This window comes from Brassica napus, chromosome C4, assembly GCF_020379485.1.
Source record: "Brassica napus cultivar Da-Ae chromosome C4, Da-Ae, whole genome shotgun sequence".
In the NCBI taxonomy this organism is placed as follows: domain Eukaryota; kingdom Viridiplantae; phylum Streptophyta; class Magnoliopsida; order Brassicales; family Brassicaceae; genus Brassica; species Brassica napus.
In genome coordinates this window covers 36,945,595-37,017,683 of record NC_063447.1, presented here as the reverse complement: position 1 = coordinate 37,017,683, position 72,089 = coordinate 36,945,595, and the positions used below count along the sequence as shown (strand labels likewise).

General features: G+C 35.8%; 6 protein-coding genes and 1 long non-coding RNA gene across 9 annotated transcripts in view; 3 read left to right on the top strand and 4 right to left on the bottom strand.

The window, feature by feature from the left end:
• Positions 1 to 8,796: 8,796 nt before the first annotated feature.
• On the top strand, positions 8,797 to 11,281 carry LOC106440708 (pentatricopeptide repeat-containing protein At3g53700, chloroplastic-like). The gene has a single exon (XM_013882439.3). The coding sequence runs from the start codon at positions 8,881 to 8,883 to the stop codon at positions 11,128 to 11,130; it is 2,250 nt and encodes a 749-aa protein (XP_013737893.2). The 5' UTR covers positions 8,797 to 8,880; the 3' UTR covers positions 11,131 to 11,281.
• Positions 11,231 to 13,322, bottom strand: LOC106440709 (probable ADP-ribosylation factor GTPase-activating protein AGD6). Its single transcript, XM_013882440.3, has 3 exons — positions 12,481 to 13,322; positions 12,322 to 12,399; positions 11,231 to 11,864 (listed from the first exon to the last, which is right to left on the bottom strand). The coding sequence occupies exons 1-3, from the start codon at positions 13,243 to 13,245 to the stop codon at positions 11,361 to 11,363; spliced, it is 1,347 nt and encodes a 448-aa protein (XP_013737894.2). The 5' UTR covers positions 13,246 to 13,322; the 3' UTR covers positions 11,231 to 11,360.
• A 10,073-nt stretch (positions 13,323 to 23,395) lies between these two features.
• On the bottom strand, positions 23,396 to 24,082 carry LOC125585587. The gene is made up of 2 exons (XR_007322571.1): positions 23,914 to 24,082; positions 23,396 to 23,838 (listed from the first exon to the last, which is right to left on the bottom strand). It is a non-coding gene; the product is annotated as an uncharacterized LOC125585587 (long non-coding RNA).
• A 7,579-nt stretch (positions 24,083 to 31,661) lies between these two features.
• Positions 31,662 to 35,166, bottom strand: LOC106440710 (cation/H(+) antiporter 20). The gene is made up of 5 exons (XM_013882443.3): positions 34,861 to 35,166; positions 33,724 to 34,755; positions 33,119 to 33,355; positions 32,217 to 32,930; positions 31,662 to 32,127 (listed from the first exon to the last, which is right to left on the bottom strand). The coding sequence occupies exons 1-5, from the start codon at positions 35,038 to 35,040 to the stop codon at positions 31,765 to 31,767; spliced, it is 2,526 nt and encodes an 841-aa protein (XP_013737897.2). The 5' UTR covers positions 35,041 to 35,166; the 3' UTR covers positions 31,662 to 31,764.
• Positions 35,167 to 50,437: 15,271 nt separating this feature from the next.
• Positions 50,438 to 52,771, top strand: LOC106440712 (actin-1). Of its 2 annotated transcripts, none has more exons than XM_013882444.3 (4): positions 50,438 to 50,606; positions 51,140 to 51,209; positions 51,387 to 52,394; positions 52,480 to 52,771. In XM_013882444.3, the coding sequence occupies exons 2-4, from the start codon at positions 51,150 to 51,152 to the stop codon at positions 52,543 to 52,545; spliced, it is 1,134 nt and encodes a 377-aa protein (XP_013737898.2). In that variant the 5' UTR covers positions 50,438 to 50,606; positions 51,140 to 51,149; the 3' UTR covers positions 52,546 to 52,771. The 2 variants fall into 2 exon arrangements, with proteins under 2 accessions (XP_013737898.2, XP_013737899.2); XM_013882445.3 differs by lacking the exon at positions 50,438 to 50,606 and adding an exon at positions 50,670 to 50,807.
• Positions 52,772 to 59,056: 6,285 nt separating this feature from the next.
• Positions 59,057 to 61,052, top strand: LOC106442711 (late embryogenesis abundant protein 37). The gene is made up of 2 exons (XM_013884362.3): positions 59,057 to 60,549; positions 60,662 to 61,052. The coding sequence occupies exons 1-2, from the start codon at positions 60,413 to 60,415 to the stop codon at positions 60,954 to 60,956; spliced, it is 432 nt and encodes a 143-aa protein (XP_013739816.3). The 5' UTR covers positions 59,057 to 60,412; the 3' UTR covers positions 60,957 to 61,052.
• A 9,288-nt stretch (positions 61,053 to 70,340) lies between these two features.
• The window catches only part of LOC106440713 (RHOMBOID-like protein 4), a 2,156-nt gene continuing 407 nt past the window's right edge, over positions 70,341 to 72,089 (bottom strand). The window contains exons 1-6 of one of the 2 annotated variants that reach the window (XM_013882446.3): positions 71,995 to 72,089; positions 71,684 to 71,847; positions 71,422 to 71,585; positions 70,894 to 71,138; positions 70,664 to 70,790; positions 70,341 to 70,578 (exon numbers count right to left, since the gene is read on the bottom strand). The exon at positions 71,995 to 72,089 is cut by the window's right edge and continues 407 nt beyond it. In XM_013882446.3, coding sequence (XP_013737900.2) covers positions 70,456 to 70,578; positions 70,664 to 70,790; positions 70,894 to 71,138; positions 71,422 to 71,585; positions 71,684 to 71,847; positions 71,995 to 72,089 — 918 coding nt within the window. In that variant the 3' untranslated portion in view covers positions 70,341 to 70,455. Of the gene's footprint in view, positions 70,582 to 70,663; positions 70,791 to 70,893; positions 71,139 to 71,421; positions 71,586 to 71,683; positions 71,848 to 71,994 lie in introns of both variants that reach the window. The other variant, XM_048754921.1, reaches the window with a different exon arrangement.

The following is a 72,089-nucleotide window of genomic DNA, read 5'->3' as shown; positions in this document are numbered from 1 at the left end:
AGTATTAATATGAAAAGTTGAATCTCTTAAGTTTTTTACATAAAAAATTGTATTTATTAGTTTTGAGATGAAAAGTTGTGTCTTTTCATTTTACTTTTGCCCATATCTATTTTACAATATTTCACAAATATTTGAAACTGTTTTTATCTAAAAATCAGTGTATTAGTATGAAAATGAATCTCTTAAATTTTTTACATGAAAAGTCGCATCGGTTAATTTTTTTTACATGAAAATTTGCATTTATTAACTTTTGAGATGAAAACTTGTGTCTTCTCACCTTTACTTTTCTCATATCTATTTATTAATATTTTACATAAATATTTACAACTGTTTTATATCTATAATTCAGTTTATTAATATGAAAAGATTTAATCTCTTAAGCTTTTAAAATGTTTTTAACATGAAAAGTTGTATTTATTAGTTTTTAGATGAAAATTTGCATCTATTACTTATGAAAATATACAACTCTTAAAACTAATATATTTTTAAAAATGAAATGTGAAAACACACAACCTTTGACATTATAATGAAAATACCCAAAATTATAGATACACACAATATTTCATAATTTGACAACCTTTTAACATTAATATCAGTTTTTTTTAATGAAAATACACAACCATTCAACATTAAATGAGATTCTTATTATTAATTAAAAAGACACAACTCTTATCATTGTAATGTTTTAGGTCAAAAAATTACTTATCGCATAAGAACCTAACGTTTAGGCCGAAGAATCTCAGACCTACTATTTGGTTACAATGAAACTATGTCAACTCGGTTTTATATCATGATTTAACAATTTAAAAGTTAATTATGGTTATGAAAAGTTTACGTTCACGTGCCAATCCTATCTATCTTCAATATATTTCTCATTTTTGTGTCGTTTTTTCCATTTTGGTTATTGTTCAATATAAATATTGATTTTTGAGTTTATTCTCATTTCGTTATTTTGTTTTGGCCCGAAATTTAGAAAATGTTTAAGATTTAAAATTATTAAGGAGATACATATTTTGTTTAAGATCCGCGCGTTGTGCATAATAAATATTTTATATTTATTACTTATTTATGTTTTCTGCATATTATGAAATAATTATTATATATTAAATAATTAAGAAATCAGTTACTATTATGTAATAAATTGGCATGCGCATATAAATCAAACAACCGCTCTTGATTATTTGCAATCATTTTAGAGTAAATAAATCAAAATAATCAATCTTATCTATCATATATGATATATAATTAAACTTCAATGATATTAATATAGATATATACTATAATTTTAATATAGATATTAATTAAATGAGGTTTCTACTCATATGAATTTATGATTATTTGTAAATTTGTGTAAGAAAAATTTACACCAACAATGTTTTTTTAATGTGGACTGTTTAGTCGTTTCAATAATTTATAATCATTTAAAAAAACAGTAAATATTTCAAAATTAAAATATTAACTTTTCAATATATATTCAAAGCAGATATCAAAATATAAGTATGTATTTTCATATGATGTATAGTTTAATTTAAACGATATGAAATATATATATATTAACATAAACACCTATTAAATACAATTATTTATTCATATGATTTTATAATCATTTTATCTTATTATAGAAATTTTTTCAAACTTTGATCTCAAAAGTTTATGTGAGACTTTTAACAATTTTAGTAATTTATACTCGTTTTTTAAAATTCAAAATACAACATACATAAAAAAGGTAATTTTTATTATATGATTAATGTAATTGTGTAATTTATTTTAATAATAAATAATTAAACAAAAATGATAGAAAATATATAGATTGTTGGCAAATCTTTATTATTTAAAACCATTAATTTCCATATATATATCTGAATCACATTAGGTAATTCTGTAGGTTTTATTTAAGGAAAGAATATATAATAATTTCGATTTGATAAATGAATGGTCCATAATGAGCATCCCTTAGACTATATTTGCGAAGTGATTTTGCCACATGTCCTCTCTACAATCAATTTTACAAAACAAATATGACATGGCTACTGGAACTGATGACATGGCTTCCGGAAAAATATGACATGGATAATTTCATTTAATGTTGATTTATATTTTTGGCAAACTTATTAGAATATGGTAATAATTCATATATTACATTTAATATTGATATTTTTTTGGTAAACTTTTTTTAAATATGGTAATAGCTCATATATCATCTATAAAATAAATATATTCATATATAGCATTTCAAATTTCGAAATGTTATTATTTTTGTATAATTATACAATTTGTATTACTAAAGCTTTCAAAAAATTCTACAATTTAAAAAATAAATAAATATCTAATTGTAAAATCATTAGTTTCTTATATATCTACAAATTTTATAAATATTGTTTATGCTAAATATTTGATAATTATACAATTTTTATTAGTTTTATGAAAATTGATTTAATATATATCAAATTTATATTAAATATTAGTAAGAAAATAGTAAAATATATAATATTTAATAAAATTTATTTTTAAATATAAATTAGATTAAAAAAATTCTTTAGTGCACATGCAGAAAAACACCTAGTGGACATATAACAATGGAAAGAGAAAGTAGATGAGGTAATAGCTTTTCATATTTTGTTTGTCTAATAAATGTGAATTTTGAACTCGTACTATATAATATAACATTCCCTAGCAATTTAATTTTGGACTAATAAAATTTTCAAATGATTCTCAAGCCGCCACCACGTAAACAAAAATTAGCATTCCAATTACGTGACAACTCAGCAGAGCACTTTTTTAATTAATACAAACTACATGTAACTTTTTAAATGTTTCTCTATTAGTATATATGGGATAAGTTTTTTTTCCTTTTAGTGAATGTTCAAAATAGTATTTTTTTTTTATAACGGCTACTTTATTGATTAATTTGAACCAATGTAATCTATGTGAAGGTCTACAACAATTGACCTTGGTACATAGTTATAAAACCAAAATAAAGCATTGTGGGGAATATTTTGCTTCGCTAATTTGTCTGCAATTCTATTTGCATCACGCCGAACCCAAGAGTAAGTTGCACCCACAAACTTGTCTCTCCACCACCAAGCTTCTCGAATCCAATTATATCCCACAAAATAGAGTCCCGATATCCATTCAAAAGATCAGTCGCTTGTTTACAATCAGTTTCGAAGATTACTCTTGTATATCCTCTTGCCCAGCATTGTTGCATCGCCATGATAATTCCTTGAATTTCCCCTTCCATTGGTGACCTTACACATACTCCAATTCCTTGACCTGCACCTTTATAAGTTCCATGTTCATCTCTAATAATCCATTCAGCTTTACTTGGAGTCTCTGCATTCACAAAAGAAGCATCTACATTGCATTCAAGCCATCCTACTGGTGGTCGTTTCCAACGTTGATTCCGCATCAGTATTTGTTGGCCTGAAATGTTAGATCGTCCAAGAGAAGCATTTGTTGTTGAATGAGTAGACCATTCCTGAGCATCTCGCCTAGCTTGTTGTAAGACTTGTTTATTCTGAAATATCAGTAAATTCCTACTCTTCCATATTCTCCATAATAACCAGAAGGGAAGATTTGTCAGATGTCTGAGCCGTGTAGATGTGCAGCATTGTAGACATACTTCTATCTTCTCTTCCAAAGTCGCATGTGGGTCAGTAAGTATTGTATTAGAGATTCCAGAAGCTCTCCATATCTGTTGAGCATAAATACAATCAAAGAGAAGGTGCTTATCTGTTTCATCACCATTGCAGCAGCGTCTACATTGGGCATTTGGCATAATATGTCTCCCTTTGAGGTTTGTTCCAGAGGCTATACTTCTTGATAGAACTTTCCATATAAAATGGTGTATCTTTGAAGGTAGTTTCATGTTCCAAACTTTCTTTTTCAAACTAGGATTTCCAAAGGTCGGTTCCACTCTCTCTCTTGCTGGTAGATGAGTACTTAGCCAATACCCAGATTTGACAGTGTATATTCCATCATCTTTATAATGCCATCCCAACAGGTCTTGTTTTGCCGTTGTAGACAACTTTAGAGCTAGTACCTTTGATATATCTTCATCTACTATTACTTCCCGTACTTTCTGCTCATCCCATCCATTACCATACTGACTGAATAACTGATTTACTTTCCCAATCCTTGATCCCGGTACCCTTGGTCGTGGAGCTCGTGGCGTATGGTCAGGGATCCAAGGATCTGTCCGGGTGTTGATAAGACTGCCATCACCAATGATGTACCGCATACCTTGTTTAATCAAATCTCTTCCATACAAAATAGATTTCCAGGCATAAGAAGCCTTTTTCTTCAACACAGCCGAGAGAATATCACCATCTTGAAAGTACCTTGACTTCAAAATTCTTGCCATTAAGCAGCCTGGGTTTTGTAATATCCTCCATACTTGTTTACCAAGTAACGCCTGATTAAATTTCTCAAGATCTCTGAATCCCAAGCCCCCTACTGACTTTGGTAAACTCACTCTCTTCCAATCATACCAATGCATTACTTTATTTTCGCCTGAACCCCACCAAAACCTTGCAAGTACTCTGTTTATCTCTTCACAGACTTTTTTGGTAATCGGAAAACATTCATAGAAAAGATTGGCATAGCTAACGCAATAGACTTCAGTAGAACCTCTTTACCCCCTGGAGATAAGTATTTCTGGCTCCATCCTTGAGTGACAGCTTTGACCTTATCAACTATATAAGCAAACATATCACTCTTCTTCCTTGCGAATTGTTCCGGCATGCCTAAGTATTTGCCTATGCCACCCTCATTATGAATGCCAAGAATATTCCTCATCTGAGTACGAACAGCATCAGAAACCTTATGCCCAAAGGTAATTGACGACTTCATTAGATTGACTGCTTGACCTGATGCTCCTTCATAATCACCCAAGATTTTCTTTAACTTCTTACAAGCTCGTGCATTCGCCAAAGAGAAGAAGAGAGAGTCATCAGCAAACAAAAGATGATTAACTGGCGGGGCTTGAAGAGAGATTTTGACACCAAGTAAGGATCTGTCCGCCATAGCTCTGTTCATCATGTGAGATAATACCTCTGCACATAAAATAAACAGATACGTGGAGAGAGGATCTCCCTGTCTGATTCCTCTACCTGGCTCAAAGTATCCTTCTGGTGATCCATTAATCAATACAGAAAAAGACACCGTATTTACACATGCCATTATCCATTGAATCCATTTGTCATGAAAACCCATTCTCCTCATGGTTTCTTCCAAAAAATCCCATTCAAGCTTGTCGTATGCTTTGGTAATATCAGTCTTTACCGCCATATATGAGGTTGCTTGTCTCTTCCTTGCTTTAAGACAGTGGAAAACCTCATGCGCAACAATGATGTTGTCTGTGATGACTCGCCCCAGGATAAATGCTTGTTGATTCTCAGTGTAAGATTGTGGAGGTGCGTCTTGAGTCTGTTGATTAACACTTTGGAGATCACTTTATAAGCAACGTTGCATAGCGCAATAGGGCGAAATTCTGTCATGCCTGAGGGGGATAAATCTTCAGAATCAGACTTATATTGGTGTGATTTAGTTGTTTATCCAGAACACACGTTTCAAAAAATTTGCTGAACCTCACGTACTATATCAGTCTTGAGATCATCCCAATATTGATGGTAGAAAACATCACTGAAACCATCCGGTCCAGGAGCACGATGAGAGCCAATATCAAACATAGCTTGCTTTATTTCTTCCTCTGTGACCTCCTTTGTAAGGTCCGTATTTATGTCGTCAGTAACTCTTGTCGGGAAACCCTCAAAAACAGCATCATACAGACCCAAAGCAGGTGGTGAGGAGGTAAATAGATTGCAAAAATATTCTTGCGCCACTCTTCCAAGTCCTCGTTGTCCTCGATGAGTCACTCCCGCCATATCTTGTAGAGAAGAAATATTGTTCCTGTATCTTTTACCTTTGGTAATAGCATGAAAGTAAGTGGTATTTCGATCTCCAGAACGCAGCCACTGAACTCTGCTTTTTTGTTGCCAATAAACTTCTTCTTCCATATAGGCTTGGTCTAGTTCTGTTTTCAAATTTTTCCTCTCTTGTAAGGTAGCAGAGTTTGAAGTAATAGCGTTATCAAGACGTCCTCTTAATAAATTTATATTTTCCCTTGCATTGCATCTATGACTCCATTTCCAGCGGGAGATTTGTTGTCTGCATCGTCCAATTCTCTGTGCCAATGGGATTTGTATCAACTGAGTCTGTCCCATACCGTTCCAGCCACGGTGAACAGTATCCACAAAACCATCTTTGTCCTTCATGCGAATGTCAAATTTAAACATTCTACATGGTGCTTCCTTCTCCGCAGAAATATTGGTTATCAAGGGTCTATGATCAGACTCACCAATCTCCAAGAACTCAGTTTCTGAAGCAGTGAAAGCTTCAAGCCACACAGTATTTGCCATTGTTCTGTCTAAACAACACTGAACTTGATGAGTACCTCTTTGACCAACCCAAGAGAATCTGTTTCCTACTGAGTTGAGGTCTGTGAGATCGTGGTTCCTAATCAGTGTCCTGAAATCTTGGAAAGAAACCTCAGCTCGAGTGCGTCCTCCTATCTTTTCATGGTTCCCAAGTATTTCATTAAAATCTCCAGCTAGTAGCCATGGCTGGTTTCTTCTGGTAAGCCCTATCCTTTCAATTCTCTCCCAAACTTGATGTCGAAAAGAAGGATACGGGTTCCCATACACAAACGAATAATAGAAATTCCCTTCATTGCATTGAACTTTACAATCAATAACATTAGGGGATTGACTTAAAATAGACAACTGTACATGCTGCTTCCAATAGATAACTAACCACCACAAGAACCTACAGGAAGCAATGAAACATAACTAGGGAAATTGAGTTGAGCACCAACATCACGGATGTAATCATCCTCTTTCTTCGTCTCTGATAGGCATATAATGTCTGGGAGATATAGCCTGTTTATCTCCTTAAGGCGTCGAACCGTCGAGTCAATGCCAAGTCCTCGACAGTTCCAACAGGATGTCCTCATGGTGGCTGTGGTGGTTCAGGGCCCACCGCACCTCTCAATGGTGTTGTTGGCTCATCGCCTGCTTCAGTGCCATCTCCTGCATCCCCATGGTCACCACTCTCTTCCTTCTTCCTCTTGCTTCTATTAGCTCCACTTGTTTCACCCTTTTCAAACCGGCTGAGCATGAGTTTGTTACCATCAGCTGCTTCCATCTAAGCTTTCCTCTTAAGCATTTCTCTACCATCAACACAGTTAGCAGTAGGTTTAGGAGAGTTGATTGTCGTATGTATGGTTTGATCACACAAGGGCCCCTCCTCATCGTTAAGCTCCTCATTATTGATTGCATCTACATCTGCAATGTTCTCCTGGACGTCATCAGCCATTGGAGCTTCCTCCCCATTAGGTTCCCCGTCATGAACCTCTTCAATGATTACACCCTGATTTGGAATCTCAGGGTCACCACCATTTTCATCGTCACTCTCCTCATCATCGTCATCATGATTGATGCCTCCATTTTGTATCAAACACGCCCCTGAGTCATGAGTGAGTCTGCCACAGACCTCGCAAAAACCTCGGAGACGTTCGAAAGTGAAACGTAACAAGGTATTAACTCCATGAGTGAATTGGAAATTCCTCTAAAACCGGAGAGGTTCATCAACATTCCAATTCACTTTGACTCTAGCGTACTCTCACCTCGCCGCTTCATCAGAGTTGTAGTCGACATCGAGATACATTCCCTAGCCCTTCCGATGTGCATAACAATGTCTTGACTCATGAACTGGACAGGGATGCCGCGGATTTGGATCCAGAACGGTATGAAATTGAGCATCAGCGGATTGAATAAAGGTGTCCACCTTTCAATGATCAGCATACGATCAGCAAAGGCCCACGGTCCCCTGCGAAGCACCATCTCCATTGATTCCTCCGAGGGAAACACAAATTGAAATTGCCGTCCTTCAATAATCCTCCCATAGACACCTACATTACCCCAATTTCTTGGCAAAGTTGCAATGATCGAACGAATGTTCTGTCTTCTCGGCATCACGGGTCTCCCAATGAGGATGTAGCGGTTACCAGCCACCGCTTCATTAACCACATTCTCCGGCAGGGGAATTGGTGGCTCATCAGCCCCGAGATTGATATCTTGCATACCTCGCCTTAGATTATCCGCCATTGGTAATTTAGAGAAAGGTAGAAACGGATTGAAGATGGTATGAAGCCAAATAAGAACCCTAAATTCTTTTAAATAGGGAATTCGATTCATCGGTTGGAAAGGAGCGTCATAACGATTGAGATTCCATATCGTGGAGATAACTGTCAAGTGAAAGTTTCGTGGGATGCCCCATGATGCACCATCACCGAGAAAATAGAAAACTGTCACCAGAAAAGCCGAATATGATCGGAAAATTAGAGAGATTGACGGAAAAACCAAAATCGCCTTTTTTTGTAGCTGTTAACCGTTTTTTCGTCATGGATGATTGTTATTCAGTACACAAATGTTTATTTATAATCACTCTTTCAAAATAGTATTTCATATTCCTGGACAAACACATGAATCCTCACATAATGTACACATTTTGGTATCCAAACAACACAAATATTATAATAAAGTTATTTGCAACATCAACGCTGGTTTGCATATGATGTGAGTTTTGACTTCTTTCTAACTTACAAGAGTAAAATGGTAGCATAGGCCCGCTAGCAGATACCTTGGCCCAACTATTATAGATTTAATCAGAATCATTCTGGTTTGACAAAACCCAGTTCGATAACCGGATCGGTCGGATTTCTAGATTGTTAAGACAAAACATCTTTACCCAAAAACCTCTTCATCCTCTCTATCCTTCATCTCAGAAGCTCACAATCCATCTCTCTACTTCAAACAAACAATGGCGTTCTCCTCCTGTCTCAAACTCTATCCCTTCTCCATCTCCCACTCCCCAACTCTAACCCACCACCAACCCTTCTCTCTCAAACCCGCTCCTCCTCCTTCCACCGTCTCCTTCGCTCTCTCCTCTCCAGCCACCAACCTCCTCGAGTCCCTCCGTAGCCAGCCCGACGACTCCTCCGCCCTCCGCCTCTTCAACACCGCCTCCAAGCAGCCCAACTTCTCCCCCGACCCTGCTCTCTACGACGAGATCCTACTCCGGCTAGGCCGCTCCGGCGCCTTCGATTCAATCAGGAAGATACTCTCCGACATGAAGACCTCCTCCTGCGAAATGGGTACTTCTCAATTCTTGATTTTGTTAGAGAGCTACGCTCAATTCGACTCACACGACGAGATTCTCGTCACTGTCCACTGGATGATCGATGAGTTTGGGTTAAAACCCGATACCCATTTCTATAACCGGATCTTGAACCTTCTCGTCGACGGAAACAATCTGAGACTCGTTGAGACTGCTCATGACCAGATGAGTGCTTGGGGGATTAAACCAGATGTCTCCACGTTTAATATCCTCATCAAAGCGTTGTGTAAAGCTCACCAGCTTAGACCAGCTGTCTTGATGATGGAGGATATGCACAGTTACGGTCTTGTCCCTGATGAGAAGACTTTCACAACGATTATGCAAGGCTACATCGAAGAAGGTGACTTGGATGGAGCGTTGAGAATAAGGGAGCAGATGGTTGAGTTTGGGTGTTCTTGGTCTAACGTTAGTGTTAATGTGATTGTTCATGGGTTCTGTAAGGAAGGGAGAGTCGAGGAAGCTCTCAATTTTATCCAGGAGATGTCGAATGAAGGCGGGTTTTTCCCTGATCAGTACACGTTTAACACGTTGGTTAATGGTTTGTGTAAAGCAGGGCATGTGAAGCATGCTATTGAGATTATGGATGTGATGCTTCAAGAAGGGTATGATCCAGATGTGTATACTTACAACTCGGTGATCTCGGGGTTGTGTAAACTTGGAGAGGTGAAAGAAGCGGTGGAGGTTCTTGATCAGATGATTTGTAGAGACTGTTCTCCAAACACGGTTACTTACAACACTTTGATCAGTACGTTATGCAAGGAGAATCAGGTGGAAGAAGCCACGGAGCTTGCACGTGTTCTCACCAGCAAAGGGATTCTTCCTGACGTTTGTACATTCAACTCTTTGATCCAAGGCTTGTGTTTAACTAGGAACCACCGCGTTGCGATGGAGCTCTTCGAGGAGATGAGGAGCAAAGGATGTGAGCCTGACGAGTTCACGTACAACATGTTGATCGATAGCTTATGTTCCAAAGGGAAGCTAGACGAAGCTCTAAACATGCTTAAACAGATGGAGTCCAGTGGCTGTCCGCGGAGTGTGATAACTTACAACACTTTGATCGATGGGTTCTGCAAAGCCAACAAGATCAGAGAAGCTGAGGAGATTTTCGACGAGATGGAAGTACATGGCGTTTCGAGAAACTCGGTGACGTACAACACACTCATCGATGGGCTTTGTAAAAGCAGGAGAGTAGAAGACGCGGCCCAGCTCATGGATCAGATGATAATGGAAGGACATAAAGCGGACAAGTTCACATACAATTCACTCCTAACACATTTCTGCAGAGGTGGTGACATCAAGAAAGCTGCGGACATCGTGCAAGCCATGACCTCAAACGGATGCGAGCCAGATATAGTGACTTATGGGACCTTGATAAGCGGGTTGTGTAAAGCTGGTAGAGTCGAAGTTGCGAGTAAGCTTCTGAGGTCGATTCAGATGAAAGGGATTGCTTTGACACCGCACGCTTACAACCCTGTGATTCAAGGGCTGTTTAGAAAGAGGAAAACAACAGAAGCTATAAACTTGTTTAGAGAAATGCTTGAGAAGAGTGAAGCAGGACCAGACGCGGTCTCTTACAGAATCGTGTTCCGCGGGCTGTGTAATGGAGGCGGACCAATCCGTGAAGCAGTGGACTTTCTTGTTGAGCTGTTGGAGAAAGGGTTTGTGCCTGAGTTTTCTTCGTTGTACATGTTGGCTGAAGGTCTTCTCGCGTTGTCGATGGAGGAGACACTGGTTAAGTTAATGAACATGGTGATGCAGAAAGCGAAATTCTCAGAGGAAGAGGTTTCGATGGTGAAGGGTTTGGTTAAGATCAGGAAGTTTCAAGACGCTTTGGCTACTCTTGGTGGTGTCTTGGACAGTCGCCAGCCCAGGAGAAACTTCAGGTCAAGATGATGATGATGATACCTTGGACATTATGATATGTTATGAATATAGCAATCATAATACAGTTATTAATCATGTGTATGCTTTAATGAGCGTTAATCAAGCTAAGAACAAGAAAGACAGTTTTGGGGAATTAAAAAAGAATGTTTGGTTGTGATTACAGTTGAATATAAATTAAAATTGTGAGAATCTTTAGCAAAAACAATCGGCTATGGAGCTTACACAAAGATTGGTTGCCCTTAGAGAAAACCTCCACCAGTCCAAGCTGTGTCTGGTTTCCCGTTGTGACCAACAGATTTCTTGTCGTCAGCACTTTGGTAATGACCATCAAACCCATCATCCCAACCGGTCCAGCCACCGTCATCATTAGAAGCAGATGACCCCTTTGGAGCTACTGCTTCGTTCTTCTTCGGAGTCTCATTCTCTCCCCAATCGTCCCACGAATTTGACTTTTGCGAATTGTTGTAATGACCAGTTGATGATGACTGTGACCCTCCTCCTCCGGAAGATGGATTTGCTGGTTTGTTCCCACTTCCATAGTTTTGGGAGTAACCATTTCCTTCACTTTCATTGTGCTGATTCCAGTTTGTTGTTCCTTCTTTAGTGTACTCTCCGACCTTCTGTGTCGCAATTGCCATTACTCCTTTCATGATCCCCCATGTTCTGTGTCCTATCTCTGTTGTCTTAGTCGCTACTACATTTACAGTTTCGGTCACCTTGTGATCATACCCACCTTCCTTCACCTGCAACGAAAAATGGTTTCTTTTTTATCTGATTTTGACTTCACTTTAAGTTTACTGTCAGCAGTATTATGTTAAAAAAAAATGCATAAGATTACAGAGCATCCAAGGCTTGTGCTCTAACATAGTTATAAGAATATTACTAGACATGACATTAAATCTATTATGTGACAAGGTGGAAAATGTGATAAACGGTGCCTATATGACAGATTAAGCTAAAGCATCAACATAGATACTAGATAAGGAGACTACAGATATTCACCACGAACTTGTGCTCTATACAGAGTTATAAGGAATCTCACTAGACTGGACACCAAATCTATTATATGACAATAATGTGATAACAGGCACCCGGACCGACAGACTAAGCCAAGCATCAACACATATACTAGATAAGGAGACAAGCCTTTCAAAGGTCTCCACTTTCATCAAAGCAGAATCAAAAGTGTTAAAAGTATACCTTGGAAGTGAACTCCTTGGTTCCTGTCTGAACAACACTTGCAGCAGATGCAGCAACCATAGACAATCTTCCAAATCCCTATCATTTTCCCCCAATAACGAATCAGATCAACACCCCATTCAAAAAGCAACTGAATACAAAAATACAATCTCAAATCACCTGAGACACAACAGAGAAAACATCATCCTGCTGATTGTTCCTCGGAGCAGGACCCGAGCTCGATCCAAACCCAACATACTTCCCTCCTTGCGAAGGAGGAAGCCCTTCAGGCTTAGAATCATTCTCCGCCATCCTCCTCGCGAAGAAACTCTCCTTCCCCGCAGCAGAAGCCTCAAGCTGCGACCTCGTGTAAACATCCTCCGACGACTTCGACTTGGCACGTGCACCACCACCTCCCCCTCCTCCCCTAAAATCATTCTCCGATTGATTCCGTCTCATATCAGATCTATACGAATCCTCATTACCCCAACTATCCCATCCCCCTCCTCCACCGCCACCGCCACCGCCCTGAGCCGCCAACGGAGGCTTCTTATGCACTCCTTCCTTAACAACAGGCGGATCGCTCCACGCCTTTCCTTCAGCTAAGGCCTGGATCCGATCGCGATACACGGATGCGGCGTTCGAATTGTACTTGGAGATGATATCCGTCTCCTTGGCGATTCCGTACTGCGATAGGAAGCTGTTGAGCCGCTCGTTGCCTCCGGCTTCCATCTTCTTGATCTGGATCTCGGACCATGAGTCCATGGTGACGGATCTGACGAAGGAGATGTGGACGCCTAGTCCCCGGTGCTTCCCCGAGCACTCCAGGCACATGAAGATTCCGTATGAGACCGAGGCCCATTGCGGATTCTTCTGTGCGCAATCGACGCATACTTTGTTTTCGGGGTGGGATTGGAGAGCGCGTAGTTGTCTCGCCGCCGCCATGATTCTCCGGAGCTCCGAACACCCTGAGCAGATCTGATTCAGATTGATGCGTTTTTTTGTTTCCTTTGTTTTGCTCTTCTTCCTAATAAATGGGTAAGAAACTCGGTTTGATTTACACGTGTGTTTGGCACGTGCAAGGTTCCTGACAAAGTTTTCAGGCACTAACAGATGAAATACATCCCCTGTATACAATGTTTTAAAAACCGGACCGAATACCGACTCGGCGTATCCACTCGATGACTGGTCGGACCGGTTCAACCGGTCGAACCGGGTTTTCTATTTATTATATATATAATAATAATAATATATATATATAGTGTAATGAGTATTGACTAATATCTAGAAGCAGTTCTTTTACAAAAAAAAAATATATATATATCTAGAAGCAATATCAAAAATAAATGAACTAGTTAAAATGTCAATAATCTCCAAGTTATGTTATCTTCTCAACATACCGAACGTTGAGAAAAAATATGCCTAAATCTGGTTCATTCACTGAACCATTCTTCTCCATTAACTAGTTAAAATAAAAGGTAGACAAGAGCAAAAAAATAATACATTATTACTGTTTTATCAAATTTTGTGGTTAAAGAAAATCAACGAATTAAACAATACTTACGTTTCTTACAATTGTGCAGTCACAAATCTTGTGGCAATGCAAGATTCAGATGATGAGATTGAGGATAGTGTAGGAGAGGCGAAGAGAAGACAAGACAAAGATAAAATGTTTGCGTTTCTTTTTCTTTTGGAGAAACTATTAACAAACTACGGCTATTAACTATCAATCAAGGATTAGTTTATAAGAAAACCCTAATCAAATTTTAAATTGTATCAGAACCGGGTTTTAGTGTTGACCCGGGTCACCGGTTTTTCCGGTTTTGAACCGAGTTTACCGGTTTTTATCCAATCCGAGTTTTGAACCGAACCGGACTCGGCTTACTTAACGAGTCACGGTCGAACCGGTCTGACCGGCCAGTCCGATCCGGTTTTCAAAACCTTGCCTGTATATTAAAACAGAAACATCGGAACATTAGAAGCGAGTCATCATGAGAATGATTTTCGAGAGTTCTTAGGGCACCAGCATTAGGAGTTCATAAGGGGGGTTCACACGCTTCCCGAAAAAAAATTATTAAACTATGCTACAGTCACGACTCTGTCTCGCAACGCTCCTTCTGCATGAACCCGGGTCGTTACTGTTCAGCGGGCCCCACGCCACGTGGCGGCCCGCTATTGGTCAATTTTTTTTTTTAAAAAAAAAAAATCAAACGAAAAATGAAAAAAATAATAATAAAAGTTTCACATGATGAACCCCAACCGGGGGTTCATTAATGCGGCTGCTCTTAGAAAACTAAGTTGGTCAATCTAAATATAAACTATACTTTTCATTAAACTCATCATAAAATCATTTATTAGTATTAAAAATTATTTTTCATTCTTTCCTTAAATAAAAGCTACAAAATTATCTAATGTTATTAAAATATATATATGTAATTAATGATTTCCAATAAAAAAGATTTGCTAACAATTTGTATACACTCAATTATTTTTGTTTAAATCTTTGTTATTAAAATAAATTACACAATTGCATTAACCATATAATAAAAAATTAGATTTTTTCGTATATGTTGTATTTTGAATTTTTAAAAACGAGTATAAATTACTAAACTGTTAAAAGTTTCAAACAAATTTTTGTTATCAATGATTTAAATTTTTTGTTATAATAAGATGTTAATAGTTATAAACCACATGAGTAAGAAGTCTTATTTAATAAGTGTTTATATATATATATATATCAATTAATTAAACTACATATCATATAAAATACAAACTATATATTGATATTTACATTTAGGCATGGGCAATTTCGGGTTTCAATTCGGTTCGGTTAGGGTATTTCGGGTATCGGGTAGTTCGGGTAGGGGGTTCGAGGATTCATTTACTACTTGACATATTTTCGGTTCGGTTTGGTTCCGATAGTTTCGATTTTGGTTCGTTTCGGACAGTAAAATTAGGAACCGAAAAATATCCAAAAAATCGGTTTTCATTTGGATTCGGTTTCGGTTCGGGTAGTTCAGATAGTTTGGGTAAAATATCGGTTATTTAGGGTAAAATATTTTTTAAAAAATTAGGATGATTTAGATAAAAATTTCAGATATTTCAGATTACTTTGGATATTTCGGATAATACTATCCTGATAGTTTCCGATTTCAGATATTTTCGGGTAGTTCGGATACTTTATAATAATTTAGTTATTTTCAAATATTTTTTTGGTACTTTTAATAGATTTTTAAATTATAAATATATATTTAGCTATGTTATATATATATATATATATATATATATATATAATAGTGTTATATATATTCGGGTACCCGTTTGGTTCTCGGTTCGGTTTCGGTTTGGTTCGGATATATAAATATAGGAACCGTTTGGATATTCGAGGGTCTTGGTCCGGTTCCAGTTTCAGGTATTTCGGTTCGGTTCCGGTTCGGTTCTTATGTTCCGGTTTTTTTGCCTAGGCCTATTTGCATTGAACAAATATTGAGAACTTAACTAATATTTTAATTTTGAAATTTGCATTCAATTAAAAATGATTATAAATTACTAAAACTATTAGACATCTCAAATTAATTAATTTTATTAATTGTAAAAAAATTTGTTATAAGATAACAATAATCAAAAAACCATATGATTAAAAATTTCATTTAATAAACAGCTTTACTAAAAATATATTTTATATCTATGTTTATCATTTAAATTTAATTATGTAATATAGAATGGATAAAATTGTTTTTTATTTATTTACCATAAAATGATCATTAATAAACAAGAGTGATTGTTTGATTTATATGCACAAGCCAATTTAATTATATACGTAATATTACCGATTTCTTAATATTTCAATATATATTTATTATTTTATTATTTCATAATATGTATAAAACATAAAATAAATAATAATATATAAATATAGTTTGTATATAAAATATTTATTTCGCGTAAGGCACAGGTCTTAACCTAGTATACAATATAATTCTTTTCAATAACATGTTCACATAACGAATATCATTTTGGGGTAATAGAATGACCTTCTGTTGTAAAAACAAAATATGATTTGGGTTTAGTTTGCATATAAAGTTGACAAATAGCATTAAAAGAGAAAAAATAGTTAACAAAAATCGATAGACAAATATTCGAAGAACGATTATACGATAGTGCTGTTCGTTTGGCATACGCAGCTTCCTGCGGCTGAGGATATTTTTTTCATATCGAACACTGTGTCTGGCGTTTATAAAATCTGAATGCCGGATAAATCAGCTCTTGAGTCGAGAAAGCTGCGTTTACTTATCCTATTTACATTTTTGCCCTTAACATATTTCATTCTTTACAAAAAAAAACTTACCTAATAGACGCAGTTGCTTTTCTTCTCCTCCATTGACGCATCTCGAGCTCTCTCTTCTCTTCCATAGACGTATCTCGAGCTCTCTCTCCATCTCCAACGCATCTCGAGCTCTCTCATCTCCTCCATGGACGACACATCTCGAGCTCTCTCTCCATCTCCAACGCATCTTGAGCTCTCTCTTCTCCTCCATAGACGATGCATCTCGACCTCTCTCTTCTACTCCATAGACGTATCTCGAGCTCTCTCTCCATCTCCAACGCATCTCGAGCTCTCTCTTCTCCTCCATAGACAACGCATCTCGAGCTCTCTCTTCTCCTCCATAGACGATGCATCTCGAGCTCTCTCTTCTACTCCATAGACGTATCTCAAGCTCCCTCTCCATCTCCAACGCATCTCTAGCTCTCTCTTCTCCTCCATAGACGAAACATCTCGAGCTCTCTCTTCTACTCCATAGACGACGCATCTCGAGCTCTCTCTTCTACTCCATAGACGACGCATCTCGAGCTCTCTCTTCTCCTCCACAGACGACGCATCTCGAGCTCTCTCTCCATCTCCAACGCATCTCAAGCTCGCTCTCCATCTCTGACCCTTCTCAAGCTTTTTCCATCGCCGACGAATCTCGAGCTCTTTCCATCGCCGACGCATCTCGAGCTCTTTCCATCACCGACGCATCTCGAGCTCTCTCTCAATCTTCGACGCATCTCGAACCCTCTCCATAGCATCTCTAACCTATCTCTTATCCATAGGATCTCGAACCCATCTCTTCTCCATAGCATCTCGAACACATCTCTTCCTTTTCTCGCTGAGGTAACTGTCTCTCTGTTCTAAAGCATTTGGGTTTCAAGCATCGTTGATGAATGTGTTGTGTGTTTGCTTTGTTTTTTCAGCACTTCGATCTCAATTTCTCTCAAGCTTCATCTCTCTCTCGTCTCAGCCCCTATCAAGCTCTCTCGTCTCAGACCCTCTCAGGCTCTCTCGTTTCAGACCCGCTCAGGCTCTCACTCTCTCGTAAGCTTCTTCTTCGTATTTCAATCATTTCCTCAATCATTCATGTTCTCAATCTGCTGAACATTGTGAGCTATGATGATTACTGCCGTTGAACTTGAATACTTGCTTAGACGTAACTCTAAAGTAACTTGGTCTTGTATGTTTTCTCTAAAGACCAGTTTAGAAGGCCATCTTGTATGCTTACATGTCTATTTATGCTCGATTTATTTGATTTTTTTTTATGTATTTGCGATTCAGGTGTTTGATGGGTTTCTCTGTTTTGGGATTTTGTGATGTTTGTATTAAGAGTTAAGAGTTAAAGGTTCGATTTTTGATGGGTTTGCTTGTTTGATCTGTTAATGTTTATGTTCATCTTCATCTTCGTCTAGGGCTATTGCTTTCATCTCTCCAATGGATCTTTATGTGTATTAACATGACTTGCTGAAACTCTGGTTTGATGATAATCAAAGAGGATTGTACAGCTTGTGTGTTTGTTTCAGTTGTAGAGTTATGATCCATTGATCATAAGCTTTAAAAATTTTAAAATGAATAGAAAGTAATACTTTAGATCTCTTTCGGATGGGAATGTGTTATAAGCTGAGAGTGATTATGTGCATCTTACGATATTGCTTGTATAATAGTACCTCTGCTCTTAATGCTTGTATAAACTGTTATGAGTTTTGTTTGGGTGTTTTGCTGAGAAATGGAAAGATGATTATATGGTTGATAGTATATAAGTCATAAACAAGATGATAGCATAGATGAACAATATTCATATAGAATGCTTCAAGCGATTTTAGCACTAATGGCTTCTAAGGGTCTGTTGATTGTAAAGTTGTAAGGTCTCATTGCTTATTCTTTCTATCTTTTTTGCAGGTCTCAGGCTCTCTCGTCTCAGACCCTCTCAGGCTCTCTCGTCTCAGACCCTTTCAAGCTCTCATTCTCAACCATTTTAAGATGACAAAAGATGTAAGTTTGGTCTGATCTTGTTTGCATTTGTGATCTTGGTCTGATACATTAGTCTGGTCGTATGGAACTTGAGTTTATATGTATGGAACTGTCTTTAGGTCGTATGGAACTTGAGTTTATGTGTATGAAACTGTCTTTATAAATGGAATTTGAGTTTACGTGTATGGAACTGTCTTTATAAATGGAACTTGAGTTTATGTGTATAGAACTGTCTTTATAAATGAAACTTGAGTTTATGTGTTTCCGTCTTTCCAAGTTTGGTGTGTCTCTTGTTTTGTTGTTTTAAAATATTATGTGTCCTGCTTTGTCTTTCTAAGTTTGGTGTGTTTTAGAATTGGCCTCCTGAGGATACTAGTTTTTTTCTAACTCTACGCGGAAGAGAAAAAAAAAATAGAACGAGTACATAAATGAATAAAATAGGAAAACATAACATCATGGAGGCGTTTGAAGAGAGGTTTAAATTAGGGTATCCCAATTGGCAGCCTTACAAGAACAAATACCACACCAATAGGAAAAAATACACCAAGTTTAAGAAGTTGACTCACAATAGGACATGGCTTGGGTTTGATAACATGGGAAGAATTGAGATGTCAGATGATTGGTGGAATGAACGTGAAAAGGTCAGTTTCTTCTTCTTTATGATCCATCCATTTTCAAATGTCTCTTTAGATTCACAATTGTTTCTTACTCTTCTTGTTCAAGGTGTGTGTGTGTTAGCTACACTTTGATTTGTACAATGGCGCAAAAATGTGATCTTTTGTACTTCTCTTGTTTTGTATATCAGTTAATTGTTTTGAACTCTTTTGGTATCACTTTTTTTGGTATTGCTTTGTATGAAATTATGCCTTTAGAGTTTATATAAATTGTTGGCCTAAACATTTGCTTTTCTTATGGTTCTTCTGACTTTGCAGCTGTATTCTAATGATCTTGTGCACATCCTTTGTGTCGACCAGATATTTGATTTAAGATAGTGATAGCTTGCTGTATGAGTCTATGTTTCAGTTTTGTTACCAAACTCTGTTGGAGAATTGTTGTTTCCGAGTCTTTTAGCAGGAACTGTCTTGGTATATAATTATGTTGCAATACATTGAACTTGTTGCTATATGACTTGTTGCAATATAGCTTGCTGGTCTTTGTTTGTGGTCTCGGGATTAACACATTTGGGAAGCACTTTTATTTGTCTTGAACAGAAACAAGGATACACTCAAGTCTAAACTCATGTCTTGTTTTTTTACGTTTATTGTGTACTGTTTTTTTATTCGTCTTGGTGTTGTCTTGTCTGAACCATTTGATCATTTAATTTACAATCTTTGGTTAATGGATTTGATGATGATTTATTCAATGGTTTTGTAGATGCTTAAAAGATGGATATTGGAAGATGAGGATGGTGATTATGATGATGAACTTGGTTTGTTTGATGTGGTTACTACTGAGAGATTCAATCATAGAACAGATCGAAGAGCAAGATGACGTCATGCTCAACAACTTATGTATGAATCTGATCAGCAATGTTATGAAATTTTTCGATGTAAACATTGTGAGACTCTTGTAATCCATATCGAGAAACATCGCAACAGATTCCTCAATGTAAACATTGTGAGACTCTTGTAATCCATATCGCTCAGTTAGCATCTTACAATGAATGTTCTTGCTAACTTCGATATGAAGTTCATATATGCATATCTCGGTGTACCTGGAGAGCACATGATACAAAGGTCTAGACTCATTGTGCGAGGAATGAGACTTCTTTCCCACATCCTCTTCCTGAAAAATATTATCTAGTTGACTCCGGATATTCAACCATGACATGGTATCTTGGTCCGCATCGTAGTATGTGATATCATCTTGGTCAATTTGCTAGAGGAGGACCACCAATTAGTGCACGAGAGTTGTTTAACCGAAAGCATTCAGGTCTGCAATCAGTGATTGAGAGGACATTTGGAGTACTGAAAGCAAAATGGAGGATTTTGGATATTAAGCATCCAAAGTATGGTCTTGTCAAGTGGATTAAGCTGGTGACATCGACGATGGCGCTGCACAACTTCATACATGATTCACATCGGGAAGATCGTGATTTTGTACAATGGTAAAGTGATGATGATGGAGAAGGAGAAGAAACTGATAGTGATGGTGATGAAGAAGAAGGTGATGATGGTGGTGGTGAACATATTGTATATGAGCCGACCGGTAATAGAGCGATGAAAGCTTTGCGTAAGAATATCAAAAATGAGTATGGTAGAGGTTGTTTACCGTATTTAATATTTTAATTAATGAGTTGGTTTTTCTTTGTTTATAACTTTGATTATCATTTCCATGTGATATTGAAATATTTGTTTTAATTATTTAAGACTTGATGTACTGTTTAGCTTTTGTTTTGTGATAAATATTTTGATATATTATTTTTGTTTTAATTTAGCTAATGATTTATGACGAAAAAATGTTGTTATATTTATATATTTGCTAAATATTTATTACCAAATAAATATAATATTTTATGGATGTAAATATATTTATACTATATTTTATTTATTTAAAATACAATTATACAAATTTAGAAAAATAAAATATGAATTAAATGAAAATAGCCGCTGCGTCTGCAAAACAAACAACAACCAAACGAACATGATGCAGCCGCAGACGCAGTCTAAGCCGCAGCCGCATGATGCAGAGACCTTAAGGAGCAACTTAACAGTAGCCATCTTAGCATCCATCTTTATTCCATTTCATATAAGTCCGAGGATCCGCGTAGTGCCTGCCAAACGAACATGCCTAACGTAATTTATAGATAATTTTGTGCTAGAGATATGTATTGAAGAAAAAATGGATGTTCTGGATGTGATTGGTAAAGGTAGAAGTAAATGAAAAAGTGAGAATGAGGGTAAGATAAAAAAAATGTGAAAAACGAAAGAGAAAAATCTAGAGTAAAATCATATAACTCTAGTTTTTTTTCCGTCAGCTATAACTCTAATAAAATTCAGAGTAAAAATTAGTGTAGGTTTTTCTATTTGTAAATAGTGCATAGAGTAATGAAAATTTCTATTCTAATTGACGGATAACTTCGTAGCTCAACGTAGAATAAATAATGATGTTGAGTAAAATTTTACTCTATTAATACCTTCTAGTCACATTCTTATATGTTTTAAGACTTCTCTATGGAGCTATGCTGCAACGTTGTTAACGTATATTTTTATAAATAATATAGTAGGAATCGAAATTCCAAAACTACAGAACCAGTCATAATCTATATTAAGTTGTAACAATATGTTTGTGAAACCTAATCTCAGTTTTAAAATTACAGTGTGTAGTAACTTAGTTTTATTTCATGGTGTAAAGTTTATATGGATAAAGAAGGATAAGTGACTCCATGTATATATGCTTTGAGAAAAGGTTGAGTCTGCTGAGCTGTTCCCTAGTAGTTTGTCACCTTCTTTGTCACTTGCATGTAAAGCCGAACCATACATATCCACTACAAGAAAACATATTTTTTACGAGGGCGGTATTCGTTGTAAATTCGTCGTAATAGGGGCTTTACGACGAATTAACATCGATACGCGTTTCGTTGTTAAACGCTCGTCGTAACGGAGGTTTCGTCGTAAAGTCCTAGTTACGTTTACGAGGAAGTCAATTCCTCGTAAAGCGGAAGGAAACTATTCGTCGTAATGCCCTCGTAAATGACGATGTAAATACCTCGTAATAGTTCGTTGTAAAAGCCACGTAAGGCTTCCACGTAAAGTCGATGTAAATTTTACGAGGACTTTACAACGACTTCATGTAAATTCCTCGTAAACGTTACGAGGACTTAACGTGGAATTTTACAACGAATTTACATCTCCATATTTAAAATATTAATTAATTATAATAATTATATAAATTTTATAAAACAATAATTTTAAAATTTAAAATATTTGAAATAAAATTAAATATGAAACCAAATAATTTTTTAAAAAAACTATAAATTCATTAATTAAATAGAATTTAAATTTTTTATACAAAACAAAAGAAATTAAAAAAGGAAACTAAAGGCCAACATCATGGTCATCGAAGTAGTTGGCTGAGGGGTTCGGGTCTGTAGACGTTCCTGCTTCGGGATCCGGCTGGCTCATCCCGAGAGCTGCTCGTCTCTCCGCCAAAGCTCTCTGCAAAGTTGGATTTCCCACCGCCATCACATCCAGCAAACCCTCGAGAGAGTCCAAACGCTGCTGCTGGGTATCCATGCGAGCCTGCATCCGGTCGTTGTCCTGGTCCCGTCTCGAATAGTATGACGAAGTCGCCCTTGCAACTTCGTTAACGGAACCTATTCCAACCGTCCTTCCCTTCTTTCTAGGAGCCACCTATATGTATATATATAAAACCGTATTTAGAGTTAATAATAAAATAAAGAAAAAAATTAAAATTATTAAATTTTACCTCCTCGAAGATCCGGTCGACCTCTACGGTTGACAACTTGACGGGTAATCCATCTGCAGACTGTTGGGTAAGTTGCGTCTCTTGCTCTTCAACCCGAGACGCCACAGCGTTGAAGAGTTTCTCGGATGCAGGATCCACAAAAACCCCATCTGGTGAGGCGTGAGTCATCTTGAATAAGTCCGAGAGAGATGGCAAAACTCCCGTCTTCTCCAACTAATAAACAACAATAATAAATAAATTAAATATAATTAATAAATACAAGTTTAAAATAATGAAAATTATAAATTTAAATAAAACTTACAGCTTCGAGACGAATTCCGGCATGGGGTTTTTGGCCGGATCTATGAACCATGGGCAAATGGCCATCTTTATCCCTCGTTCTTCGGGAAGCGGAGCAGGAGTTGGCTTTGCGGATGGAGCTGGGTTCGTTCCAATAGGTGATGAGGCCATCCCATGCTTCCTTTGTGACCCCGCTCGGCTTCCCCTCATAGCCGTAAATCTCCCACTTGTCCTTCCAATCGGAGACGGTGTTGCAAAGACGAGTTTTCGCCTTTGCAATAAATTCGCTCTTCACCCTCTCGGTGATTCCTACGGACCAGTTCCACCTTTGCTGAAAAAACAAACATTTTAAAAGATTAGAAAAAAAAAAATAATTATTTAATTAACAATATAAATATTAATAATATGTAAATATAATTACCGCAAAACATTTAAACCACGTCGTCTTGACGTGATCGGGAGTCATGGTCCAGTTGGGATAAGGGCCGTCATAATATCCCTTCATCGTCTCTGAAACGCTCCGGCTAACACGGTTGTTAGCCCCAAACCTGCAAATATAACAAATTTGTTAAAAAAATTGATCAAAGATTTTAAATTTAAAATTAATAATTTTATGTACTTACCAATAAGTACCCGGGGGTCTATCGGGGTCCAGAACGTGTAAACCCTCTCGTCCGGGCTGGGCAAGCAAATCCTCGACGGTGTATCTTGCGAATGGTGCATGAGCTGGCACCCGCAAATCGGGATGAACTGCAGCCGGTGGGGCAGGCTGATCCGGGGCGACAGGTGGAGCTCGTGGGGGAGGCATCTGAGATGGAAGAGGAGGAGGGGTCGAAGGAACTCTCCGAGATGTGTGAGAGTCTGGAACTGTCCCGGAAGAAGACGATGGACCGCTAGAGGAAGATCCATCGCCAAACAAATCCGCATACGTAGGTGCAGGAGCTGCTGGTCTCGGTCTAGGAGCCATCTAGAAAATTTAAAAAAATTAAATTAATATATATCCTAAACGAATTGTTTAAAATAATTTTCTAAACTAATCATCTAAACTAATTCCGTTAACTAATCACCTAAACTAATTCCCTAAACTAATCACCTAAACTAACAACCTAAACTATAAAAAAAAAAAAAAAAGATAGAGAGAGAAAGTTACCTTAGAGGGGGAGAGGAGTTAGGGAGGAAGATACGAGCAGTGCTCGTCTGAAAGACTTCTCCCATATATATAAAAACGGTTTCCTCGTAACTTCCTCGTAACATTACGACGAAGTTACCAGGCCCGTGTTTTTTAATTTACGACGAAGTTACCAGGCCCGTGTTTTTCGATTTACGACGAAATTACGTCGAAACATTGGTTTACGACGAATTTACAAGGCCCACGTTTACGACGAAGTTACCAGGCCCGCGTTTTTCCATTTACGACGAAATTACGTCGAAAAATCGGTTTACGACGATTTTACAACGCTTAACCCTAAACACCGAGAATGAAATCCCTAAACCCCAAAGTCACATATCATCTAACATCATATCTCTTCTTCTCTACTACTTTGTGCTCTTTCTCCAACTTAAACTCTAAAACCCTAAAACTCCAAATAATTTTTTTAAAATTAACACAAATACATATTATATAAAACAACATTTGTTACACATACATTAGGATGGTAAAAAAACAATATTTCTTTAAACATACGTTACAATAGAGAAATACAACATCAGAGACATATATTACATCACTCTAAATCGTTTTCGTTCTCATCACTATCATTACAATCATCATCGTCGCTTCTCTCGAACTCGTCTTCACGTGCTTCATCTGTCGCATCTTCGGGAATATCTTCATATTGAAAGTTTTGCGGGTCGATCAAAAGGATTTCATCAGTTGGTTGTTCTGGTACCTCAACTTCATTGATAGCGTCTTCTTCTTGCAAGGGCGGTTCTTCTCCAGCGACAATGCGTCCACGAGGTGTAATTTTGATAGCAGCTAACCAGTTTATCCCGGAAGTTCGAAGCCGAGGATAAGGAAGGAAGCTTACTTGCTCGGCTTGTGAAGCTAAAATGAAAGGCTCAAATTTGTTGTATCTTCTCCCAAAATTGACATCCACAACACCAAATTTGTTATACCGAATCCCTCGGTTCACAACAGGATCGAACCATTCACATTTGAAGAGGACGCATTTTAGCTTCAATAACCCCGGAAATTCCACTTCAATAATCTCCTGCAAGATCCCGTAAAAGTCCGTTTCACCTTTCACACATATTCCGTAGTTACTCGTTGCCCGATGTCTCCCATACTCGTATGTGTGAAAGGTAAATCCTCGTGTGAAATACATAGGTGATGTGGTGACCTTTGCAACTGGACCTTGAACCAATTCGTGAAACCATACGGGATAATAAGGATCGTCGTAATCAACCTGCAAAAAGCAGTTATTCTTAATTAATATTGAAGTATCAAAACACTTACTTAATTAATCAATGTATGAGATATATTACGTACCTGTGATTTTAACCACTTGACAAAGTGCTTATCTTTACGTGTGTCCACATCAGTTGCAGATATTCCTGGTATTGCTTCTTCAACTTGAGATACAAACATGCTGCAAATTAAACAAATAATCAAGTCATACATAATTAACTGCAATTCATATAATTAACATTCACAAAAATATTTACCTTTCAAAGTAACGGGTCATTGCATCCTCGCAGTTGAGCAGAATATAAGTGTGGGCACTATGTTTATCCTCTTCACATGACCACCATACTTCTTTCGTTTTACCACCAAACCTTGCAATTTCGCAGAAAATGTCAGGAACACCATCAATTGGATATGATGTCGGTACTCCACCATCATCATATCTTCTAGGAACTCTTTTCCTCGTACGAACAGTTGGAGCAAAGTAGTATGATGTGAAGTTAGATGTTTCGGCTGTCAAACTTCCCGCAACTATTGAACCTTCCACCTTTGCAAGATTTCTTGCTTTCCCCTTCAAATGTTTCATCTGTCGCTCATACGGATACATCCATCCGTTGTGAACAGGTCCACGAAGCAATGCTTCATATGGTAGGTGGACAACTAGATGCTCCATGACGTCAAAAAATGAAGGAGGAAATATCTTCTCCAGGTTGCACAATATGATCGGAATGTTATGATGAAGTTGTTCGATGACTTCTTCCTTGAACGTACGTGTGCTGAGATCTCTGAAAAAAGCGCCGATGGCTGTATATTGCAAAAGTAATCAAATTAATAACATTTCATAACATATGTATATATATTAACGTTTTATAATTACCTGCAAGTGCTTCATGGACATTTGCTGGAAGGAGCTCGGCAAAAGCAAATGGAAGAAGTCGTTGCATAAACACATGACAATCATGACTCTTCATTCCGGAGAACTTTTGACCTCGTTCAACACATTTTGACAGATTTGAAACATAACCATCAGGAAACTTAACTTCTGATGCAACCCAGTCAAACAAGGTTGTTTTGGCTTCTGATGACAACCGGAAGATGGGAACAGGAACGTTTCCATTGCTCTTGATATGTAACTCACTTCTTGAGCAAATATCAGGTAAGTCCATCCTTGACTTTTTGTTATCTTTTGTCTTCCCAGGGACGTTAAGTAATGTATTCATGATGTTCTCAAAAAAGTTCTTCTCAATATGCATGACATCCAGATTGTGGCGTAAGAGAAGATCCTTCCAATAGGGTAGCTCCCAAAATATACTCTTCTTATGCCAATTGTGAGACACACCATATCCATCAGGCATATTTCCAGGAACATGCCAATTTCCTCCAACTTTAACTGTTTCCTGAGCTCCGTAATAATCAATGTCTGCTTCGATCTGCTGGCCGGTGAGATATGGAGGAGGACCGTCTCTGACAATTTTTTTGTGCCGAAACAATGTCTTATTTCTTCTGTACGGATGGGCAAGTGGAAGAAAGCGACGATGACAGTCAAACCAACAACTCTTCCTACCATTCTTCAGTTGAAAAGCATCCGTCGATCCAAGACAATATGGACAAGATAATCTTCCATGTGTTGTCCAGCCAGACAACATCCCATAAGCAGGGAAATCACTTATCGTCCACAGCAGAACTGCTCGCATCGTAAAATTGTTTTTCAAGGAACAATCGTACGTCCACACCCCTTCTGACCACAATTGCTTTAGCTCTTCTATCAACGGTTGAAGAAAAACATCAAGAGACCGTTTTGGATGCTTCGGCCCAGGGATTAATATGGTCAAAAATAGAAATTCTTGTTCCATGCACATATCCGGCGGTAAATTGTACGGCGTAAGAATGACTGGCCACAAAGAATATTGTCTACCAGACATTCCAAATGGAGAAAATCCATCGGTGCATAACCCAAGATAGACATTCCGAATATTTGTAGCAAAATCTGCGTGTACCTTGTTGAAATGTTTCCACGCTCTTGCGTCTGATGGATGTGCAACCTCACCATCTCTCTGGACATGTTCCGCATGCCACCTCATCGATGCAGCAGTCCTCTCAGATTGATATAATCTTTTCAATCTGTCTGTAATTGGTAGGTACCACATCCTTTGGTACGGTACCCTATTCCTCCCACGGCCTTGCGGTTTGAATCGTGGTTTTTTGCAGAATCGACACTCTTCTAACTTGTCATCTTCTTTCCAGTAGATCATGCAGTTGTCGATGCAAACATCAATCATCTCCGAAGGCAACCCAAGACTATAAACCAATTTCTGAATCTCATAATAAGATTCAGCAGACACGTTGTCTTCTGGCAAATACTCTTTAAACAACTCCGCCCATGCATCCATGCAATTCTCAGGTAAATTATGATCCGTTTTAATATTCATCATCCTAGCTGCTAGAGACAATTTAGAGAGACCTTCTCTACAACCAGTGTAGATTGGTTGATTTGCAGCATCTAGCATTTCATAAAACCTTTTTGCATCCAAATTAGGTTCTTCTACATTTCCAGTTCCATCAGCTATTGTTGTAGTTGTTTCTAAAAATGCATCACTAATCATATCTTGAACCCTATCATGATCTACCATCTGCTCATGATCTTGATGATAATTATATTCATTATGCAAATGATTCGGTTCTTCACTATGATGACCATCCTCAAAATTATTATTACTACTACTAGCTTCATTTCCCCCATAACCCTCTCCATGTTGATACCAAATGTAGTACTGTGGTGTAAATCCTCTGTTTACTAAATGCTTCCATACAGTTTCACTACGTGCAAATTTTGAATTCTTGCATTTCCGACAGGGGCAGAACATCTTACCGCTTTCCTGTGTGATCGGTGTACAGCCCGCCTGGTGCATGAATGTCTCTAGCCCGCTCAGAAATGCGTTTGTCACCCTCCCGTCGGAATCTTTGTGCAAATACATCCAACTCCGTAACTCGTAAATACTACCGCCACCGGCCATTTTTTCTTAGATTTTTTTTTCAAATCTTTTTTTTTCTGATTTTTTTTCGGATTTTTTTTCTCCCGTTTGTGTGTTGTGAGGAAGAGAGTTGTGGGAAATGACATATATATAGAGAAATTTTCGAGTTGGGTAGTTGAAAAATAACAACGATTTTACAAGGAATATTTTACATGGATTTTACATGGTTTTAACATATTATTTACAACGAATTTACGACGAAATTAGGTAAGTTAAAGCACATTGAATACACGTTTTCACCTAAATATAACGGTAACATGATTCGTTGTAATGTCGATGTAAAGTTTACTTTTCGACGTACTTGCGTCGTAATATTACATGGCGTTTACGACGAAATTTGGTTTCGTTGGTTTCGTCGTAATTGCGTTGTTAAGCCACCAGTTACTATTTCTAAGACGACGATAAGGAACCTGTGTCGTTCGTCTGTCTGCCAATTCAGTGGAATGACAAGGAGAAAGTGGACGGAAGTGCAGCTGGTTTGTACTTGAGAGGAACCTTTGACGATGGTCGGAGGTTCCTTTCAAGTATAAACCAACTGCACTTCCGTCCACTTCTCCTTGTCGCTCCACTGAATTGGCAGACAGACGAATGACTCATGTTCCTTATCGTCATGTTCGAAATAGTAATTGGTGGCTGAATGAGGAACAGAGTCTAAACGCCATCAGGTTCGAGAGGAAGAGAGTTGTGTGTTGTGAAGAAGAGAGTTGTGGGAAATGACATATATATATAGAGAAATATAACAATGATTTTACAAGAAAAGTTTTACATGGATTTTACATGGAACATTTACAACGACTTTACAACGAATTTAGGTAAGTTAAAGCACATTGAATACACGTTTTCACCTTTATATAACGGTAACATGATTCGTTGTAATGTCGATATAACGTTTACAACTATTTCGCATTCCACGTACTTTCGTCGTAAACTTACATTGACTTTACGACGAAATCCTTTCGTCGTAAATTACCATGGAGTTTACGACGAAATAATGTCTCGTCGTAATTGCGTTGTAAAGCCCATATAAAGTTACGAGGAAATAATTTCGTCGTAAACCGCCGTTGTTACTGCTACGTTTTCTTGTAGTGATCTTAGTGGTTTTCAATGCCAACTCTAGGACTGTGCTATTATTTAATTTTCTTTACTATCTTAGGGTGTTTAATTTCGAAACTCTTATAAACCAAGGTCCAATTTTTAAATTCATTCATGGAGAAAAAAAAAATGGCACAAGGCCCATTTTTGTTCTAAGCCGGGCATGGTTTTCATGTAAACTAGCATGGTTTTCATGTAAACTAAGATACAAGCCAAACTCAACAATCTAATTGCAAAGAGATCATAAAAACACACAAATAAAATGTTAGTATGAACCTATGTAAATTAATAATCTCTATAAATTAATAAATTTCGTCGGTCCCAATTTGGACTGGTTCAAAATTTGACACAAATCGATAAAATAATAAGATAATATTTTTTTTTGAAAAAATCCTATGTAAATATATTGTCTCGTTAAAATTATAAATTAATAATTTACATGTATACATATTTTATATAAGTAAGAATCTATTATTATACTGTTTGTTTTATATTCACAATTAAATTATCTTTATATTTTCTTAACACTTAATATAATTTTGATGAGATTAATTAATTTTATATCTAAAACCACATTTACATTTTATACATTATATATTATATGCACCAAACAATATAATAAAATTAATATAAATGTCAAATTTCAAAAAATAACAATTAATATCTATATACTAAAATCAAATATGTTTCTTATCTTAGAATAAATATATCTTAAAATAAGAAATCTTAATAAGAAAACTTTTGTAAATTAATATCTCTATAAATTAATAAAATTGCAAAGTCCCAACATTATTAATTTATAGATATTCTATTGTAATTGGAAATTTCAATATTAAATTGTTTCTCGTTACTCCCAATTGTATGATCACTATTACATTACTAAAAAACTATATATTACTTGGGACCTGCCAAATAAAGGTATAATAGAAATTCATTTCTCCAGGAAAACATTTGCTTAGATATCATCAGTTGAGAGAAGTTTCGAAATTATATCTTCAGATTTACTAATAACAAAAAAATGTTCTAGCCAATACTTTAGCTAGGGATAAAGAATCTGCTCTAATGATTGTCATTTCTTCAGGCACCGTGGAACTCAAGGTTAAGCCCGGATCATCGGCGGAAAAACCGATTTGAATGTGTGGGAAGCTATATCAGTGTGTTCAAGTAGGGAAAGCGTTGAAAGAACATTGTTGTGATGCTCTACAACATTAATAGAAACCTGATCAATGGGAAATGTTAAAATTCAGATTCATACTAAATCAAGGAGAATCCATATTAACTATATAAAACCATGTAATGTAATGAGCATACCATGTTTTCAAGAAGGATAATAAAAACACAACCAGAGCAGAGGCAAGAGTGTGAGTAGTATTGCCGTTCTTGTCTGGTGGTTTATCTGAATTTGATTTGGTATTTGGCACCTTATTTGCTATGCTCATAGTTTGATGTAAGGATACCAGTAAAGACTGATGCAATAATGTAGAACTAATTTTGGTATGTAATATCGGTGAAGAATGACCCTAGAGCCTAGGGTAACTTCTATATTCAATTCAAGTATTTTCTAAAATTAAAAGGGTTAAATGTGAAACTTTCAATTGTTTAATTTGCAATATGTATGGTCAGCTCAAATTATAAAGCTCAATCTAATAAGCAAGGCAAGAGCCACAATTTTATTTTTCGAATCTTCATGTTTGCTTAGACCAAACTGGCTGTCAAGTGTCAACTCTTTTGTACAATGGCTATGTAAATTTTGTCGATGTATACAATTAGAATTTTGTAGAAAGAAACTCATAAAGACAAGTTTAATACAATAGTGCCATCCATACAATAATTATTCACATTATGCTGCATAATCATGGTTATTTATTTATAGGTAGAACGATGTTTCTACAATTCGTACCACTTTAACCACTAAGGCAAAGCTCAATTAGCTACATATCTTATGTTCATACATTTGTATCTCCGTTGATACTTAGAGAAGACTCACTAACAATTTTTGAAACCGTCATCTCCTCTATATGAGCTTTGTTGTGTTGTTGAACCACAAGTATTGATGGGATGATGTGGTTGATCGAAGAGGCAAGCACGTCCCCGATAGGACCTAACTCAGGATGTTCGGCCTGACGCTCAGCTAACGTCGCCACCTCGGCGGACGGTAACCTCCCTCGTCCAACCACTATGAGGTCAAAGTCTTGACTCTGTCCTATTGACAATGTTTCTTCAATTATGTTGTTTGGTTCTTTTTCTTTGTACTCCACCATTTCTTTCCATTTGTTCTTGAAATCCTCTAATGCTCCCTCATCTAATTCCTAATGATAGATTAAAATCTGAATTTAGTATACCTAATTTAGTTACTAAAATACCAGCAACACTTTAATTAGGGTTCATAGGATTATACCTTTTCCTTTTCTGGATCCACGTTGGTTGTCAAGAAGGCATAGTTCTTCTCCTTGCATTTACTCGGTGCCGGCCGTAACGTGACGGCGTTACTCCTCAACGTTTCTCTCACCAAAAACCTGATAACGGTAACTTTAACCGCAGGATGCTCCGCCATCCTCCCGGCGAGCTCTAAAGCCTCACGGTCGTCAGGCCCACCAAAGAAAATCGCACAAACCCTTTCAACCACATTAGAGCCATCAATGTTCGAACTTTGGGCCTCAATGGAGCCAAGTCCACGGTCAACAAGAACCGCCACGGAACACGGCGCGTTCTTTAAAACCCTCTGGGTGACTAATCTCCAGCCATGACCGACGTTTTCCGGTAGGTTTCCATCTCCTCCGTCTTGGTGGTGGTGGTGGCTATGACCATGATCAACGTTCCATCGTTTGTGGAAAGGTAAAATGATCATTGTGACTCTCTTGGTCTCTGCCATGTGGCAAATGTCTTCGTGCATTGTGGGTAAAGGAGAGACTGCAGTAATAGGGCGAACCGCGACTCGGCCCAATTGACGATAGGCTTGAAATCCTCCTATGACGTTACTGTGGCACTCGCCGTGACGGTAACGCTGGACGAAAGGGAGCCCATTTTTACGGGCTTTTTGCACCATTATGATTGATGAGGATCGTTCCGTTAGTTCCATGAGGTGCATGACGAATAGTTTTAGCTGCAGCATCTGCCAAGAAAATATGATATTAACCAAGATTAGTATCCGTCTAATGCAAAAGATCAAATGTGATACATATATCAACATATAAAACGAACATGCAGCATATATAACATTCTAATATACGCATCAGAGATCAGACCATGCATAGATTTAAATATAGATTGTAAACACAAACATATATAAAGAAATGTAACCTTGGTGGTTCGGATGGACTCGATGACAGAGATGAGGGATGAGACATTGGCTGGACCATGGAGGCAGGCGAGGATGCGAAGCTCTTCCTTGGTGGAGTCTTCGCTCGCCGACAAGTCCTTTAGTTTGCGGTGGGTACTACGTGCCGGCTTGTAAATGGCCATTACAGTCGGCGTTGTAATGAACGTCGTGAAGAGTGCCATTAGCACTAGTATCGCGAACGTCTCGTCGTTTAGCACCTAGTTAAACCCAACCCCACGCACGAACGGTTAATTAATAAGTAAAACATATAAAAAGTCAAAAAAATTTAAACAATTTTCTATAAATGTTCATCTTCTGACAACGAAGGATATACTCCTTGTTTTGTTAAAACTTCAAATTATGTAAATAATAATGAACAAATATTCGTCTTGTTTTGTTTTATATGCTAGCTGTCCCCATAAAATGATCGAATGACTTCTGTAATGATTAGCGAGGACTGACGACCCATATGTACAGATTATGTTACTAGGTTATAGTTTTCTTTAGCTCTTTTATAATTCATAGCTTTTTCTTTGGTCATATTTATATAGCTAAAACAAGAACCTTAAAATGGAAAAAAGCTAACCTTTTTCTCCTTGCCTATATTGAGTACAATGAGCTCCACCAAACCTTTCGTATTCATCAAGAAACCAAGAGTCAACGCTTCTCTCGCCGGAACCTTAACCATCACGGCCACAGCGAACGTTCCAACGATCTTTCCAACGCAAGCCGTAACTATGACAAGACCCAACATCCCCCACGACACAGCTCCTCTGATCTTGGCCACGTCAGTTTTCAATCCACTCGTGGCGAAATAAAGCGGCAATAGTAAACCGGAGACAAAATCCTCAATCCGTTCAATCAATCTCTGACCAAACTCTCCATCTTTCGGTATAGTCAAACCGAACACAAACGCTCCGAAAATAGAATGAATCCCAATCAAATCCGTCGCGAAACCGGAAACCATAACTCCAGCTAACGTCAAACACACGAAAGACTCACGTACGACGCCGTTTTCAAGAGATCCACGTTTCGCGACCCATTTCATCCCGGGTCGGATCACGACCAACATAAAAACAACAAATCCGACACCTGATAACATAACCCACACAGACACCAACGGACTCTTCTTCTCCCCACCGCCTTCACCGTTACCCGCTAACGCAACCGCTAAAGCGAGTAAAATCCACGCGGCTACATCGTTGAAAGCGGCTGCAGCCATCGCGGTTTCTCCGATCTGCGTCGTCAAAAGCTTGAGCTCCGCCAAGATACGCGCCAACACAGGGAAGGCTGTGATGGAGAGAGCGACTCCCATGAAAACGAGAAACTCAGCGTAGCCCGGTCTATCGACGGCGGTGTAGAGAGTGCTGCGGATCACAAACGCGACTCCGACGCCGCCGAGAAACGGTAGCGTGATTCCGGCGACAGCGATTCCGAACGCGCGTTTTCCGCTGCGACGGATGGATGATAAATCGAGCTCGAGACCGACGAGGAAGAGGAAAAAGAGGAGTCCTATGCTCGCTACGGATTCGAGTATTGGCATGCTCCATGTCGGGAAGATACGGTCCATATACGTCGTGTTTCGTCCTAAAGCAGACGGTCCTAACAAGATCCCTCCCTTGAAAGATAAACAAAAAGAGATGATGGCAAATTCGTAAATAACAACGATGGCAGAATTGTAGTTAATAGTGTGTGTTAGAGTTATAGTGTAGTGTTAACGTACGACGATCTCGGCGATGACTTTAGGTTGGCGAAGTGGTTTGAAGAGGACGGCGAGGGAGCGACTGACGGCGATGATTAACGCCGTTTGGATGATGAGTAACGGAAACGCGAAGTTCAAGGGATTGTCGCCTTGCCATGCTCCGTTAGATGAGGTTTTCACGGCGGTTATGTTAAAGGTCATTTTGGAGATTTCGTTGGACTCTTTTGTACCTCTCTTCTCTTCTCTATTCAGAAAGGCTATATTTTTTTTTTTGTAAACCAGAAAGGCTATATTTGGAACTTGGGATATAGTTCAAGTGACAAGAAGGTTACGTGAAGACATTTATAGGCTTCTTTTTGTTTGAAGATTCAAAAAGTTAATCATGTTTGCTTCTAACTTGTGTTCACTTTCTGTATATCACGTGTGACTTTGAACTATTCTGGTTTACTGCAAGTCTGTAACATATAAATTGTAAAAATGTACTTGACCAAAAAAAAAACTTTAAATATGTACTCGCACATCCAACCGTGGTTGTTATAAACTTTAATCAAATTCTTAAGTTTCTCTTTTAAGTCGGCAAGTAACTGTAAAATTCATGAATGTTTATTGTGCATGTCATTTTCTTAAGTTACATTATTTTTAATTGTTTTCTCAATAACATATTATTTGATCAGATAACATGTTATTTTATTAGGATATACGAAAAACAACGTTTCGGTACTTATGTTGCCACCACTTTACTTTGTTACAAATACTTTTAAAAATATATATTTTTAGCCCCTTGCCTAATTAACTAATTCTAGACCTAATTAACTAATTATAAACATATTTATTTATTTTGGTTGATTAAATATATATTCTTTAACCAATATTTAACAAACTTTAGAAAAAACATCTGCAAATACGTTTTGGGGTTGGAAATAGTGTTTCTTTGTTGGAGTTTTATGGGTGTGTTGCTGGATGCGGGTGATTTTTTCTTTGTTGTTTTTGGTCAGTTTCTTAATTTATGTTATAACTATGCCATTTGATTGTAGTTTTTTGTCTTTTTGTTTCTTTACGGCACTTTTGTATTCTAATAAAAAAATTAATATTTCTAGACAGCTTACGAACGAAATTCATCTTACAACGGGAAATTGCAAAATAATAGACTGGCTTATCAACGAAGTAGGAATCATGTGAATCGCACGTGGGACGCGAGACACCGGCGCTGACATTATGCTACGTCGGTGGGGATGTGTTTAAGCAAACGTACTGCTGAACATTTTATCCGTTAAATTTAATTCGATTTGTTATTCGTTTTGATTCGATCCAAAATTTTCGGATATCCGTAAACTTTCGAAGCAAAATAAATACTAAAAATCAATATCCGTTTAAATCGAAGCAAATCATAAATATTAAAATTTTGGAAAGCGGATATCCGATCCGATCCATCAATATATAAATACATGTATATCTTGATTATATTTAAAGTTTTTTAATGTATAAAATTATATAATTATTATTTTAACATATGATTTGATAAACTCTATTCACATTATTACTTATATAAAAGTATTACATAAAAGAAAGAGAACACATTTATGACAATTATAATTTTTTCTTATGTTTTGTGTTATTATAATTGTTAACTAAGTTCAAAAAATTACAAAATATGTAGATTCACTACTTCTTTTAATTTTTATTATATATATCATGCAAAAAATATTTTACAAAACAAATTAGTATCAAAATTTTAAGATTATTTGTATTAATGAAAACATATGAGATATCCGTAAGTATTCGTAAATATCGCAAATATCTATTTATTTTCCGGATATCCGTTTTTCCGAATATTTGTATTTTTCAGAAGCAAAGCAAATCGAATCGAAAAATTAGATATCCGTGACATACGAAACAAATTACAAATACCTTCAAAAACCTGAATATCCGATCCGTGCTCAACCAGTTGACCACGTACGTATCTATGACTTCCCATATTAATCCATCCTTTTAGAATATAGTTTTGGCATTATTTTCAGCAAATAGAGCTGTGGATTTTTCCAAGAAGTGGCATCTCTATAATGATGTTTGTATTTACGACTTTTCTCCTTACTTTTACACGATTAGATAGTTCTATAATTCAATTGATGGCCAAGTTTGAAATAAGAATAGTTGTGGTAGACTTTACAAGCCAAATGTAACGTTACACGAGTATGGAATGGTGGCATAACCAGATTTGAGCTTCTATGAAAAAAACTGATCTAAAGTAGTGGACTGCCTCATAGATGTTGTCGTGAACAAAAGCACTCAGAAAATAAAAATACAGTACTTAACAAGAAAATATGATTGAGACAAATATCTGTTTTAGGGATTGTATATTGGTTATGTACATGAATAATTTACAATATTTTAGAATGTGTTTATACAACTTCAAAACCTGATATCTTTAGGAAAATTTCATTATCTACTAAAATGGGGGTTTTTTTTTTTTCTAATCCTTAAAGATATTGCGTACCACGGGTTATGACATTTTATTAGTGTATTGAAATTTAAACCACTTCCAAAATCTACCGATGCTAATGCATGCTATAAGTGACTTAATTACACTTTGGTTCAATCAGGTCATTTTTTATCTTCAACTTACTTATGTTTGTCGTGAAGTAGACCTTTTTCCCCACTCATATGCATGATTACACACCTTCTTCTTTCCCAGTACTCATACAGCACACGATTACGGATTATATACAGAAGTCGGTATATCAAGTATTTAACCCCATTCAAAATATTTAGGAAAATAAAATAGCTAAACTGTTGAATGAAGATTAAGTTTTTAGAGTTATCATCAGTTCAACAAACAACCTTTGTAAAATCAGTTTTGTAGTATAATTGTATAATAAATATCTCTCTGTTTAATCTATCAATAGAGTATGTATATAACTCAAGGTTTTCTTTATGTGTCTCCAAACTCTAAAACTTGTTACAAAAGAGCATCAACTAGAAAAACAAATTGTATGTGCAAATACTATCTATTCAATATTACTTGTTCATTGCCATAGTGGATCTTTTACAATGTAAATTAAGAAAACACTCTTATTACATATTATTTGAGAAACGTTAAACATATTACTTTAAAAAAGTCTCAAATCACAAAAGATGTAGTGGGAGAATTCACGAGAATACTGGTTATAAAATAAATAACAATATATAAAAATTAAATTGCAAATCACGGAGTGGGCTTTTTTTCAGTTTCTCTTTCTGTGAAATAGATTTGGACTTTTCATGAGACAAGACAGAAGCGCCAAACAAGTGGTCGTCCAAATTTTTTAGGAACAGTTAGTTCAAAAACATAGCAAGTTTGGTTTTACCATCTTTCTTCTACGTCACATCTCAAGGAAATAGATAGCAAAGATTCGTGAGTCTGAACTATTACTGATCGCTCGTTTCAGTCTTTAGATGCTTTGTCTTTAATATTATAAGTTCAGATATATTTCTCACCTGGATTGTTTATAAGCTAGAGTCAATCAGATTCGCAACGTTATTAATTGTTTACAAACGTAACAAAAAATTCAAAAAGTTTGGATTTCTATTAGAAAAGAAAATTTAATATTTTTACTAGCCCTAATTACTTGATATAATTCATTAATAAACTGTTGTGGCAGCGTTTTTTAATAATTAATATTTATTTGAAAAACAGTATTGACAAAAGTAGTATCTTAGAAATCGGGTTTGAATTGATTTTGTGCTTGTTGTTTGATTGTGTTTGAATCTCGTGTTTCTGTTGACAGTCGGATTTGCGTTTGCGTTTAATACATCTTTTGTTCACGTTCATGTTTTGTTATGTCTACGTTTGCCTTCTTATAATTGACGTTTAGCCTTTACGCCCAAATCTGTTTTCTTATTCGCGTTTGTGTCTGCATATAACTTTTGTTCACGTTCATGTTTTGTTCTATCTACATTTGCTTTTATGTTTTTTAGTTATATGTGAAGTTAATTTGCTAATACACTTTAGATTATAAAAAATCATAAAAATATATTTGTCAAAAAAGGAATCATAAAATCAAGTTATAGACCTTGTCATGGTGGAAGCCCCCTTGTACAGTGGCATGACTCAGTTTTTAAAAACTTCAACATATATTTGAAAATTTTAAAAATAAATTTCATTTATGTTTGGTAACTTCTTAGCTGTTAATACTCCGATTCCAGCCGCAGTTAACCATTTTGTTCTTCACTTCTCGCCAAGGAGAGTTAACCGTACACAAATAGCCATCGCAGGGCCGAATCTCGTGAGGTTGTAGATGAGCATGTTGTCGCATGAAGTATCAGACAAAAGGCATGTCTATGGTTCAGCAGATTGATCATGATGCCTTTACACTACAAGAAAACAGCGGTATTCTGACGGACATTCCGACGGAAAATGAAATCCTCGGAATATCCCGAGGAATTTCCTTTCCGAAGAAACACAAAATTGGGTTTCCTCGGAATTTCCTCGGAATATACCGACGGAATTCCGAGGAAATATCAATCCGTCGGAATATTCCGAGGAAATTCCGAGGAAAATGTGTTCCTCGGAAAAAACCGATGAATTCCGAAAAAATATTATAGCCGTTGGAGAGCCGTTGGGGGATTTTACAAAATTCCGAGGAAATTCCGACGAACTAACCTTTTCCGTCGGAATTCCGTCGGAATTTCCTCGGTCTGTCGGCAGGATTTAAACTATAAATACAAGCACTCCTCTTCCTCTTCATTCACTCCATATCTTCATCCTCCCTCTTACTCTATTTACACACGAATTTGATTCATAAAAAATATGTCTTCTTCAAATTATTTTCGTTCTTGGATCGATCGACCTCATTTGGATCCGAACACGAGATTGCTTACGGAAGAATACCAACGAGGTATAACCGAATTCATGGGGTTAGTTCACCGACAACCGGAAGCAAAAACAGGTATGTTAAGATGTCCTTGCTCTAATTGTAAAAATAGAAAGGTTATTAAAGAGTGGGATGTTTGGACTCATCTATATTTGAGTGGGTTTACACGAAGTTACAAAATTTGGTATCATCATGGGGAAACTGATTATGAACATGGTAGTACTAGCGAACCTCAGCCAGCGGTTAGATTAGAAGAACCAATTAGAACGGATGTAGATTATGGTGTAGGTACTGAGCAGATGGTAAATGATCATTTTAGAGGGGAAGATTTACCCAATGCACAAGCTAGGAGATTTTATGATATGTTGGATGCTGGAAAGCAACCATTGTACGAAGGTTGCAGAGATGATCATTCAGCTTTATCATCTGCTACAAGATTGATGGGCATTAAAACAGATTATAATTTGGCTGAAGACTGTGTGGATGCGATTGCTGATTTTGTAAAAGGTATTCTACCAGAGGATAATGTAGCTCCTGGTTCATACTACGAGGTTCAGAAACTCGTAGCTGGTCTTGGTTTATCGTATCAGGTAATAGATGTATGCAGCGACAACTGCATGATTTATTGGAGGGCGGATGAACAGCGGGTTACATGCAAATTTTGTGGAAAGCCTCGTTATAAAGATACGAGTGGAAGAGTTTCAGTGCCATATAAAAGGATGTGGTATTTACCTTTGACGGAAAGGTTGCAGAGGTTGTTCAAATCGGATGATTATAGAGAGAGAAAAAGGGGGGGGGTCGAATTATAGGGGAAATCGGAGGGGATGAGAGTTCTAAGGTTTTGATCCAAAAAGTTCGGGTTTTGCCTTATACTTCTGTTTCCCGCACACGCATCGATTGATGCGTTTTTGTACAAATACGGATCGATCGATCACATTGTTACGCTTTGGTCCATCTTAGTGATCGATCGATGCGTTTCCGGACATATATCCATCGATCGATCCGTTTATAAAAAAACTTACAAGATTTTCCGAGGACATTCCGAGGAACACTTAAGATTCTTGATCGATCGATGGGATAATCTAATCGATCGATCACATTGTTACGCTTTGGTCCATCTTAGTGATCGATCGATGCGTTTTTGGATATATATACATCGATCGATCCGTTTATAAAAAAACCTACGAGATTTTCCGAGGACATTCCAAGGAACGCTTGAGATTCTCGATCGATCGATGGGATAATCTAATCGATCGATCACATTGTTACGCTTTGGTCCATCTTAGTGATCGATCGATGCGTTTTTGGATATATATACATCGATCGATCCGTTTATAAATAAAAAATTGACGTATTGAAACCCCAAACACTAGTTCCTCGGAATTTCCTCGGAATATTCCGACGGAATTCCGAGGAAGAAGAGGGTTTCCTCGGAATTCCCTCGGAATAATCAGAGGAAATTCCGAGGAAATAGGGTTTTTAAACCGAAAACAACGTTTTGCGATTTGAATAACACCTATATAACCCTTATTAAGTGTCTTACGTTCATTATGAAGTCAAAAATTTGTTCCTTACCCTATAATTAACACTTTTCCGATTGTATGAGCGAAATCCCACAACATAAAAGAAACACTTATACCTTTTAATGAACGGTAAAGGGAATATTTCAATTAGTTTTGAAATTTGTTATTTCATGGTTTATGCTCATCTATACAAAGAATCCTCAATGGTATGCATTACAATTGTATAAGAAATGAAATACGGCAAAAAAAATTGATGTTTTGAAACCCCAAACACTAGTTTCTCGGTATTTCCTCGGAATATTCCGAGGAAATTCCGACGGATATTTTACTATCCGTCGGAATTGCCTCGGAATATTTTCATTTTACCGGGCAAATATTTCGCAAAAATTGAAATTAGAATTCCGACGGATAATGTCCGTCGGACCCAAGGTTTTATAACCACGAGCCCCTTCTTCTTCCCCATTTCTCTCTTCTTCCTCTGCGCGACTCCTCTCTTCTCTCCGGTGATTTCTCCCTGAAATCCGACGATATCTCCGGCGATCTCCCCCTTCTCTTACACAAATCATGTAAAGACCCTATCCCACTCTCTTAGGTTCTATTTGTTAGGTTTTTGTGTAGTTTTGATAGATTTTTGTTAGGGTGATTGGTTAGGATTGTGATTTGGTTGTATAATAGGTTTAGAATTGTGATTTGGTTGAATAATTTGTTTTGTTGAATTGATTTAGAATTTTTTTATAATTTTTTTTTATTTTTTTTGTATTTATAAAATCGATTTTTGTATATAAAATCGATTTTTGTATTTTACAAAACGATTTTTCTATATAAATTCAATTTTTTTGGATTTTACAAAATCATTTTTGTATATAAATTCGATTTTTTGGATTTTACAAAACATTTTTAATATCTATAAAACTTTTTTGTGATTAAAAACTATTATTTGGGATTTAAAAATATTTTTAATATATATATATATATATTATTAAAACTATTTTTTGTAATTATTAAACTATTTTTTATTTATTAAAACTATTTTTTGTTTATTAGAACTATTTTTATATATTTATTAAATATTTTTAATATCTATAAATCTTTTTTTGGATTAAATTATTTGGGATTTTTTAAAAAAAAAATTAATTTATATATTTCTGTATTTATTAAATATATTTTTTTAATTTACAGGTCTCATGATGATCAGACCCGGCCTCGACAGCGTCGTGGTCGTGGTGGTACGGGGAGCCAGTGTCGGGATTCCAGCCATTTTCAGGATTCCCCTTCGCCCCACAGCTCCAACCATACATCTCCCTCTGCTGCACCCGCTCCTGCTCCTCTCGCTCCCGTTGCTGCATCCGCTCCTGCTCCTCCGGGTCCTCCGGGAGTGATGAGTGTTGCGGAATTGGTTCAACAGCCCGGTCGTGACCATCTTCCGTATCTCACTCCGTATCCACATGGACGGGGTCAAACATGGTAATTAAACATTTTTTTTCTTTAAATTTGGATTCATTATTAACCGTTTGTTCTTTTTATTAGGTTCAACCGATCCGGGAACAGGATCAGCGCATGGATCAACCGTATGATGTACTCGGCCCTCGACAGGGGACATCCGACTTTCACTCACTTCCCTACCGACAAGCAGGTTCTGTGGTTTCGTCAGTTTGCGGTAAGTATTCTAATTTTTTACTTATATTTTTAATCTTTAATATAAATTTTTTACTAATTGTGTTTTTTTTTTCAGCAAGAGTTCAACTGAAATTCCGATGAGACGCTCTTTATCTATCACCACTTCGTCCATAAAGTTATGGACAACTATGGGAAGCAGATCCACGAGTGGAAGAAGAAGTGGGAAATCAACAAGGTTCGATTTAATTTATTAAACATTTTTTTAATTTATTAAACAATTTTTTAATTTATTAAACTATTTTTTTTTATTAAAAGGTCCCAAAGTCGATGAATGACACGGTCTGGAAGGAGTTGTGTGCGCATTGGGATAAGGAAGAGACGAAAGAAACTTCTTCCACCAACTCCACCAACCGCAGGAGCGACCGTAAATGGAAGGACATCTACAAGCATAACTTGGGTGCTCAATCTATTGCCACTCTGGGAGATCGCATGGTAAGTTCAACCGCTTTTTCTTCAATTATTTGAGTTTCAGAATTTTAATTTATTGTGCATTTCTTCTAATTTCTAATGTTTCTTTAATTTATGTTTTTTTCAAGGCGGAAGAAAATGATGGGGAACCGGTTGATGATCTCGCCCTAATGAGGAGGGCGTATACCAACAAGAAGACCGGCCAGATTAATGACGGTCTTGTGAGGGACGTGGTCGACCTGGTCCAAACTCAGGTGGTAGACGAAGTGTCTCAGCTTCAAACCGAGGATGACGCTTCGACGGCTTCGACCAACTTGTCCCGGTTTCGAATCAACGAAATCGTTGAATCCGTAAGTTCTTTTTTTTTTTAAAGTTCAATTCATTTATTTCTTGGTTTAAATTTGTAAATTTGGCTATTTTCTATTCAGTCGGTTCCAAAGAAAAAGGGACGTTTGGTCGGTTTGGGTCGTCACACCCGGTCGGTTCCTCCTTCTTCTGCACCACCGCCCTTTGTTGATCCAGAAGTACTTACGGCTCAGTTGAAGGACAAGGATGATCGCATATCTTTGTTGGAGACCCAGATGGCGGCTCAAGAGTCGGGCTATGAGGCACAGAGGAGGCTGAACCAGCAAATGATGGAGATGATGCAGAGGATGTACCCAAACGAGGTGTTCCCGGACGTGCCAGACCCGTAGTTTTTTTTTTTTTTCCAAAAACTCGGAATGTTTTATTTTTATTTGTGAAACTTTGAATATTAATTAATATGATTTTAATTTTAATTTTAATTTTATATTTTCGAATTTAATTTTCAAAATTTTTATTTTTTTTTTTAAAATTAATATTTTTTACATTCCGAGGAAATTAATTATATTTTTTACTCGATCGATCGATGCGTTTTTGGACATATATCCATCGATCGATCTGTTTATAAAAAAACGTTCGGAATATACCGAGGGACATCTTCCTCGGAATATACCGAGGGACATGTTCCTCGGAATATTCCGAGGAAGATGTCCCTCGGTATATTCCGATCGTTCGATGGATATATGTCCAAAAACGCATCGATCGATGAACTTCCGAGGAAATATCCCGACGAAGTTCTCCCTCGGTATATTCCGAGAAGATTTCCGACAAACTAGTGATCCTCGGAATTTCCTTGGAAATTTGTTTCCTCGGAATTCCGTCGGAAAATTCCGAGGGATTTCCGAGGAAAGAAGAAATTCCGATGAATTATTTCCGAGGACTTGTTTCGTCGGTATGTCGTCGGAATAACGTTATTCCGACGAAATTCCGACGATTTTTTCCCTCAGTATCCTTGCTGTTTTCTTGTAGTGTTAGGCAGATGGATCCTTGCTCGGGTGGCAGCTCAGGAGGTTGCTCGACGGATAGCTAACATTTAACAAAGTCTTCAGATTCATGTCCAGGAGAGTCTTCATATTGTCATTCAGCACACTCTTAAAGTTCATGTTCACCAGGTTAGTCATCCTTTTCAATGACAACTATTTGCCGAGCAATTTCTTAAGTTGCTACCCAAGCAACTTCCTAAGCAATCTTCTAAACCGCATCCTGAATAGTTTGCCTGGTTGCCTCTTAAACCATCTAGCTGGAGTCATTCTGATGAACCTGCTGAACCATGCACAAAGATTACCTTCGGCAGGAGAAAATGGTGTAATTGTTAATTTTTTCTCGGTTTAGGTTGTTATGATGGTACATATCAGATCTCTCCAACACCTTGAATTCTGAAAAACACATGAGAAACATGTCACCAGAATTATATCCACATCAAAATGTGCAATAAGAATGCCATGAATCACAATGAACCTTTTGCGAGAACGAGGATGAGAAGCCAACTCGAGTCGGGTGACAACATGTCACTTGTTCAATCCAATGAACAAACCGGTGACATTTCTTGTAATAAAATCAATGAAAACAAATCCATTTTTGCAGTGATAAAAACAATGAGAGAAAATAAAGTTAAATATGATATCCTACCTTTGTCTTTGGATTCTTAAGAGAATAACTAGATTTTTGATCCGCACGCCTGTGCGGGTATTTTCTTTAATTTTTATATTGTCCAAAATTTATTTTATCAGATTGAATATAATATATATATATATATATATTAAAAACTTATCTATATTAAAAATTTACCAATATTAAATAATTGTTTAATATGTACTTTTTAAACACATAATTTGATAAAAAAAGATCGACAATAATTTTATTATGTTTTCAACAACGATAATATTAGCCAAATATATATATAATATATATATATATATATTTGTATTGTTATATTTTCTTTTCAATAGAATCAATAATGTAAATATGCGTAAAAATACATATTATTTATAAAAACAATAGTTGGAGATTGTATTAGTTAGAGAACAGTTTTGAAATTTTTTATATCAATAATTTATATATTTATATTAAATTTAGGACATACATGTATATTTATATTTTAAATTATTAAAAATTCATAATCAAGAAATTGTGTTGAAATTTATTTTATTATATTTATTTGTTAAAATAAGTATGTACACTAATGGTTAAATATTTGGTTTTAAGAAAATATATATTAAAATTGTGAGGGGGAAGTTGCTATAAAATGAAATACTGAAATTATAAAGAAAAAGTTTCTAACATGTGGTGGCCAAAAATATATTTCTAACATGTAAATATAGCTTTATCAACTATTTTATAAAGTTTTTTTTTAAATGATATAAGAATCAATTGAAAATGTAAAATGGACCATAAAAATAACATGCTGAAAAGTTCAATAATTTTATGTTACACTTTATTCCGGGAAAAAAATCACACTTGTTTTTATCTTGAAAACCTACCTATATCGAGGATGATTGGTAAGTGCTGTTGCTTTTATTTTTTGGCTTTAGAATAGTAGCTGTAGATTTTATGGCTGTAACTGTAGATTAATTATTTCCAGAGCACTAAATATAAAACTCTAAAAAAATTGATTTCCAAAGCTATTTTGTTTCCTATTTTAGTTTTTATGGCCGTAGTTTTAAATTTTTTTCTTAAAACATAATTGGTAAACTAAAATGGATGTAGAAAAAAAATGAACCGTGAAAAGCACTCACAGCACTTACCAATTACTCCCGTTATTTCCTTCCACCACTTTGTCTCTCCTCATCTTCATCTTCTCTGTCAACTCCACCCACATTTAATATTATCTCAAAAATAAAGAAGATGTTTCAATGGCGTAAATGAAAACAAATATTATTTAAGGGTTAGGAGCTTTGTTGGTTTAGATTATTCGATTCCTGGTTTTCAAAGATCTTTGGGTTACATGTTTATTTCATGTGTATTGGATTAACTATCTGTGTAATCTTTTGGTCGTTGAAGATCAAAAACAAATTGTTAGAAAGAATCGAAAATCTAAGAAATAAACTTTGTTTTGTTAATTAGAAGGACTATTTGAATTGCATGTTGAAGATCAGATGAATTAAAACACTTTAACTATTGCACAAGAGATGAAATACAAACTTTCAACAATTTTTAGGTAAGTATAGGTGTTACAATATATTAGATGAATGCTTTCGCTAGTTAAATCCTTTTGATATACCCATGAGTTTGGCCATAAGGACAGCTCATCGGCGAGACACGTTCTGCTGGAGCTACACAAGAAATGACCAATACACAGTTAAATCAGGATACTGGGTGACTCAAAATCTATTAAGGACAGAAGAAGAAAAAGAAGTGTTGGAGCTAAGTATCACTAATCTCCAAGCCTTTGCTTGGAAATTAAAGGCGCCTAAGAAAATATGTCATCTTATATGACAATTGTTAACCAGTCATGTGGCAGTAACGAGGAACTTAGTAAGGCGTAATATGAGGTGTGATAACTATTGCCCAAGGTGTGGTGACCAAGAGGAATCTGTAACATGGCATTTTTGAATGCCCGCCAGCTCTACAGGTTTGGTCACTATCATCAACTCCAACAAGTCCTGATATTTTTTCAGTACCAAGCGTCTACACAAATATGGATTACCTGTTCTGGAGGAAGAACAATATAATCGAACCAGAACAAGACAGAGATCTTTATCCCTGGATAATCTGGTATATTTGGAAGGCTCGAAATGATAAACTTTTTAGGGGGATAGATAGAGACCCGTTGGAGCTTGTCTGGTATGCTGAAAGTGAATGCCATGCATGGTTCAATGCGAATGAGATGGTACCACCAATCGTACAAGAAAACAACAGGGAGGAACCCCAAGCCATAAGCATGGGTAACATTTGCTTGCTAGATGGATCTTGGACATCATTTGCTCAATTCAGTGGATGTGGATGGGTCTAGATGGACAGTGGTGAGAACATTCAACTCATGGGGACACAGAATTTCCCTCGATGAGAATCAGCTTTGCATTCGGAAGTAGAAGCACTGCGATGGGCGATGGAGAATATGCTTCAACATTCGTCATGCCAGAGCTTCGGGACAGACGACAATGAGCTGATTGCAATGATTAAGGAACCTCATGCATGGCCAAGCTTTACTATGGAATTGGAGAGGATAAAGACGCTACAGATATGCTTTCCGGATTTCAATATCTCTTATGTTCCACGAGCGTAGAATCAGATTTCAGACTTTTTAGCTAAAACAACTAGATCATTCCATAGGAAGTTACATTTTATTGGTTGTTCTGTTCCGGTCTGACTACCCAGACCACCTCAAGTTTGAGTAATAGAATAGCCGTTCGATAAAAAAAAACTAATTGTTAAGATTGCTAAAATGTTTTCAGGTATGAAGAATTAATATATGATACAAATAACAGTTCATGATAAAAACATGGACACGATTAGTGTTTTACATATAGTGCTAATTTGTTTACTTTCAAATTTTCCTTGTAGGTAAGAGAAGATGAATGATTACAAAAACAGAACCGGTTGGTTATTTAAACCGAATGACCGAAACAGGACCAGCTACCTTCTCAGAGTACATCATTACGTGATACCAAAATCATGTTTGTAATATATGTATAGGATTGCATCGATATCCTAATATATATATATATATATATATTGTTTATCGGGTTAAAGTTGTAAGGTCAAAAAGAAAACTTGTAAGGGTCATAATCGTTGCTCAAAAAAAAAAAGTAAGGGTCATAATCGTAAGTCAGATTTAATTATACGATATATGGACTAAGAAATCAAAATATCTCTTATATATTAAAAGAGGAGCATTGCAATTAATGTGTTCACACCAATATTTGCACGTGTCGTTTAGAGAGACACTCTCACATATTTGTTTCCTTATTTTCCATCTTTTGGAGCATCTTGGCGTTTTTTTGTGTGATATTTTTAACGAGCTTTTGATTATAAACTAGCCTGAGAATTGAAACACTTTCTAAACAGTCTTTTATCTTCTTCACACCTTCGAGGTTTCAACATATCTCATCAGACATTAGGTGATGATAAGTTTTATAGACAAAAAGGATTATAAATTGCAAACTGAGATGAAAAGAGCTGTGTTTTAAGACAAAATAGAGAAATCCAACACATCCGTAAGTCTATTGAACATAGAAGTCTCCTCTTCCTTCTTCGCATGGCCTACACGACGATCCATCTTGGTTATTCTCGGCGAGGTTCTTGAGATGGGGACTTTAGTCGTGGACAAGCGTCACGCAAACTGAGATGAAAAGAACTGTGTTTCTCGACCGAACCTGTGAGAAATCCAACACATCCATTAGTCTATTGTTGAAGTCTTGAAGAGGAGAAGAGAACCTATAAGTTTCTCTTCATTAGATCGGCTTTGTTACGCGACTTCTTTTGCATCTTTGTGCGTAGCTGTTGATTATTACTGTCAAAAAGAGAACTCTTCTCCCATTGTTTCGTCAAGCTTAGAATTATCGTTATTACAAATTACTGCAGCTCACGAACTCTTCTCCCCTTTCTTTCGTCAAGCTCACGAACACAAATGATAACATTTTTACATTGCCAATGATAATAATTTTACGTTTGCATGGCTGGCCAACACACTCTTACCTACCATATGTTCTTTTAAGCATACTGTTTATTTTTTATTATCACGTACAAATTAATGGAGGTGGTGCATACGAAGGTAAAAAGGGTCGAAGTCTTATGAGATCATGGAGATTCTGCAACAGAGTTGATAATTGGTACAAGATCTATAGGATAAACACACAGCTTTCAAGCTAAACTAGAAGAGTCTCCTTTTCTTTCTTGTGTTGTGCAGTTTGTTGTAGATGAATGGCTAAGAGAGACACGATGAATGGCTAAGAGAGACACGTAAAAACAAAAGAAAAAGTTATATTCATACGCGACTGTTATTAGTTCCAAGTTGGAACTTCTGATTGTGGGTTTACCATATCGAACCGGTCGGGTCTGAGTTGGAACGTCTATTGAAATCAACGAAGATAAACCACACTTCAGTTCGGTTATTTCAAGTTTAGTATATGACGGTTGCATATTTTGTTAATATGCGTGATTGAGTTAATTATGAATAGGGGATTTGCATATATTTCAAAAACTTAGTTTATGGCAATAGATTTAAATCGTATTATCAGTTTTATCTTTATGCGTCTTGATAAAATTGAGCTTTTTATTTATAAGACTTCTTCTACAATATTCTTCATCGTTAACTTCCGGCACTGGTGCATTCTTCAAACCAAAATAAATAAGACTTTCAAATGGTTCTTATATTTCAACGGAGTAAAATACAATAAAATCTAACATACAATCAAACCGATGTCCATATTTAACAGATTTTATGTCTTTTTATCTTGAAAATACCAAAAATAATAATCTCATTCCGCGCATTATCACCTAGTAGTTTAAGTATAAGATATGATCTAATTATTGTGGATCATTACGTAGGTAATGGGTTTCTAGATACCCAATAGCGAAGGTCATCCCAAATTTTGATTTTTTTGTTAAGATTGAGTGGCGTAGATTTGAAATATTGAAAAAAATTAGGGTTAGTTTTAATAGTTTAGATATAACTGAAAAATGAAAACTCTTAATAAGACAACGGAGAAAAACCCTAAACTCATTTCCACATAATATGGGCCCGTATTGGGTCTTAATACTCGGGGTTAGTTTTGGACTTAAACTGTGTAACTGACCCCACCGATGATAGTTAAAAAAGAGGGTAATACGGTCTTTTGGATAAGGAATAGAAGCGGAAAAAGAGGTGAGCCGCGAGTTCGAAGCCTATTGACCCGTTTTTTTTTTTTAAATTTACTTTTGCCCATTCGTTTCTCTTTCGTGTTCCTCCTCTCTCATCATATCACCTTGTTCGATTTACATTCCTCCTGCTTGCCGCGATTAAAAGGTTACATCTACTTTTTTTTTTTTTTCTTCCGTTTCCGGTAAAAGTTTCCAGCGTCATTTGTGTGTTTCGTAGATCCGGATATCGATAATTCTCTGCCTCGTTGTGATTTGGCAATTGTCACTTTGAATTTGTTTTCTGGATCTGGGGTTTCCTCATATATGTTTAATCGAGATTATCTGTGTTCAGAGCGCAAGTGTGATAGTATTGTTTTTATCAACTGTGTTTCTCTCTTTGATGTTGTTTTAATATTATTAAAATTGAATTGATAACGTGATTCTACTGGATCTAGAATCTTTGTTACATTCCCTTTACATCTTTGATTTTGTCTTTCTCTGATATTATTAGTTCTTGACTCGTTGAAAAAAATGAATTGTTTTTATTCTTTGTTTATTATAATGTTATTGCTTCCCACTACCACTAGTTTTACTTTTAGCATATATGATAATATGAATAAAGAACATTGATTCCTTTGCTTTTTTTTATTATCCTTGTTTAAATGCCAATTTGGTCCGCTTATGTTTATTGTTTTGCAGAAATTAGAAAATGGCTGAAGGTGAAGACATTCAACCCCTTGTCTGTGACAATGGAACCGGAATGGTTAAGGTAGTGCTCAAAATCGATATTTTTTTTCTTTGTTCAATCTTGAATCTTTCATCACTAACATGTCTTTGGATTAAAAATGAAATCTTTTGTGGATCATCATTACTCTGTTTCATATGATCAATGTAGCTATTTGCCATCTCTCTTGTAGTGTTTTATTGTTTTCTGTTGACTCTTTAGGCTGGTTTTGCTGGGGATGATGCACCGAGAGCTGTGTTCCCAAGTATCGTAGGCCGCCCTCGTCACACAGGAGTCATGGTTGGGATGGGACAGAAGGATGCATACGTTGGCGATGAAGCTCAATCCAAGCGTGGTATTCTAACTCTCAAGTACCCTATTGAGCACGGTATCGTCAACAACTGGGACGACATGGAGAAAATCTGGCATCACACTTTCTACAACGAGCTCCGTGTTGCTCCCGAGGAGCATCCCATTCTCCTCACTGAAGCTCCTCTCAACCCAAAGGCTAACCGTGAGAAGATGACTCAGATCATGTTCGAGACTTTCAATGCCCCCGCCATGTATGTTGCCATTCAAGCTGTCCTGTCTCTTTACGCTAGTGGTCGTACCACTGGTATTGTGCTTGATTCTGGAGATGGTGTGAGCCACACGGTACCTATTTACGAGGGCTACGCTCTTCCACACGCCATCCTGCGTCTAGATCTCGCGGGCCGGGACCTCACTGATGCTCTGATGAAGATCCTCACTGAGCGTGGCTACTCTTTCACCACGACAGCTGAGCGTGAAATTGTCAGAGACATCAAGGAGAAGCTCTGCTACATTGCTCTGGACTATGAGCAGGAGCTTGAGACGGCTAACACCAGCTCCTCTGCGGAGAAGAACTATGAGTTACCCGATGGGCAAGTGATTACCATTGGGTCTGAGAGGTTCCGTTGCCCAGAGGTTCTTTACCAGCCGTCTATGATTGGTATGGAGAATGCTGGTATCCATGAAACCACTTACAACTCCATAATGAAATGTGATGTGGATATCAGAAAGGATTTGTATGGTAACATTGTGCTCAGTGGTGGAACCACTATGTTCCCTGGGATTGCTGATAGGATGAGCAAAGAGATCACTGCTTTGGCACCTAGCAGCATGAAGATCAAAGTTGTTGCACCGCCTGAGAGGAAATACTCTGTCTGGATTGGAGGGTCCATCTTGGCCTCCCTCAGTACCTTCCAGCAGGTAACTTCATTTCCCTTAAATCAAATGATCCTACTCATGTGTGACCTGACTGATTGGGCCCAACCTCTGTTCTTGATTTTTGTAGATGTGGATTGCAAAGGCGGAATATGATGAGTCAGGCCCGTCGATTGTTCACAGGAAATGCTTTTGAGTTTAAAGTTAAGTCTCTGCCCTGTGGGGTTTCCAGTTTATCCTTGATAAGTTTTACCTTCGTTCTTCCTGCTGCTATTTGTTGTTCTTCAGTATTTTTCAGATTCTGGCCTAAGACATTTCAAAGAACTTAAGTATCTCTATGTAGCATGGTTGTCTTGTTCCGTCTTCTCATTTGTTGGATAAGACCACTGTGTGAGCGAATAACAACATCTAAGTTTTCCGAATTTTATAGGGTAAAGTATGATCCATTGTTTACCCATATTTGATTTTGTGTAACTCAATTATTACAGTAACACATTAATCTATAGAAGACACTATTTGAAAAGTGTCATATATCACGTAGGCTATACTATTGTTTGATGTCTTCTGTATCTCACAGTATGAATATTTGCGTTACAAATATAACCTTGTTATAATAGAAAAGTATACAACTCACAATTAAAATACCACATCTAAACTCGTCCCTCTACATAATTTTCATAGATAGTATCTCATCTCTAAAACTCAAAGAAACACAAATGGCAGTTTATGTTCTTGAGCTGAAAAGGACAGGCGTCTGAGAACAAAGTAGGTTGAATACACTTTCCCTTTGATGGCGTCATGTGATCATGATTTAAAATCAGACCAATCTATCTGTACGTGTCATAGCTGCTGCAAAACTTCAATCCCATGTCTGAAAAAAAATCTCCTTTTTTTTTTTGTCGGCTACCATGTCAACTAGATCAAATGGTGGCAGACGAGCCGATTCTCCGAGGAACATCTCCGTCTGTCTGGATCTGATCTATATGAGAAAAAATATGTCATCTACTTCTTGCTTCTTTCGCTAGCGCGTCCGCACGACCATTCCTACTCCGAAGAATATGAGATAGCCTCACATCCTCGAAGTCCTCCTGTAGTCTTCGGAACACTTCAATCTATGTCGCAAAGGTTGGCCAATCCATCGGGTTCGTGGTCATATCCACCAGATCCGAGCAATCCGTTTCGAACCTTATCAAGGATATCCTCCTGTCTCTCATACATGCGGCTGCCCAAAGCAACCTCTCCATCTCAGCATGCAAAGCGGAGAGACTCATGTTGCACGCTCGTAATCCGAAAATTTCAGAGCCCATATGATCCTTAAGACTCCACCCTAAGCCACTAACACTGCCATTATTGATCCATGACAAATCAATTTGACATGTAGGGGTTCGGGGTATCTAAGGAGGCATTCTCTCCCTTTCAATAGTTGGGAGTCTTCATGATCTTCGTTTGCTTCTTCTTTTTCATTAGCCTTCCTCCAGCATTCAGCTTCAAGAGACACATGTTGGAGAGTATCCATCGGAGAAACGACTTTTCCATTAAAAAGTTTGTCGTTCTTCGCCTTCCAGCAGATCCACGGAAAGGTATCGAATTGTGGGTCTCCTTTTATGACAGCTAAACTGAAGATCAAATAAACCAATTATTTATAGAAATCGATTCGTATCCAAAAGTAGAATACACATGGATGGATGTAGATCATATAACACATAACGATGGTGAGAAGTGTGAGGAAACTAAGGTATGATTCTCCACCAGCTAATTATTTGATTCCATATAAGAACTTCGAATGACACTTGTGATCACTTCTACTTTCCATTTTTTTTTAACTCAAAAATTGAACTAGTACCTAATATTAGCGTTTGTTTATCCTGTTTACATAGAACCGGCTGCGTTAGAAAGCGGTGTATGGGATTGTCATAAGACCATGATATCAGAGATCTAATTTTTAAACAAAAAATATTTTAAATATATTAAAAGTGAAATATGTATATTTTAAATTAAGTCAATTTTTCTGTATAATGTAAAAATATTTTCGTTATTTAAAATATCATATATAAAATAATTTTAACCTACTAATCTTATTTTTATTTTGAAAAATATTACTTTTGTTATTAAAAACCTCAAAACAAATTTGCCCAAATGCCTCAAAAAAATCTTTGAGCCGGCCTACAGACTACTACAAATCCAAGATGCTCTCTTGGAGATAGCAAGCATCATGAATGAAATATAAGAAAAGAAATGGCTCTCTTCACAATTACACCTGCACGTTGGTTAGCTTGTCTTTATACTCCTAACTCGACAGGCATAAAAGATGCCCGAAACCATGCGTCTTGCTATTATCTAAGACCATGCGCATCGGGGTATTTAGTGAGGTTCATGGGCTCGAGTTCTAAGGCCCGGGTGATTAAAAAGAAATTAAAAATGGGTCTGTTTCGACGAACCGGGCCTTACGCTTGATCCGGTATCAAGCGGTTTTAGCCACGCGTCAGTTGTTTAATTGATGAAAGATACCGCGTAGAGGGGGAGGAAAGAAGGGTTTCCCCGTGTCTCTCCTCATTTTCTCTTCTCGAAAAAAGGCTAGGGTTTGTGTGTGAGAGGCGATTTTACGAGCGACGCCGAGTCTCTGAGGTGTTATCGTTCTAATCGACGACGGACTGTCTTCTCCACGACCTGAGGTGAGTATCGAGTAGATTGACGGTTTAATTTGGTAGATTTTGCTCGAAATCGTTTTCTCAGATTTCAAATCAATTTTGGGGTTTTCGAGTTTGGGATGTAAATCGATATCTGGGTTTCGATTAATTGATGTAAATCGGCATGCTCGTTTCATTTAGGGTTTGTTCCCGTGAGATTTCAAATCGATAGAGGGGTTTGGAGTTAGGGTTCTAAATTGATTCGGTTTTTCGTTTGATAGTCCTAAATTTATTATATTGTGTCGATTTTAATGTTCTAATTCATTCGATTTGTTTTACAGATAGATCCCGCAGAAGAGATAAGTCATTCAAAGAAGCAAAAGGACTACGTCAACATGCTATCATACAGTTGCGATTCTGAATACGGAATTCCGAGAAGGTGTGCATGTGGTGGGAGAATCATAGACGAGGTTCGAGTGAAGCAGGAGTACGATACTCTTCCTGGGAAGTGGTTCTTCACCTGTGTCAACTACGAGGTAAGACACTGATGACCATTTCGATTCATTTATGTTTTTAGAAAATGGTTTTCTGATATTTTTTTGTTTATAAACAAGGGTGATGGGTTTCACTACCGTCAGCCTTGGGTGATTGGTGTCCAGGAGCAGATCGAAAGCTTGACTAAGCGTCTGGAGGAGGCTGAGCAGCTGTTGAATTTGATGCCGAGTCTCAAAAACTAGATTGAGACACTGGAGGTTAGTGACATATTTCTCAACTATTTTCTTTATTTTTCTCTATGTTTATCTCTACATTTTGCTCTACTTTTATTCATTTTAATAACTTGTAATGTGACATTTTCATTGTTGTTTCCATGTATAGGCACATGCTAAAGGGCTCACTCGGCAGGTTGATCGCCTAACTGCGGAGGTTTATAACCTGACGGTGCAAGTAGCTGACCTGGAGAAGCTCTGCTTCGACTAACAAGCGAAGGTAAGCACTCAATCTCAACTGAACTAGAATTGAATGAACTGAACTAGCTAGACAACAACCCGTATTGAACTGAACTGAACTAGCTAGACAATAACTCGTATTGAACTAAACTGAACTAGCTAGACTACAATTCATTAATAAGTGTCTGTTTGTTGGTTGAAGTTTTAAATATTGTCCAGTTTTTAAGTGATTTGATGTGTAATGAATGCTAAGTAGTTCTGTAAATAAGTTGTTGTGCTAATTAAGTTTTGTTGTTGTATAATTAACTGCAGTGGTTGTTGTGTAATAAAACCAATGCAAAAGTAGTTTAAAACATAGGAATTCCACTTCTAAAAACACAAACAATCAAAGCTTAAAAATCACACAAACCTCTAAACACCAAACCAAAATCACACAAACCTCTAAACACAATGGACCCTTCTTCCCTTAACTCTCACGGGTTTGTTAACTTGTTAGCTTCGCAGAGCAGTCCACCAATAGACGTAGACTCTGCTGAAGCACCTGTTACCTCTCCCGGGTTAGTTAAACCAGCGAAAAGGAGATAGTGGTCAACCAAAGAAGACATTGTGCTGATCAGTGCTTGGTTGAACACCAGCAAGGATCCCATAGTGAGCAATGAACAGAAGCTAGGATCGTTTTGGAAGAGGATAGAAGAGTATTTCAATTCAAGTCCTCACCTCGTTGGCTCCCTTCCAAGAGAGTGGAGTCAATGTAAGCAGAGGTGGGGAAGGGTGAATGCGGAGGTCTGCAAGTTTGTGGGATGCCATGAAAGCGCGTTGAAGGAGCAGGCAAGTGGGCAAACAGAGAATGATGTCATGAAGCTTGCTCATGACATCTACTTCAATGACTATAATGTCAAGTTCAGTCTTGAACATTGCTGGAGGGAACTTAGGTTCGATCAGAAATGGAGATCACACTGTCAGCCGAAGGATAAAAGGAAGGAAAGTGGTTCGGAGGTGGTGGCTGAGGAGGAAGAGGTTAGGCCTCCGGGTGTCAAGGCCAGCAAAGCTGCCAAACGCAAGAAGCCGAACGAGGCAGCTTTTGATCAGATACAGAGCATCCTAGCTCAGAAAAATACCCTTTCCAATAAAAAAAATCCTAGATCGTCTCTTAGCCAAAAACATTGAAACACTATCTGATCATGAAGTCGCGCTTAAGAATAAGCTTATCTCTGAAATGCTTTGATTTGGTTAGTGTAATAGGTTGTTTTGCTTTGATTCTTTGTCTTTGAGTTTCTTTATTGTAGCACTGTAATATCTTGTTTTGCTTTACTCATTGTGTTCTATTTTGTTTTGCAGGTCACGGGTTGGTTGGGCAGGGTGTTGCAGGTCACGGGTCTAAATTGGTTGCATGTGAGGGTCAAGGATGTAGGACTTTATGTCAGTTTTTAATCACGGATGTAAAATAGGATGTACTATGTGTAGGACTTCTCTTTTGCTGTTGATGTACTATGTGTACAATAGGTTGATTCACGGATGTTAAACTCTGCCTTCTCTATATAAACTATGTCTTTCAGTTTGGTTTTAAATTGTGCATCATTTCTCTTCTCTATGTGTGTCTTTTATTATTACAACTGAGCAAAGCACATAAAGAATCTGTCTCACTTCTCTTCTCTAGTCTCTTATCTTCTCTAGTCTCTTCTCTTCTCTTCTCTTCTCTTCTCTAGTCTCTTCTCTTCTAGTCTGATCGTGGTGATCGTGGTGATCATGGAGAGCTTATCCAAGTGCTCAACCACTCTTCCTTGAAGCTTCAAACTTCACATTTTGTGATCGTGGTGATCATGGAGAGCTTATCCAAGTGCTCAACCACTCTTCCTTGAAGCTTCAAACTTCACATTTTGTGATCGTGAATTCAACAAAAACCTCCAAGCTCCAAATCAAGGTAAGTGTGATAATGCAAAAAGATGATTTAATTATGCAAAAAATAATATTAGATTTTGAGAAAAAATGATATAATGTGAAAAACAATGTAGATTATGCAAATGATGATAGAATAATGAAAAAAATATAGCTTATGCAAAAAATTGATAGAATAATAAATTTTTTTTTTAAAAAAAAATCTGATATAATGTGAAAAATAATGTAGATTATGAAAATGATGATAGAATAATGAAAAATTGATAGTTACAAATCCCCTTTTCTCATTTTAGGAAAAAAAACACCAATGTCTTCCTCATCAAGTGATGAAGTTGATGAAGCTTTAGAAGAAATGGTTGACCAAGTAGTTGATAATTTCATCGACTCAGTGATTCATGCTCACCCCAAGAAGCAGAAAAGACGGGCTTATATCGAAAGATATCGGGAACAAGGACACAATCAGCTATGGAACGATTATTTCAAGGAAAATCCTACATACCCACCGGAAATGTTTAGGAGGTGTTTTCGAATGAACAAGCCATTGTTCCTCCACATTGTCGAACGTGTAAGTAATGAAGTTCCATACTTTCAGCAAAGACGGAATGCTTGCGGAAGGAACGGGCTATCTGCACTTCAAAAGTGTACGGCAGCTATACGTATGCTGGCATATGGTCAATCGGGAGATACATATGACGAATATCTCCGTTTTGGTGACAGTACATCACGTTTATGTTTGGAAAATTTCACTAATGCAATAATACAATTGTTTGAAAATGAGTATCTACGAAGACCTACACCTGAGGATCTTCAACGATTACTCGATGTTGGAGAGGTACGCGGGTTTCCAGGGATGATAGGCAGCATCGATTGTATGCATTGGGAGTGGAAAAACTTCCCAACGGCTTGGAAAGGTCAGTACACACGTGGTACAGGAAAGCCGACAATTGTCTTAGAAGCTGTGGCATCACAAGATCTTTGGATATTGCACGCATTTTTCGGATTACCAGGTACCCTCAACGATATCAATGTTCTTGATCGGTCACCGCTTTTCGATGACATCTTACAAGGTCGAGCACCAAAAGTTAAGTTCAAGGTCAACAACCACACTTATCGTATGGCCTACTATCTTACTGACGGAATTTATCCAAACTGGTCAACATTTATCCAATCCATCCCAGTTCCTCAAGGTCCTAAAGCCGAGAAATTTGCAAAAAAGCAAGAATCCGCAAGAAAAGATGTCGAACGGGCTTTTGGAGTATTGCAATCGAGGTTTGCAATTGTTAAAAACCCAGCTCTACTATGGGACAAGGAAAAGATAGGAAAGATAATGAAAACTTGTGTCATATTGCACAATATGATAGTAGAGAACGAACGACACGGATACGCTCAAATTAATACATCTGAGTTCGAGTCAGGAGAGTCAAGCAGAAGTTCTAGGGTGACAAGGAGAGATATTATTCATGTCAGTGATATGTTAGCCATGCGCAGAGAAGTTCGAGATCCAGACAAGCATGCTCGTTTGAAAGCTGATTTAATGGAAAATATTTGGCAAAAGTTAGGTGATGAAGATGAATACGCTTTGTATGTTCTTCAATTTCTCGATTTATGTAATCTACTCTTAATGTATTGAATAAAAAGTTTTCAAATATTGTATAATATATTTTAATATTTTATTCATGTATTCTGAATATTTTGAATTTTTTTAAAAATAAAATAAATATTATTATTTTATTCTTATGAACTCCTTCTTGAGGTTCACCAATGCAGAAAACAACAAATACAGATTCATAACTATCTATGGACCCACCAAAAAATATTAAAAAATCTTTGTGAATCCCAAAAAAGGGTTCTCATGCTCTAACTGTTCAAATCAACATACACATTCCAAAAACAAAAAAAAATTAATAAAAAAAATTGTTTCAAATAGTAACCATTGGTCTGGTATTCAGTTGAGCCAAACACGAATGTAATTATTTTATTTGAAGAAAAGCCATTTTTCTTTCTGACCCTTCCAAAGTCCAAACGATCTTTACTGTTCTAGAGAAACCCTTGATCCTATCGAACCTTTTCACGCACAACCTACTTGTTCAAGTTTTATATTCATCGTTATTATTTATTAGCTTAATTTCTTTTTAAAATTGCACTTACACTTAAACTCATAATATTTGAAGCAAAATTAGATCATTGTCAACTACTACATGGTGGTCTAGTGGTAAGCGGCTCTATTACGTTTTACATTATGGTCACGCGGATATGAAACCATGCTTTAGAATTCATTTGAATACATATAATGAGAATCAATCCGTAAGACACACCACCTTTATGGGAATTAGTCTGCATCTCTTTATGGATATGAAGTATGAAATATCCAAAAGTTTTTAAAAAAGAAATAGGTCATTGTCTTTCTTTTTTTTTTTGGAACACAAAATAGGTCATTGAGGTGTAAAATTCTAGATCTCATTCTTAATTGCATATAAGATCGAGCGAGAGACTTACCACTTCTTTTACTCCCATTGCAAAGTCAAAGCATTATTAGTTTATTAGATGAATTGTTATTAGTAGCAACTTCCCTATATAAACAACACAAAGCCATATGTTCCAACATATGTTAATCTCTATCGAAATTCTCTTACATTTATTGTTATCGATAGAAGTTATGATGGGAGCAATGTCTCAATCGCTTTTCAATCTCAAAAGTTTATCTTGCTCTCTCAATAACATAATTGTAATGTAAGTCCATCCATTTTGTAAAACCTAGAATTCTATATTTTGTTTCGTTAATTCGTTTGAATATATAGCGTTTTAACTTGAATGACAATTCTTAGTTTTTTTACTATTGCAGGAGAGGATACATTTTGATCAAAAAGGCTACTCAAAGGGCATATGCAATAGGAAACAGCAGAGAAAAGCCATCATGGACAGCAGACTGTGAAACCGGATACTACATACCTGAAACCATAACAAAAGAGTTAGATTCATACGTTGTGACAACCTCTAATGCTGAAGTTAAAATGAGGAGAGGTGAAGAGTTATGGTGGATGCCAGATCCACAAACCGGGTTCTATCGTCCTGATACTTTTGCGAGAGAGCTCGATGCCGTTGAGCTACGGTCAATGCATTCCAACCACCGAGAGTAAAAAGATCTTGTGAGCCAAATGATCTCTACCTTTGTGTTTTCTTTCTCATTCTAGTTCATCAATTTGACGTGTGAACTAATAAGTATTGGCAAATAATTTTTGCCTCGCATGCTTCTTCTCATTGATATTGATCAGCCGTACTGACTTTATCTAGCAAGTAGCAACATGACATGTCAATAAGCAAGTTGGGTTTATATGTGGTGAATCATTCAATAAACAAGTTGTCATGTCTTATATATATACTTATGAAAGAAATAAGATATTTTGGTTTGGAAAAGTTCCATTATAAAGCTTAACTAGATTTTGACTTGCGCTTCGAAAACGCGGATTTTAGATTATAGACAAAGTTTAATATGAATTAAAATTTTGGGATTGTCGTACATTATTATGTTACAAAATCGTATTATACCGAGAAGAAAATCTGTTTAAAATTATATGAATTAGCTTATTTGAGATTTTGTATATATTTTTTAATATAACTCTCTCTAACTTAAGCCTAGGCATTTACTCGAATAAAAAAACAATTGATCGGATCCGGGTACAGGGAAATGTATATATTGGGTATTTTTTGGACCAATTTACTTGGTTTAGTTTGGATCCTACCCAGGACTCGGTCGGAAACCCAAAGTGCACGAAGTGTTTTGAGTATATTATGTATATTTGAGTATTTCAGATATGTTTTTGGTATTTAGATATTCTTTTTTTTTTTGAGTTTTCAGTTATACTTTCGGGTTTCAGATAAAATTCCAAATTTTTTAAAAATATATTTTGGATATTGAGATAAAAGTTTGGGTATTTTTTAGTTTCTCTGGTTATATCTCGGAAGCATTTTAGATCTTTTTCGGGCATTTTAATATATTTTGAGTATTTGTTAGGTTTTCTAATACTTTTTCACGTTTCAGATCACTCTGTAAGTTTTCAGATATTTCTAATCTTTTTCAAACTTTAAATATCTGAACCAACCTAGACCTGCTACGTACCCAAATATTACATGTATTTAATATGTATTTGAATTATGATTCCAAACCAATCTTGACATGAAAAAAAATTCAAATATCTATTTGGGTCCAAATGTTTAGGACCCAAAAAACCAGATAGAAAGGAATCGACCCAGATACTTAAACCTACTCTCTAATTATATTTTATGTGTATTTTATAAGAGTTACATTTGTTAAATTGAATGGCTTAAGATTTACTTGGTAGATTTTTTAACTAATTCAAAAGAACATATTTGTAGAGTTTTTAATAGTTTTAAAACTTTCTTATTAATTTTTGTAATTATAATGCTTTTTTATAAAAAATTAAGTTAACGTAATATATATATAAAATTTTGTTTTAACATATGATTTGTGAAAGTTATTTTATTAAATTTAATGTTGTAAATATTTGAAACTATATAATGTAAGATGCCATGGTACAATATGTTTAATGATATTATTAGTTGATGTATGAAATATGGAATATTACTTTAGGTTAAATATGATTGTGATCTTAGTGACTTTAATTTCCACGCACAACAAATGATTGTGATCCCACGATATTAGGGGATTTTATTAATTTTTCATGGTAACACAAAAAGATAAATGCGTTGTTAGAGTTATTAATTGTATATAATTAGAGTTATTAATTGTATGACCAAAAAAAATTTAAGTCTAATGAAAGGGTCCAACAACTTTTAATAAGTAGAATTTTTAAGACTCCTTCTCTTTTAATAGTATAGATTCTCTCGATCACATCTCTATGATATTATTTGAGAAGTCAATTTCCTACGTGTGACACTCACGTTAACTTTCACAGTGGTTTATTACACTGATACCCTTAATGAACTAATAATATTATTTCTTATTGCCATTAATAACAATTATTTATGTTTTATTTTTCTTAACTTTTTAATGTAATTTCGTTTTTTACTAAAGCATAAAAATAATAAAAAAGAAATATTTGTAAAATATAAACATAGATTTTTAATATAAAAACGAATTTAGTTTTATTATTCTTTATGTTTCCTACAACAAAAAAATAAAAAGTATCTATAAATTTTGAATATATATACTTATAAATATATATGAACATAACTTCACGAAAAAAAATTAAAAAGAGAATAATTCAGATATTCTAATAAATATCTTCTGATCTAATAATTTTTTTTTGATTAAAATTTCTATTGATCTAAATATTAATAAAGAAAAAAATTCTAAACAACATAAATGATTATTTAATATCTCATTCTTTTTCAAAAATGATTATATCTTATGATTATTTTAAAACCAAATAAATATTTAAAATTGTGAGGCTGCAACAAAATAAATAAGATTTCTTATTTATCAATATATTTTTGATTGAATGATTAGAATTTTTATAGAAAAATTTATCAACACTTCAATTTTTTCTAATTTTATCAAAAACAGCATATATCAAATTATACATAATCTTACAAAATATATCTTTCATCCTAAGATAAAAGCAAACAAAATTTAACTTAACAATATGTTATTATTTTAATTTAATAACAAAAAAATTGTAATCAGAAAATTGGTACAATCCAGTATATTAAAAAATAAATAACCAATCATTCTTAATATGAAAAATTAAATAAAAAAATATTATGATTTAGCGTGTATAAGTGTTAAAAACCGTGTATAAATTTTCAAAATATTACAAGTTATGTTTATTAATACAACTCTGATTTAATAGTTATGTTTTCTAATTTTTCTAAAACATATACCCATTTATACAAAATTTACAAATATAAGAGAATGAACCGAACTACATGAAATTAAGAAAATAATAATCCAATATTAAAATCACTGTTTAATTTAAATAATAGATGTAATTTAACATATCAAAAATAAATATTTGAAATAATAAAAAATAGTATATGTGAAATCACATATTCTATTAATATGGGAAGATAATAATACATAATATATTTTTATTATACATGAAAATTAAAAAAATAACTTAAAAATTATAAACAATTAAACTTTTATAAATTATTTTAATTAAATTATTACATAAATATTTATATTCATGCATGAGCACGGAAAAATCACCTAGTACACTATTTATTTGTTACATCTAAATACTACTAGTTCTTATCGTGGCTGGCTATAAATGATCAAATGCTGGAATTCTGAGCAAAAGGTTACCAAGAGGATTTTATGCCATAGGCCAAATGAAACAATATTTTTAATTTTCATAGATTGTACTAAAGGAGAAAAATAGGTAATTATTAAGTCGGTGGTTACGGCACTGCCAAACCATGTTATGTCTGTTTATCGGTTACCGAAGGCTATAGTAAAAAAGTTAACGAGTGCAGTAGCTCAGTTTTGGTGGAGTCCAGGAGGAAGTACAAAAGGCATGCATTGGAAATCATGAGATAAATTATGTGTGCCTAAAGATAATGGTGGATTAGGCTTTAAGGATCTTATTGATTTTAACACATCAATGCTTGGTAAGCAATTGTGGAGGCTGATTGAGAAGCCAAATACTCTTTTTTCAAGAGTCTTCAAAGGACGGTACTACAGGAATGCTTCACCCCTGGAACCGATCCGCTCATACTCCCCGTCATATGGCTGGAGGAGTATTATTTCTACTAGATCTTTGGTTTGTAAATGACTAATTAAAAAGATGGGAACAAGTTCATCTATATCAGTATGGATTGATCCTTGGATCCCAGCTACTCGCCCGAGACCAGCAAACAAAAACCTTCAAAACAGTTACCCGGATCTCACAGTGAATTCCCTCATTAATCAAGAATCCCCTCATTAATCAAGAATCCCGAACATGAAATTTACAGGTAATCAGGGCTTTGGTGGATCCTCATGATGTAAAAATTATTGAAAGTATTCCATTAAGTCAAAATCAGATGGAGGATAGAAATGTATGGCATTTTACCAACAATGGGAAATATTCGGTCCAATCAGGTTATCAAGTGGAACTGGTCTATCCTGATAAAGAAAAACCACCAAGCTTTCTGCTGGAAAGTGCGGTGCCCCCCCCCCCCCCCCCCCCCCCCCCCGCGAAAATAAAACACTTCTTATGGCAACTCCTTTCAGGATGTTGAGATAAAAGTTTGGGTATTTTTTAGTTTCTCTGGTTATATCTCGGAAGCATTTTAGATCTTTTTCGGGCATTTTAATATATTTTGAGTATTTGTTAGGTTTTCTAATACTTTTTCACGTTTCAGATCACTCTGTAAGTTTTCAGATATTTCTAATCTTTTTCAAACTTTAAATATCTGAACCAACCTAGACCTGCTACGTACCCAAATATTACATGTATTTAATATGTATTTGAATTATGATTCCAAACCAATCTTGACATGAAAAAAAATTCAAATATCTATTTGGGTCCAAATGTTTAGGACCCAAAAAACCAGATAGAAAGGAATCGACCCAGATACTTAAACCTACTTTCTCATTATATTTTATGTGTATTTTATAAGAGTTACATTTGTTAAAATGAATGGCTTAAGATTTACTTGGTAGATTTTTTAACTAATTCAAAAGAACATATTTGTAGAGTTTTTAATAGTTTTAAAACTTTCTTATTAATTTTTGTAATTATAATGCTTTTTTATAAAAAATTAAGTTAACGTAATATATATATAAAATTTTGTTTTAACATATGATTTGTGAAAGTTATTTTATTAAATTTAATGTTGTAAATATTTGAAACTATATAATGTAAGATGCCATGGTACAATATGTTTAATGATATTATTAGTTGATGTATGAAATATGGAATATTACTTTAGGTTAAATATGATTGTGATCTTAGTGACTTTAATTTCCACGCACAACAAATGATTGTGATCCCACGATATTAGGGGATTTTATTAATTTTTCATGGTAACACAAAAAGATAAATGCGTTGTTAGAGTTATTAATTGTATATAATTAGAGTTATTAATTGTATGACCAAAAAAAATTTAAGTCTAATGAAAGGGTCCAACAACTTTTAATAAGTAGAATTTTTAAGACTCCTTCTCTTTTAATAGTATAGATTCTCTCGATCACATCTCTATGATATTATTTGAGAAGTCAATTTCCTACGTGTGGCGCTCACGTTAACTTTCACAGTGGTTTATTACACTGATACCCTTAATGAACTAATAATATTATTTCTTATTGCCATTAATAACAATTATTTATGTTTTATTTTTCTTAACTTTTTAATGTAATTTCCTTTTTTACTAAAGCATAAAAATAATAAAAAGAAATATTTGTAAAATATAAACATAGATTTTTAATATAAAAACGAATTTAGTTTCATTATTCTTTATGTTTCCTACAACAAAAAAATAAAAAGTATCTATAAATTTTGAATATATATACTTATAAATATATATGAACATAACTTCACGAAAAAAAATTAAAAAGAGAATAATTCAGATATTCTAATAAATATCTTCTGATCTAATAATTTTTTTTTGATTAAAATTTCTATTGATCTAAATATTAATAAAGAAAAAAATTCTAAACAACATAAATGATTATTTAATATCTCATTCTTTTTCAAAAATGATTATATCTTATGATTATTTTAAAACCAAATAAATATTTAAAATTGTGAGGCTGCAACAAAATAAATAAGATTTCTTATTTATCAATATATTTTTGATTGAATGATTAGAATTTTTATAGAAAAATTTATCAACACTTCAATTTTTTCTAATTTTATCAAAAACAGCATATATCAAATTATACATAATCTTACAAAATATATCTTTCATCCTAAGATAAAAGCAAACAAAATTTAACTTAACAATATGTTATTATTTTAATTTAATAACAAAAAAATTGTAATCAGAAAATTGGTACAATCCAGTATACTAAAAAATAAATAACCAATCATTCTTAATATGAAAAATTAAATAAAAAAATATTATGATTTAGCGTGTATAAGTGTTAAAAACCGTGTATAAATTTTCAAAATATTACAAGTTATGTTTATTAATACAACTCTGATTTAATAGTTATGTTTTCTAATTTTTCTAAAACATATACCCATTTATACAAAATTTACAAATATAAGAGAATGAACCGAACTACATGAAATTAAGAAAATAATAATCCAATATTAAAATCACTGTTTAATTTAAATAATAGATGTAATTTAACATATCAAAAATAAATATTTGAAATAATAAAAAATAATATATGTGAAATCACATATTCTATTAATATGGGAAGATAATAATACATAATATATTTTTATTATACATGAAAATTAAAAAAATAACTTAAAAATTATAAACAATTAAACTTTTATAAATTATTTTAATTAAATTATTACGTAAATATTTATATCCATGCATGAGCACGGAAAAATCACCTAGTACACTATTTATTTGTTACATCTAAATACTACTAGTTCTTATCGTGGCTGGCTATAAATGATCAAATGCTGGAATTCTGAGCAAAAGGTTACCAAGAGGATTTTATGCCATAGGCCAAATGAAACAATATTTTTAATTTTCATAGATTGTACTAAAGGAGAAAAATAGGTAATTATTAAGTCGGTGGTTACGGCACTGCCAAACCATGTTATGTCTGTTTATCGGTTACCGAAGGCTATAGTAAAAAAGTTAACGAGTGCAGTGGCTCAGTTTTGGTGGAGTCCAGGAGGAAGTATAAAAGGCATGCATTGGAAATCATGAGATAAATTATGTGTGCCTAAAGATAATGGTGGATTAGGCTTTAAGGATCTTATTGATTTTAACACATCAATGCTTGGTAAGCAATTGTGGAGGCTGATTGAGAAGCCAAATACTCTTTTTTCAAGAGTCTTCAAAGGACGGTACTACAGGAATGCTTCACCCCTCGAACCGATCCGCTCATACTCCCCGTCATATGGCTGGAGGAGTATTATTTCTACTAGATCTTTGGTTTGTAAATGACTAATTAAAAAGATGGGAACAAGTTCATCTATATCAGTATGGATTGATCCTTGGATCCCAGCTACTCGCCCGAGACCAGCAAACAAAAACCTTCAAAACAGTTACCCGGATCTCACAGTGAATTCCCTCATTAATCAAGAATCCCCTCATTAATCAGGAATCCCGAACATGAAATTTACAGGCAATCAGGGCTTTGGTGGATCCTCATGATGTAAAAATTATTGAAAGTATTCCATTAAGTCAAAATCAGATGGAGGATAGAAATGTATGGCATTTTACCAACAATGGGAAATATTCGGTCCAATCAGGTTATCAAGTGGAACTGGTCTATCCTGATAAAGAAAAACCACCAAGCTTTCTGCTGGAAAGTGCGGAAACACTTCTTATGGCAACTCCTTTCAGGATGTATAACGGTAATGAAAAATTTAAAATCAAGAGGGATACAAGGGGATATATGTTGTGCCCGATGCGGAGATCCGGAGGAATCAATAAACCATGTGTTTTTTGAATGTCCTCCAGCACGTCAAGTATGGACATTATCTAAGATACCATCGCATCCCAATATTTTTCCTATCAGTTCTTTTTTTGCTAATATGAATCATCTTTTTTGGAGAGTTAATCCAAAGATGGATGACAACCAATTTTCATGGATATTATGGTATATATGGAAAGGCAAGTTTTTAGCAATCTGGATATTGGTCCGAGGGAAACACTTAAACTAGCAGAATTGGAGTCATCACTCTAGGCGGAGGCACATGTAGTAAATGATCCAACGAGGGGGCATCAGGTACATATCACTTCCACATTAGCGACGTCAGGACGATGGTGCTTCATAGATGGATCATGGAAAGATAATGATTTATTTTCAGGGCAAGGCTGGTATAGGACTTTACGGGGTTTCGATGGTTTATTAGGGCAAGGAATGTAAGGGTATGTCTCTCATTCCTTCATTCGGAGGTGAAGGCTTTAATTTGGGCAATGGAATGTATGAAGAATTTAAGACAGTTTCAGGTGGCGTTTGCAACGGATTGTTCTCAATTGGTGAAGATGATTTCGGAACCAGAAGAATGACCAGCATTTGAAAGTTATCTGGAAGACATTAAGCTTTTAAAAAGAAGTTTCCTCAACTCAGATATCGTTCATGTACTACGGACGGAGAACTTACGGGCGGATAGCTTAGCACGCAATGCTAGGAAACAACCGTCTTTCGTCGTTCACATGGATGCGGAGTTACCGAATTGGTTTACAAAGTCAATATGAGTCTGTAAATGTTTTTGCTGTAAAAAAAAAGGTTTTACAATAAAACAATTCAACAATGTTTTCTATGAAATAAATTATATAGAAAACTTTACTCAAATAACTATTTTTATTTTTAGGTTTAAAATGTAATGTACCACACCATTAAAATAAATACTATTTACTATTGATTTCAAATTACAAAGCATATGGATATTAATAGTGGTCTAGATTCAAGAAAATATACTTTATTGCAACACTTTATAAAGTATAAACAATAACATATTCCAAAAAAAGAAATAATAAAATTCAAAGGTTTGAATGTATATAGTTGTAATTAACTATTTTTAAAAATTAAGCTGTGATTATAGATAAGGAATCTTAAAATATGAACAATAATTTAGGTTTTAAGTTAAAAGTACTTAATAAAATGTGTTTCACCAATTGACTATAATAGTACATGTACATAATAATATTTATGTAAATATGCCCTAAAAACATAAAAGTGTTGCCCTAAGCGAATGCTTCAAAAACTCTTAACTAAGCACGGCACTGGTTTGAACGTATACTACTATACTTTGTTAAAGCTCGTAGGAATTTCACATCAGCTACTTACAACTGATTACTCAACTGACTGGAACCACATCGTCTCATTACACAACTCAAATCTTGCTCGTGTTCGTGAACAAACGCGAATAAAACACGAAGAAAACAAGAATATTTAGAGAGAAAACATGATTGAGGCAAATACCCATTTAGAAATTAGTATATTGATTATTTGAATAAATAATTTACAATTTTTTAGACATACATTTATACAACCTCAAAACCTGATATTCATTTTCTTTTCAGAAAAACTTCCTTGTCTACTAGATGCATTTTCCTAATCTTAGAAGGTATACTATACCTTGGACCAACGATGGCCACATTCAATCCGATCGAAAATTGTGGTATTCTAGTGGTGCAATGAAATTTAAGCCATTTCCAGAATAAACAGGTCGGTTTCATCTAATTCTTTTCTCGTATGTTCTCCAAACAACTTTTATATCAAGGAACGCTTGTCCACATGAAGAACCTCATCCACTATATTCATGTATCACTAAAGCAGAATAACATAGGCTTAAACTGAGTTGGGGTACTTGAGTTTTTTTTTATATATAATGAAGTTCTTCTAAAGTTCTAAGGACGACCATGGGAAAATTTACTAAAATAGGATCAACCACGAGTGTGATAGTTTACCAGATATCTCAAAACTCACAGACAATTTAGAATACCATTGTTTTATTTATTCAACAAGGTGTACCTATTAAATATACACAAAAATAAGATACAATGGAATGTGAATGAGTGTATTCTAAATCAACGGCAAAGCTGAACGCATAAGCTATTAATCCGTGAATCGGAGGGATTTGCCAAAATGTATGATCCTGACTTCCCATTCCGCAAACAAGTCATGCTCAACTGGTTGCCTAACTGAGTCGTCTGCTAAAAGAAAGAATCTCAGAGATATGTTGATTAGAGACCCTGAATGAAACTCGATAATGAAAATGGCTATAAAGATTGTTACCGTGCAAGAGGCTGGTTCTCGGTTACAGCTCCATCTAGAAGTTGGAACACATGATAGATAATGACACCATGAACAATGTTTGTTTCCATCCACATTGTTAAAAAGTGAGATCAAACCAGCAATGAACCTGAAAAGGAAACAAACCGGTTTTGTGTTATTTTTTCTATATGGTCTTTACTATAGGATAAACAAACTGAATGGTTTATAGTTAATATAATTTAACAACTTACCAACCAAGCAAGAGGAGAAGAGAGACGGTCCATAATATGGCCTGACAGATATTGTACTTGTGAGGTTTAGCTGCAGGAGCACTTCTTTGGTTGATCCATCCGTAATGAGGACGGATTAAGAGCACGAATCCAAGTAGAAAACCGGTAGCAAAACCACCAATATGAGCAAAGTTATCAACTCCAGGGAGTACACCAAGCCCCAAGTTAACCGCCACAATCAATACAAGAGTTATAATCGTCACAACCTATACAAAGCATTAGCAAACAACATGAACTTCCAAACTTTATAACATCAGTGAACTAATATGTGATAAAAATTTCCAGGTATCGGAATTATGTTGATCGTGTTAGCAACATAACACATAATAATTCAGAGATAATTATTCAGAGATGTTAAATGTGACACATTTCATTAGTTTTAATACATTATTTTGGTCATGTGACCACATGGTGGTGTATTTGTTCGTGTAGTTGGCAATTAATTTTCCTATATAAAAAGAGTCATGTTTTTGAAGGTGTTTGGGTTACCTTGTTAGAATAGATTGTCCAGTTGATAAAGATCTCAGAGAGCATTCCTCCAAGTAAACCAAAGACAGCACCAGAAGCTCCCACAGAGATGTTTGAGCGAAGGAAAAGAGCTGACAATATACTTCCTCCAAACCCAGATATTAAATAAAGCAATCCAATCCTTACTGAGAAAACAAAATGGAAACTATAGGTTATACAAATGTTCCATAAAAGATGTGTGTAACAAATCTCTATCAAGAGAGGCACAAGAGAGAGTACTTACTAAACCCGAATTCACGTTCCATACGCATACCGATGAACAAAAGAGTCAACATGTTCACCAACAAATGAACAACTCCTCCATGTAACCAGTTGCAAGAAAGTAGACGCCACCCTTCATCTCCTTCAACCACTTTCTTTACATCTAATCCACCCATTGTTCTTAACCTGTTTCCAAGTAACAAAAAGTAAACCAAAATCAATCTCAAATTAAGAGAAAGAAACACACTTTCTCTATACCCTACTCCTAAATGATTCTACAAGTCACACTAACTACTTCTTTCAAGCTATACTAGAGCACAGGTCTCTGCTTACGTGAGAGAGGAAGGACCCAGGAGAGGATTCTCTCTTGTGCTCTGAAACGAGAACCGACCCAGGAAACCAGCGAAACAATCTCCAGACTTCTTCGG

Coding starts and splice junctions, on each gene's coding strand:
- LOC106440710 (XM_013882443.3), bottom strand. CDS start 35,040: ATGACCTTTAACATAACCGCCGTGAAAACCTCATCTAACGGAGCATGG. Junction 33,356..33,723: donor ATATAGGCAAGGAGAAAAAG/GTTAGCTTTTTT, acceptor GGGTTTAACTAG/GTGCTAAACGACGAGACGTT. Junction 32,128..32,216: donor TGGATCCAGAAAAGGAAAAG/GTATAATCCTAT, acceptor ATCTATCATTAG/GAATTAGATGAGGGAGCATT.
- LOC106440709 (XM_013882440.3), bottom strand. CDS start 13,245: ATGGCGGCGGCGAGACAACTACGCGCTCTCCAATCCCACCCCGAAAAC. Junction 12,400..12,480: donor TTTTCTCTGTTGTGTCTCAG/GTGATTTGAGAT, acceptor GGAAAATGATAG/GGATTTGGAAGATTGTCTAT. Junction 11,865..12,321: donor CCAAGGAGTTCACTTCCAAG/GTATACTTTTAA, acceptor TTTTCGTTGCAG/GTGAAGGAAGGTGGGTATGA.
- LOC106442711 (XM_013884362.3), top strand. CDS start 60,413: ATGTTCCAACATATGTTAATCTCTATCGAAATTCTCTTACATTTATTG. Junction 60,550..60,661: donor CTCAATAACATAATTGTAAT/GTAAGTCCATCC, acceptor TTACTATTGCAG/GAGAGGATACATTTTGATCA.
- LOC106440712 (XM_013882444.3), top strand. CDS start 51,150: ATGGCTGAAGGTGAAGACATTCAACCCCTTGTCTGTGACAATGGAACC. Junction 51,210..51,386: donor ATGGAACCGGAATGGTTAAG/GTAGTGCTCAAA, acceptor TTGACTCTTTAG/GCTGGTTTTGCTGGGGATGA. Junction 52,395..52,479: donor CCCTCAGTACCTTCCAGCAG/GTAACTTCATTT, acceptor TGATTTTTGTAG/ATGTGGATTGCAAAGGCGGA.
- LOC106440708 (XM_013882439.3), top strand. CDS start 8,881: ATGGCGTTCTCCTCCTGTCTCAAACTCTATCCCTTCTCCATCTCCCAC.